This window comes from Gossypium hirsutum, chromosome A11 (assembly GCF_007990345.1).
Source record: "Gossypium hirsutum isolate 1008001.06 chromosome A11, Gossypium_hirsutum_v2.1, whole genome shotgun sequence".
Classification (NCBI taxonomy): domain Eukaryota; kingdom Viridiplantae; phylum Streptophyta; class Magnoliopsida; order Malvales; family Malvaceae; genus Gossypium; species Gossypium hirsutum.
In genome coordinates this window covers 116,700,007-116,772,095 of record NC_053434.1, presented here as the reverse complement: position 1 = coordinate 116,772,095, position 72,089 = coordinate 116,700,007, and the positions used below count along the sequence as shown (strand labels likewise).

General features: G+C 32.2%; 7 protein-coding genes across 8 annotated transcripts in view; 4 read left to right on the top strand and 3 right to left on the bottom strand.

The window, feature by feature from the left end:
- The first annotated feature begins 977 nt into the window (after positions 1–977).
- Positions 978–1,597, top strand: LOC107904218 (cell wall / vacuolar inhibitor of fructosidase 2). Its single transcript, XM_016830512.2, has one exon. The coding sequence runs from the start codon at positions 1,016–1,018 to the stop codon at positions 1,547–1,549; it is 534 nt and encodes a 177-aa protein (XP_016686001.1). The 5' UTR covers positions 978–1,015; the 3' UTR covers positions 1,550–1,597.
- Positions 1,598–29,077: 27,480 nt separating this feature from the next.
- On the top strand, positions 29,078–29,767 carry LOC121209402 (cell wall / vacuolar inhibitor of fructosidase 2). The gene has a single exon (XM_041080020.1). The coding sequence runs from the start codon at positions 29,116–29,118 to the stop codon at positions 29,662–29,664; it is 549 nt and encodes a 182-aa protein (XP_040935954.1). The 5' UTR covers positions 29,078–29,115; the 3' UTR covers positions 29,665–29,767.
- Positions 29,768–37,117: 7,350 nt separating this feature from the next.
- On the top strand, positions 37,118–39,589 carry LOC121209401 (uncharacterized). The gene is made up of 2 exons (XM_041080019.1): positions 37,118–37,805; positions 37,922–39,589. Exons 1-2 carry the CDS (start codon positions 37,670–37,672, stop codon positions 39,472–39,474), a joined length of 1,689 nt encoding a protein of 562 aa, XP_040935953.1. The 5' UTR covers positions 37,118–37,669; the 3' UTR covers positions 39,475–39,589.
- A 103-nt stretch (positions 39,590–39,692) lies between these two features.
- Positions 39,693–42,147, bottom strand: LOC107962255 (nuclear transcription factor Y subunit C-2). Of its 2 annotated transcripts, none has more exons than XM_016898579.2 (2): positions 41,973–42,147; positions 39,693–40,818 (listed from the first exon to the last, which is right to left on the bottom strand). In XM_016898579.2, exon 2 carries the CDS (start codon positions 40,778–40,780, stop codon positions 39,965–39,967), a length of 816 nt encoding a protein of 271 aa, XP_016754068.1. In that variant the 5' UTR covers positions 40,781–40,818; positions 41,973–42,147; the 3' UTR covers positions 39,693–39,964. The 2 variants fall into 2 exon arrangements, with proteins under 2 accessions (XP_016754068.1, XP_016754064.1); XM_016898575.2 differs by having other exon boundaries at positions 39,693–40,833; positions 41,973–42,134.
- Positions 42,148–55,487: 13,340 nt separating this feature from the next.
- LOC121209400 (glyceraldehyde-3-phosphate dehydrogenase GAPCP1, chloroplastic) lies at positions 55,488–59,935 on the top strand. Its single transcript, XM_041080018.1, has 14 exons — positions 55,488–55,774; positions 56,286–56,362; positions 56,461–56,528; positions 56,666–56,704; positions 57,345–57,445; positions 57,573–57,685; positions 57,870–57,969; positions 58,074–58,220; positions 58,516–58,576; positions 58,662–58,759; positions 58,862–59,004; positions 59,098–59,181; positions 59,257–59,346; positions 59,554–59,935. The coding sequence occupies exons 1-14, from the start codon at positions 55,667–55,669 to the stop codon at positions 59,609–59,611; spliced, it is 1,287 nt and encodes a 428-aa protein (XP_040935952.1). The 5' UTR covers positions 55,488–55,666; the 3' UTR covers positions 59,612–59,935.
- Positions 59,936–62,779: 2,844 nt separating this feature from the next.
- Positions 62,780–63,352, bottom strand: LOC107954574 (dirigent protein 15). Its single transcript, XM_016890174.2, has one exon. It carries the CDS (start codon positions 63,350–63,352, stop codon positions 62,780–62,782), a length of 573 nt encoding a protein of 190 aa, XP_016745663.2.
- A 6,767-nt stretch (positions 63,353–70,119) lies between these two features.
- Positions 70,120–72,089, bottom strand: part of LOC107962225 (receptor-like protein EIX2) — a 3,393-nt gene continuing 1,423 nt past the window's right edge. The window contains exons 1-2 of the mRNA XM_016898547.2: positions 70,891–72,089; positions 70,120–70,818 (exon numbers count right to left, since the gene is read on the bottom strand). The exon at positions 70,891–72,089 is cut by the window's right edge and continues 1,423 nt beyond it. Of these exons, the coding sequence (XP_016754036.2) occupies positions 70,505–70,818; positions 70,891–72,089 (1,513 nt within the window). The 3' untranslated portion in view covers positions 70,120–70,504. The remainder of the gene's footprint in view (positions 70,819–70,890) is intronic.

Here is a 72,089-nt window from a genome sequence, read left to right as displayed (position 1 = left end):
TAATTGTAAATGGATTTGATGTAAATGGGCCAAAATTGGCCTACAACAGTATTTTTTATATTATATAATTTATAACACAATAAAATTAAACCTATGGTAACATATAATACTAATACAATGTAAACAATAAAAAATTAAGATGATTATATATAAAACTATAAAAAATAAAAAAATAAATATTAAATTAAAATAACTATAAATATATTTAAAAAATAATATTATCAAACCTAAAATGAGTTTGGGTTAGCCATTTATAAATATGGGTAGATTTTGACAAAAAGAAATTTTGATTTCTCAAGATATCTAACAGAGTAAGCCCCGTAACTAATCTTCTGCATTCTGTAAGCCCATTAAAGGGTAGATATTGGCCACAAGTTTTAAAACTACTCCATATTCAATGTGAGGATCGAACCCTCAACTACTGATTAAAGTAGAAGAGACCCTTATTAGATCAAATCGAACTTAAACAAATATAAAATATATTAATATCATACTTAACGCAAACAATAAAAACTTTTACATTATAAGTGAATGTAGACAAAATGAAATTAATTGCAATAATGATTACATCTAATGCATGAAATCCTGTTGAGATTTTGTTCTTTAATTTTCTACTCAAAACATGAGAAGAGTGTGAATTTGGAAGTGAAACTGCAATTTAGACCAATCACCTTATATGCCAATTCCAACCACCACTCCTTAATGCAACCCCACTTATTTTTACACATTTAAAATATATATATTTCCTTTATTTGACAAAATAAAAATAATTGTTCCAAATTATGGTAGTAATTAATAATATTATTTTATTTATTATACATAACCCATTATTGGATTATGATTTTTTTAATCAATATTATTTAAAAAAATGAATAATTGTTTAATATATTAAAAACTTAACACTAAGCATTTGAACCTAATAAATCCTAATAAATGAACTCTTAAGCATATTATAAATATATAAATAATTAACAATACCAAAAGGAGCTCCCATTGAACTTAACAAAAATCATCCATGGAAATTATTTTGCCTCTTTTTCTTCTTATTTCGATTTCCTTCAATTACATGGGTCATCGGAATCTTGTTTCTGCCGACGACACCTTGATTAAAACCCAATGTCATAATGCGGAAGTCCCCGAAGCATGCATACAATGCGTAAAATCTGATCCCCGAAGCCAATCAGCCGATAAAGTAGGCATTGCTACCATTGTCATAACTTGTATAAGCAACAAAGCCGTGACCTTGGAAAGCAACATGACAGTTCTAGCTTTGAGCGTTCACGATAAGGACTTGAAATTGGTTCTCCAAGACTGCCAGAAAGAGCTTTCCAACGCGAAAACCAATTTGACTACCGCGATGGATCGATTGAAGAGCAAAGATTACGATCAAACTAATTATTTATTGAATCATGCGCTCCAGAAAGAGTTTGATTGTAAGAAAAATGTGGGGGATTTACAGTATACGCTTCCTACTACTGTCTTGAATGACATGACGATTTATGAAGAACTTTCGGAAGCTGCAATGAGAATAATTGATAGGTTTTTGTGAGTGTGAAAAATGAAATAAAATAATAGTAATAACATTATATTTGTTAAATAATCTTATATATAATTTATTTTATCTCCTTTTTTATTTTTAATTATATTTTTTGGATTCTGTGTTGATATAAGGTCAAGCAATTTTTTTTATATTTAACTATTATTTAAATAAAAAATTAATATATATTTTTTACATTCATTTACAATTTCAAACAAAAATTTTAATATTTAATGATTATTTAAACAAAAAATATTTTTTAATTATTATTTGATATATTAACGAAACCGCTTTTGAACTTTACAAAAATAAAAAATAGTCAAGGTCAAGGGGCAAAATCAGAAAACTTTTAGGGGTCAAAATTAAATTGTAATTTTTAAGATGGCAAAAATATAATTTCATTATTTTAATAGTTTATATCTTTATCATTTTTAAATGATTAAATCAATTTTTTATATTTTTAGGGGGTCAAAGTGCAACTTTACATTTACTAATTTAAAAAAAAATTAATGTCTAAATGGAAAATTTTTCATTTTAGGGGGGCCGGAACCCTTACCAGCCCTTAGTTTCACCCCTGATCAAGGTGACTTATTTATTTAATATTTACTTTTTTTAATATTGATTTAAAAAAAATTCACTTTGAAAATTAAAAACTTCATGGTATCAAACAATATTTTATAAACCAAATAGTTGTATATTTAAGGATAATTATGTTATTTAATTTTTATAAATAAAGTTAAATAATAAAAAAGTGAAAAATAAAAAAAATAAAGAAAAATGAAGATTATTTGGTGGTTAAAGAAGTGATTAAATAAACACTAAAATTCTTTCACATGCATATATACGTGGAAGTCATGTATTTAGAATACATATTAATATATATATACACAATTGACGAAGATAATAAGTTTTGCATAATAAAATTAAAATATATAAAAAAATAAATTAAAATATTGGTTTAGTTGTACATTGAAGATTTTGAACATGTCAAATTAAAATCTTATTACAATGTCACTAATGTCATGTTAGAGCATATAAATTTAGAACCATATATAATTAAAAACCTTTTCAAAAAAGAAAAAAGAAAAAGAGGATACTTTATTATGATAAATTTGAATTATTATTTAACTTATTTAGGTCCTAAAATTATTATTTTAAAAAATTATAACTTACTTAATATATTCCTTAAAAATATTTTTAACTTTTTTAAAATATAAATTTTGGATTTTTTATAAATATTTTTAATTTTTTAAAATTATTTTGATTTTTTTGTAATTTTTGTTGAGAGAGAGACAATTTGCTTATTTTCAAAATTGACAGGGACTAAAGGGGTATTTACACTAATTTATTATTTGAATTATTTGAGTTATTCGAATTGTAAAATTCAACTTTACTCAAACTTGAAACTCGAATTATTTATTTGAGTTGACTCGAAAAATCAAATAACTCAGAAATTATCAGAATTGTTGTGAAATAATAAAGAAAGAATAAACTAAAATGTGATAGAAAAAAGAGTGTAGAGAGAATGTAAAAGAGAGAGTATATCTTCTTTTTTTATACATATTTTTCATGAGTACATGAGCCCCATATATATAGGGGTCAAAAGTAACTCTCTAATTATTATAGGGCATGTAAAGGGTCATGACCTTTTATCTCCCATATTAATGGGGTATAGGAAAAGTCTCATAACTTATGGGGTATAGGAAGAGTTTTATAACTTATGGGGTCGATAATGACATCCACATAAATATTTCATAACGCTCCCCCTTGGATGTTCATTATCTAATTATGCCTCGTTAAAACCTTACTAAGAAAAACCCAGTAGGACAAAAACTTAGTAAAGGAAAAATAGTACATAATTATACGCTTGATATGCTGCCTCATTAAAAACCTTACCTGGAAAACCCAATGGGATAAAACCAAGGTTAAGGGAAAAAGAGTACAGCACGTATTAACTCCCCCTAATGGCTACATCACTTGAGATCTCGGAGGTGACGCATTCCAATGTAGTAAACAAGCTTCTGAAACACTGATGTAGGAAGCGCCTTAGTGAATAAATCTGCTAAATTCTCACTTGAACTGATCTGCTTAACTTTTATCTCCTTAATCTTCTAGAGGTCATGAATGAAGAAGAATTTTGGTGCAATGTGTTTTGTTCTGTCACCTTTGATGTATCCACTATCGAGCTGATCAATGCATGATGTGTTGTCTTCAAACAAGACAGTTGTAGCTTCCTTTCCAGATGATAAACCACAATTATTCCTTATATTCTGGATCATAGATCTTAGCCATACACATTCACGACTTGCTTCATGGATTGCTAAGATTTCTACATGATTAGACGAGGTTGCTGCAATTGTTTGCTTCATTGAGCGCCAAGAGATTGCAGTACCTCCATATGTAAAAACATATCCAGTTTGTGATTTTCCATTATGAGGGTCTGACATAAATCCTGCATATGCAAAACCAATCAACTCTGTCTTGGATTTATTAGGGAAAAATAGACCCATATTCTTTGTGCCTTGGAGATAACGAAATATCTGTTTTACTCCAGTCCAATGTCTCTGAGTTGGGCATGAGCTAAACCTTGCTAGCAAATTTACAGAAAAAGATATATTAGGTCGGGTATGGCTAGCAAGATACATTAATGCCCCAATTGCATTAAGGTATGACACTTCAGGACCAAGAAAATCTTCACTATCTTCCCGAGGACGGAAAGGGTCTTTACTTGGATCAAGTGATCTTACAACCATCGGGGTAGTTATTGGATGTGCCTTATCCATATAAAATCTCTTTAGCACCTTTTCAATATACATTGATTGATGCACAATAATTCCTTCTTTTATGTGCTCAATTTGTAACCCCAAACAAAATTTCATTCTTCCAAGGTCTTTCATTTCAAATTCTTTCTTCAAGCACTCAATAGTCTTTTGGATCTCTTCAGGAGTTCCAATGATATTCAAATCATCAACATATACTGCAATAATTACATATCCAGATCTAAACTTCTTAATGAAAATGCATGGGCAAATAGGATCATTCTTGTATCCTTCTTTCAACAAATACTCGCTTAGGCGATTATACTACATGCGTCCGGATTGTTTCAATCCATAAAGGGATTTGTGCAATTTGATCGAATAATGTTCTCTAGAACCTGAACTCACTACTTCAGGTAGTTTAAATCCTTCAGGGAGTTTCATATAAATGTTAGTGTACAAGCCCATTTGGCCCCTAGCCCAAAACCCATTTTCTAACCCCCTAGCCCAAAACCTATCTTCTAACCCACAAAGCCCAAACCTAAAAAAATTTTAAACCCAAATGACCCCCAAACCCAATAACACAGCCCAATACATAAAGAAAAAAGAAAAACAAAAACAAAACCCTAGCCCCCCTATGTTCAGCCGCCGCCCCTAGGGCCACTTGCCTCTGCCACCACCTGCCCACTGCAGCACCGGCCACCAACTCGGGTCACCTCCACCGCCTCTGCACCTGCAACAATTAATAAGAAAAGACAGCATAGAATATAGGGAAAAACGTGTAAAAAGGCTATATAAGCCACAAAAGAATCAGAGAGTTGGCTTTTTCTAGATTTTTCTTTCTTTTTTCGAAATATAAGAGGTGAACAAACATCAAAAGGCTTCAATATACTCAAAATTGCATCAAGGAATATCAAAGACCGAATCGAAGGTCTATTTACCTTTTTATCTTTTTTTTCTCTTCTTTTTCGAATCTATTTGCATACAACCCCTATTCTATTAAAAATAAAACACATATATATACATATATATATACTAGAAAAATAAAATAATAATAAAAAAACTAATTTTTTACCTTTTTCGAGATTTCGGCAACCGTACACTGTCGCCGGAGACGGCGGCGCACGGCGGGGCGATGGCCGGACCCTTGGCCGGTTCTAGGTCTTCCCTAAAGAAGAAGACCCCCCCTTTCCCCCTTTTTTTTTCTCAAACGCAGAAAGAATGAAAATTTTCAAAAAAAATTTGGCTTTTATAAGCCTTTGAAACGGCACCGTTTTGGCCCTCCCCCCTAAGGCGCAAAACAGCGTCGTTTTGGGGTGAAGCGGGCCGACCCGACCCATCCGGCCTTGGATCCGTGTGTTTTGAAGCGGAGGGGTTATTTGCGCTTTTGATCCCTCCGCTTTTTTATCATTTTACAATTAAGTTTGTTATGCTTTTAAATTCACCCCTTTGATTTTATTTCGTTTACATTTTGGTCCCGATTAAAGCTCAGTGTTTTGGGGGAAAGGGAAAATTTCCTTTTTGGACCCGCATGTTATTCGCGCCTTCAAATAGGTCCCTTTTATTATATTTCTCTTTAAAATCAGCCCCAAAACTCCATATTTGTTTCGAATTTAGTCCCTTTTTTAGATTTAATGTGGTTTCTATATTAATTTTTTACCTTTTTTTATTTTAAATATTATTTATTATTCTATTTACTACTTTCGTATTGTTATTATTAGCATATTTTACTATTATTTAGACATTTTTAGTTTTAATTAATACTTACATATTTTATATATATTCATATAGTTGTTTTTTATTATTTCTAATATATATTTCATGTATACACATTTAAATACTATCATACTCCATATTATGCATATACATATTAACATTATACTATATATATATTTTTATAAATATTATATATATGTATATTTTTAATATATTATATATATTGTGTACATACTTTTAATATTATCATGTTTTCATTTTAATCTATATGTATATATCTATGTAGTATCATTAATATTTATTTTTAAACATTATTATTATTTTTTAGCATTTATATACTATGTAAATAGTTTAAATATTGCATTTTTATTATGTATATATATATTTTAAATACGAATACATTTTGTATATATTACGTGTATATATCTTTTAATATTGTATTTTTATTGTTATGTATATACCTTAATACTATATCATTTATATATTTTTATTTCTCATATTATCTTATGTTTATGTTTTTTCTAAACTATACCATGTATATACTACTACTATATATATATTTATATAGTTATTAATAGTTGTTTTTAATATTATGATTATTTCTAATATGTATGTATTATGTATTTACCTCTAATACTATACATTGTATATTCTTACTATTATCATTATTATATTTATTATTATTATTATTAATGTTTATCATTTGACATATTATTGTTATCGCTTTTTTCTTTCTTACTATCATTGCATTATTATTATTATTATTATTTTACTTATTTTCTCATTACTTAGTTATTTACGTTTCTTATTCACTCATATTTTTGTTATTATTACGCTTTAGGCATTATGTTTATTCGTTTATTCATATGTGTCTCAATATATATGCAAATTTACATTATTCATCATTATTATTGTTTATATCATCACCTCTGTTATTATTATTATGCATGTTAATCCAACGATTTGTTTCTCATTTCACCATGTGATTATGATTACGTTGGTCCTTTACTCGACGCATATAATTGTGTTTTCTAAAACAAAACAAGTTTCGTATTTAGACAATTCGAGAAAATTGTGCCCTAACTTACTGGGTTTCGGTTTTTCTCATTTAATCTAAATAACGACATAATCCTATAAATCACATTATGTTTTTACTCGATGCCTGAAAATAATTCTGATATGCCGTATTTGGTAATTCGAGACAATCGTGCCCTAACTTACTGGGTTTCGATTTTTCTCATTTAACCTAAATAACGGAATACTCTTTTAAATCGCTATATGAGTTTTGAAAAATGCTTATTCTCGGAGATACGAAGCGTTGTGCCCTAACTTACCGGGTATGACATTTTGTCACCTCGAAATAAGAATTTGTTTTAAAATAAAGGCAATATTCGGTGCTTGAGAATTCGAGAAAACGTGCCCTAACTTACTGGGTTTCGATTTCTCTCGTTTACTCTAAATAATCGAATACCCTTTTAATAAATTAAAATATGCAAATTTTATATAAAAGGCAAGCTCGCTCTCGAAAATTCAAGATGTCGTGTCCTAACTTACTGGATGTGACATTTCATATTTTGAGACGAGAAGGTCTTTAACACTTGAGCTTTTTTATAAAGAAGGATCGTATTTCAAAAGTCTTTCAAGTTTTCAATCTTCGACATTAAGTCACTAATTAATCAACTAGGTACCAATTTTGGGCGTATCGAGGGTGCTAACCCTTCCTCGTGCGTAATTGACTCCCGAACTCATTTTCTGATTTTTCGTAGACCAAAGAAATTATTATCATTTTAGTAAATCTTAACTTTTATTAAAGTGATTAATTTAAGGTGACCCGATCACACCTCATCAAAAAGGATTGGTGGTGACTCCCGTTCTTTCATTTTCAAATCAAGTCGATTCCCGTTTTTCAAAAAAATGGTTACGACAGCTTGGAGACTCCACTGGGGAGCCAAATAAGAGAGTCAAGCCACAAATTGATTAACTTTTGTCTTTTTATCAAAAATTGAAAATTTGGTTTTGAAATATGATCCTTTCATTGCATTTCATCAGCTATTTTTTATGGTTTATCATACAATACCTGCTGCGTTGGTTTGAGTCTTTAAATGGTTTTGCATATTGCATTGCATGACCGCTGTGGTCACACCCCTTTAAGTGGGAGTGAGAAACTACTCCTTCGTGAGGTTTTCACCTCCGTGCAGGATAGTGGCTCACTTTCGGGATACATCCGTACCTATGTCTTCGTGAGATTTTCATCTCCGTGTAGCCATAGGGAAATGTATTCCCCTGAACTAAACTCGGTCTGTATGAGCCTATAATGGGTGAAGATTGAGGAATCTGCTGGTTCAGGTACCCTTACTCTAGAACCAAACCCCATGTAGCGAGCCTTAAGAACCCACCCTAGGTAGAGCCACTCCGAAACCCTAGTGGTTACTTGAGCAAGTGCTACATTTATTATTCTTTGTTTGCTTTGAACTGCGTATGAAATACTGATTTGCTTTGTTTTACTTTGATTGTATTTGCATGGCATTTTCATCACAAAAGGTGTTGATTCGCATTCGGTTCCTAAATAGATAGCTTATCATGGAAAAAGGGTTTTTTGATAAAGTAGAAGACAACGCGGCTGTCCGGATATGGGCCAAGACAACACAACAAGAGAAAGGTGACAGTCTTATCGAGGAGTACGTGTCAGAGTTATGAAATTTTACTCGGATCATCGTAACTCAGAATAATCTCCAAGAGATGAAAGAAATTTGGGGTTAGTGGGATGACGAGGTCAAACAGCTCTTCTATTGTCATTACAGTGATTTACCTTATCTGCTCGATGTCAAGGTAGATGAACACTTATTTCGAGCCCTTGCCCAATATTGGAATTCTGCTTACAGTTGCTTCACTTTTGGGAAAGTAGATTTGGTACCTACTATAGAAGACTACACGACCTTGCTCAATTACCCAAAGATTCAAGTTCACAGAATTTATTCCAGACCTGCTAACGTCCCAGCATTTTCAAAAAAGCTGATGAACATCACAAGGATGAGCGAACAGTGGGTGACAACCCGGATCAAATAAAAAGGAGATTGTAAATGCATTCCTTGGAGGAACCTGAGGGATCTAATCTTAGTGCACCTCGACGTGAAGAAAAGGGTAGATGTCTTTGCCCTGAGCATTTATGGACTGGTCATCTTCCCCAAAGCTTTGGGGCATGTAGACGAGGCTGTTTCTGACCTTTTTGACAGACTTGGTAAAGGAACCACACCTGTACCGGCAATCTTGGCTAAAACTTTCAGATCATTAAATGCTTGTAGAAGAGCGGGTGAAGGGAGATTTATTGGATGTGCACAACTCTTGCTATCTTGGTTCCACAGCCATTTTTGGAAAGTGGAAAAGGTCTCGTATCGTATCTTCTCTGAAAATTACTCTCCACTGAAAGAGTTAGTGGCTACACCGAAGCGAGATTATGTTACAGAAGAAAATTGGATGACGGTTCTCCAAAATTTGCAAGAAGAAGACGTTGAATGGATAGCCCCGTGGATGGTTCCTGATGAAATATTATACCGATGCGGAGATTTCGATTGGGTTCCCTTGTTAGGAGTATGAGGAGCCGTCAGATATGCTCCTCTACTTGCATTAAGACAGTACAGATCCAGACAGTTTACACCACTAACATACAGGTTAGCCAAGTGCGAGTTCGTGTTCACAAGGAATAATTACAAAAAGAAAGTTCGCGAGATATCAAATACCTGGAACCAGACTCGTAGAATGAAAAAGTTTGCTGCCAATCCCATGACTACTCCTGAGTACGACCGATGGTGGAATCAGAGGATTAACGACAACATCCCTACATCAGATCAAGAGAATCCTCAGTCGATAGAAGAACACTTGAAAGTAATCCCATCTGAGCTAGAAATCATCAGGCAAGATTTCAAGAGAAAGAGTCTGGAGCTAGAAAAAATGATCGAGCAGTTGGAAGAAGAAAAGATGCAGTTAGGGTTAGATGTCGATGTCCAGAAACTAGAAGCTGACAGACTCAGAAAAGGGAAAAACAAGGCTGAAGAGGACTTGGACAGTTTGAAAACGGACTATAAGAAGCTGCGTAGATCAATGAGAACCGCTGGGTTAGGAAAAACATCGGAACAGTGGCGACAGGAAGTTAAAGAAGAATAAAGCAAAGCTAACCAATGGGAAGAAAAATTCCGGGATGCTCAAGCTCGAGAAGGTGCTCTGAAAAGAAGTTTGGTAGAAAGCCAGAATGAAAAGGAGGGGTTAAAAATTCGGGTATCAGAGTTAGAGAGGTCATTGTATCAGTATCGCTCGCGTAACTCTGTAATCGAGTTGAAAGCTAGTCAGAGCAGAATCGAAGAATTAAAGGAGAATATAGAAGAACTCAAAATAGCACTGCAGAATCGTGAACTTCAGATGGAACTCATTGAGGTAAATAACGAGCGATTCAAGGAACAACTTCATCAATCTCAAGATCAGGTCCGGAATAGGGATTACGTCATGGGTGAAGCTTTGACTCAAGTGCGAGAAGTGGCTGATAACTTGCAAACGTTAGCAGTACAAGCCGATGTGCTGAGTTTAAAATACGAGTCGGAATCGGACCAAGGCCGAGAGCTAGCTTAGCTTCTTAGGCAGGTCAAGGCCTTAAGTATCAGGGCCAAGCCTTATATGTAATCTATTTTATGTAAAGAAACTTGTTTTCTAGAAAAGTTACTCTAATGAAATCGAATTGGAATCAACGTTTTTTTTTGCATTCATCGCATTCATTGCATTCATGCATCAGCATTGCATCATACGCACTAAAACTCACAAAACACTCTAAAAATTATGGCAGTTACCCTGGAACATCGTTATGGTACAAGAGGAAAAATAAGAGCAATGGACCAAAGGTTAGAGAGATTGGAACAAATGCAAAAAGAGATGCAGGATCAATTACAAACGCGTATACAAGAACAGCTTGCCAAAATCCAGCAAGATGTAAGAGACCAGATGTTGGAGTCCCAAAAAAGTATTATGGACTAATTAACGCGTCTATTGGCTGGCGGATTAGAAAAAGGAAAAATCCCCTTGATCAATGCGGGAGATGATAATGAAGATCCTACCTACTCTCCGGGTTTTGCCCCAGCGGACGTTCAGACAAAACCTGATATGTACCCAAGAAGGCCATCAGTCACAATTAGGCCTCAACCATTTCAAGCCGGTGTTTCGGCACCGATGAATTATCAGGCTGGCTCAGACTCCAATCCAAGGGGTAACCCGACTAACCCTGTGGTCCTCAATCTCGATGAAGTAACAGAAACCGAAAAGGCAAGGGTAGAACTTCCGAAAGAGCTTGAAGAAAGGTGTAGATGGTTAGAAGAAAATTTTTAAAAAATGGAAAGTGCCGACTATCGTGGTGGAATCGATGCTAAGGAATTGAGTTTAGTTCCGGACCTTGTACTCCCTCCCAAGTTCAAGACTCCGGAATTTGAGAAATACAATGGGACTAGTTGTTCCGAAGCTCACATCACTATGTTCTGCAGATGAATGGCATGCCATGTCAATAATGACCAACTATTAATTCACTGCTTCCAAGAAAGTCTAGTTGGGGCCGCTTCTAGATGGTACAACCAACTGAGTCGCGCCCAGATCAGTTCATGGAAAGATCTAGCACAAGCTTTCATGAAGCAGTACGGACATGTGGCAGATATAGCCCCTGACAGAATCACTTTACAGAATATGGAGAAAAAGCATAATGAGAATTTTAGGCAGTATGCCCAGCAATGGAGAGAGGTGGCCACACAAGTCCAACCCCTCTACTGGAAAAGGAAACTACTATGCTCTTCATCAACACCCTGAAGCCACCTTTTATTAACCAAAGGCTGGGTAGCGCAACTAGGAGTTTTTCAGACATAGTAATGTCTAGAGAAATGATAGAAAATGCGATAAAATGTGAGAAAATAGAGGCCGGGGAAAGCGCCAATCAGCACCGAGAAAGAAAGAGCACAAGGTGAATAATGTGAGCTCATATTCGAAATCGATCACCGTAAGCCAACCAAGGTCGACAACTACTGGACAGCAGGGCCCACCCAGACAATAGCCCAACACAAAACAAAATAGGGAGAAATTCTAATTTACGCCCATCCCAATGACGTACAAGGAGTTATACCAAAGTTTATTTGACGCACATGTCGTGTCTCCCTTCTATCTAAAGCCGATGCAACCACCATAGCCCAAATGGTATGACGCAAATGCCCAATGCGAATCCCATGCAGGAGCCACAAGACACTCGATAGAAAACTGCACCACTTTCAAGAAATTGGTTGCAAGATTCATCAACATGGGCATCCTGAATTTTGATGATACATCCAGTGCAGAGAATCCATTACCTAACCATGGGGATAAGGGAATAAATGCGATAATTAAGAGTTCGAGGAAAGAAATTAAGATGAATATTGCAGAAGTGAATACCCCGTTGAAAGAAGTATGGAAGAAAATGGTGGAAAGAGGGTTGATAGCACATAATTCAAGGGTCAGACCTCGAGAAGCAAAGAATTATTGGAGTTCCATGATCAAGAGGATCACGAGATTCAGAAATGCAGTGAATTCAGGGCTTTGTTACAAGGATTGATGGATAATAAGGAGCTAGAATTCTTTGAATATATCGGGAGCCCAGAAGAAACAGATGTGTATGCCTCCGAAGAGGGGTCGATGAAGGATGTTTACAAAGTCAACCACCCAGTGGTTATCATATTACGTCCGAGAATGAACGACGGAGCACAAGTTGCGCCTAAGATCGTAATCCAGAAGCCCGTTGCTTTCTTTTACAAAGATAGCAAAAGGGTACCGTGGAACTATAGTTGCAATGTGACAATCCCGGGAGAAGAGATCCCGATTAATGCATCAGAGGAAGGTTAAGACAAGGGTTTTTATACTCGCAGTGGAAGGCATTATACCCCAAATACAAAAGTCGAGCAGGTTAAAGGAAAATAATTGGCAATTGAGCAAAAGAAAGAGAAGCCGGCGGGACCTGAACCAACCATTAATGAATCATTGACTGAAAAAGAAGCAAAGAAGTTCTTAAAATTTCTAAAGCACAGTGAATATAGTGTCGTAGAACAGTTTCACAAACAGCCAGCTCGTATATCGATACTTATGTTGCTAATGATATCTCTGTAAACAAAATGGATCGCTTAGTCAACAATATAAGTGCCGACAATTTCATATTTTTCAATGACGATGAAGTACTGCCAGGAGGCCGAGGATCGACTGAAGCTTTGCACATCACGACTCGCTGTAAAGGGTACACATTACCGGGGGTATTGATTGATAATGGGTCTGCACTAAATGTCCTACCCCTATCTACACTGAGTAGGCTACCAGTGGATAGTTCCCATATGAAGATATGCCAGAATATAGTGAAAGCATTTGATGGCACGAAAAGTAAGGTAATAGGGAGAATTGAAATACCCCTCTTAATCGGACCGAGCACGTACGAAGTGGATTTCTTGGTCATGGACATTAAGCCTTTATATAATTGCCTATTGGGGAGGCCATGGATACACTCGGCAGGGGCAGTCCCTTCATCGCTGCACCAAAAGTTGAAATTAATGACTGAAGGTCGATTAGTAACGATCAATGCTGAAGAGGATATCATCGCGACAATAACCAGTGACGCCCCATATCTGGAAGCAAATGATGAAGCAATCGAGTACTCTTTTTGATCTTTGGAGTTTGTGAATGCGATGTTCATCACCGAAGGAAATAAGATTTCAATGCCCAGGTTATCTGAGACTACAAGAATGAGACTACGGCTAACTGTTGGAAAAGGGGCTCTACTCGGAAGAGGACTCGGGAGATACCTCCAAGGAAGGATTAATGTACTAATGATGAAGGACAAATAAGACCGTTTTGGGTTAGGGTTTAAGCCGGACATGAAACAAAGAAAGAAGAAACTTGAGAAGAAGCAAGAGAGAAGGAAAGCGCGATTGAACGGGGGAGAAATCTAATGGGAACCAATGATCTTCCCCCAAATTTCAAAGACTTCTGTGTCGGGAGGAGTCATTCACCCCGAGTGAAAGATGTCGGGAAAGGAAATCGTGGAAGGAATGATGTAGAGTTTGGACATCAACACCACATATGAAGAAGGAACTGGGGTAGAGAATTTGTCGGGCATTCGCCCTTATAAGCCAGGAAGTGTTCTGAATAATTGGACTGCGGAAGAGATTCCTGTAGTCTTTAGAACTAACTCTGAGTAATGTCCAAAACACACTTATTGCTCTAGGCCTAGGAGTAATATGTCCTTTTGTGAAATAGACTTATGTTCGAAATCGTTATTTCAATGAAATGCATCATTTTGACTTATTCCGTACAAATATTCTTTTATTCTTTCATTCATGGTCATACCATACATATCATTGTTCTTAGATTCTCTTGTTCTTTGTATCTTCCTTCGTACCTACAACAGGTCTTCAGATATCAATGATGTGAGTGACATTGCTACTAACTCAGAGTCTCCTTTTGAGTAGGATATGTGTCTAGAAGGATCTCAAGACTGTGAGGATGACAGAGACTGTAACTTATCCCCTGATTTGTTAAGGATGGTAGAACACGAGGAGAAACAGATTCTACCCCACAAAGAGACAGTAGAAGTCGTGAACTTGGGAGATGAACTAGAAAAGAAAGAAGTAAAGATCAGGGCTTGTATTACCACAGAGACAAAGCGGGACCTTATTGAGTTACTCCTGGAGTTTAAGGATGTCTTTCCATCGTCATATCAAGATATGCCTGGGCTAAGTACTGACATTGTGGTACACAGACTCCCAATCAAAGAAGAATGCAAGCCAGTTCAGTAAAAGTTTCGAAGGATGCGGCCCGATGTTCTGTTGAAAATAAAAGAGGAGGTCAAGAAGCAATTTGATGCTGGTTTCTTACAAGTAGTTAAGTACTCGAAATGGGTAGCCAATATCGTCCCCGTCCCTAAAAAAGATAGAAAAGTACGGATGTGTGTAGACTACAGAGACTTAAACAAAGTCAGCCCGAAGGATAATTTCCCGTTGCCTCATATCGACACCTTCATGGATGGTGTCTCAGGATACAATCAGATCAAGATGCATACTGAAGACGTGAATAAAACCATATTTGTGACCATGTAGGGAACCTTTTGCTATAAGGTGATGCCGTTCGGATTGAAAAATGCGGGAGCAACATATCAGTGAGCCATGGTAACCCTATTCCATGATATGATGCATAAAGAAATTGAAGTCTATGTCGATGACATGATTGCCAAATCTCGGACTGAAGAAGAGCATGTGCAAGTCTTGAGGAAATTATTTTTGAGGTTGAGGAAATTCCAGCTGAAGCTCAATCTAGCAAAATGTACCTTCGGGGCTAGGTCAGGAAAGCTGCTAGGGTTCGTGGTCAGTGAAGAAGGGATTGAGATTGACCCAGATAAAGTCAAATCCATACAAGAGTTACCTCTACCGCGTACTCAAAAGGAAGTTCGGGGATTCCTAGGAAGATTAAATTACATCGCTCGGTTTATTTCACAACTAACCGAGAAATGTGACCCCATATTCTGTCTCCTTAAGAAACACAACCCTGGTGTTTGGGACGAGGAATGCCAGAAGACTTTCGACCAAGTTAAGCAATATTTGTCTAATGCCCCAGTGTTGACACCACCTAGTCCAGATAAGCCACTGATACTGTATTTGACGGTATTTGAAAATTCTATGGGATGCGTGCTTGGCCAAAACGATGAATTAGGAAAGAAAGAAAGAGTGATATATTACCTCAGTAAAAAGTTCACTGAGTATGAGACGAGATACTCGTTCATTGAAAAGTTATGTTGTGCCTTAATCTGGACAACCAAAAGACTAAGACAATACATGTTGTATCACACAGCTTGGCTAATCTCTAAAATGGATCCTCTGAAGTACTTGATGGAGTCGACTACTTTGAACGGGAGAATGGCCCGATGGAAAATTCTACTTTCTGAATTCGATATAGTCTATGTGAACCAGAAGGCTGTAAAAGGGAGTGCGATAACAGATTTCCTAGCTAGCAGAGCCCTAGAAGATTACGAGCCTCTGAACTTTGACTTCCCAAATGAAGATCTAATGTACATAGCAACCACTGAAGAAGACCCTCAAGAAGGTCATCCTTGGAAGCTAAACTTTGATGGAGCATCAAATGTCGTGGGTAACGGAATTGGGGCAGTCCTGGTATCCCCAAACGGAGCTCATTATCCCTTCACTAGTAAATTGGATTTTGACTGCACGAACAATATGGCAGAGTACGAATCATACATCACGGGAATTCGTGCGGCCATGGAGCGTAAAATTAAGGTGTTAGAAGTATACGGAGATTCTGCCCTAGTGATTTATCAACTCAAAGGTGAATGGGAGACAAGAGACCCCAAATTGATCAATTATCGAAGGTTGATCCTTGAGTTAATTAAAGAGTTTGATGATATTATCTTCTGCTACCTCCCGCGAGAAGAAAATCAGATGGCTGACGCCCTAGTAACTTTAGCCTCTATGATTAAGGTGAATAAGCAAGAAGATGTGAAACCAATCCAAATGAGCATTTATGAAGCTCCGGCTCATTGTTACAACCTCGAAGAAGAAGAAGAAAATGATGATCACCCTTGGAACCACGATATCCTGCGATATGTGAAGAATCGTGAGTACCCCGACCAAGCTACTGAGAATGAAAAAGGGACGTTGAGAAGACTGGCCAGTGATTATGTCTTGGACGGGGAGATCCTATACAAAAGAAGGAAGGATCAAGTACTGTTGAGATGTGTAGATGCTATTGAGGCTAAGAAAATCTTAGAAGAAGTCCATGAGGGCGTCTGTGGGACACACGCTAATGGTTTTACAATGGCTAGAAAAATTATGAGGTTCGGTTATTATTGGTCCACCATGGAAAAAGACTGTATTAACTATGCCAAAAGATGTCATAAGTGTCAAATCTATGGAGACAAGATTAATGTACCTCCTTCACCTCTGCATGTCATGACTTCACCATGGCCTTTCTCGATGTGGGGCATGGATGTGATTGGGCCAATTTCGCCAAAAGCTTCAAATGGGCATCGATTCATCTTTGTGGTCATTGATTATTTCACCAAGTGGGTGGAAGCCGCTTCATATGCTAATGTAACTAAATCGGTAGTTAGCAAGTTCCTAAAAAAGGAAATCATTTGTTGATATGGAATGCCAGAAAGGATCATATCTAACAACGCATTGAATTTGAACAACAGCACAATAGCAGACGTCTACAGTCAGTTCAAGATCAGACACCACAACTCGTCACCGTATCGCCCGAAAATGAACGGTGCAGTTGAGGCAGCTAATAAAAACATTAAGAAGATTGTGGGGAAAATGACTGAGACTTATAAAGACTGACATAAAAAGTTACCATTTGCCCTCTATGCTTATCGAACGTCTGTCAGGACTTTCACCGGGGCAACTCCTTTTTCATTGGTCTATGGAATGGAGGCAGTTTTACCTATTGAGGTCGAGATTTCTTCCCTCAGAGTTTTGTCAGAAGTAAAGTTAGATGAAGCAGAATGGATTCAGTCACGAGACGATCAGTTGAATTTGATTGAAGAAAAGAGGCTAAGGGCTATCTGTCATGGTCAGATGTGCCAAAAGCGAAAGATGCGAGCTTACAATAAAAAAGTTCGTCCCGAAGAATTCCACGAGGGAGATCTAGTATTGAAAAAGATCCTGCCCATACAAAAGGATTTCAGAGGAAAATGGATGCCTAATTGGGAAGGACCTTATGTGGTAAAGAAAGTCTTTTCTGAAGGAGCATTGATATTGGCCGAAATGGATGGCAAGAATTTACCCAATCCTGTAAATTCAGATTCGGTTAAGAAATACTTCGCCTAAAAAAAAAGGGAGAGGCCAAGGTGAAAACCAGCAAACGGCGCCTTGAGGCCAAAGGAGGTTTGAGTTGAAAACCCAAAAAGGGCGGCTCAAATTTGGATCAAAGTGGGGCATACAGCAGTCTTGTTATGCCTAAATTAGCAATGAAGGAGTATGCTACATCTCGGGGTATTTACAAGGGTACTCTAGATCCCCTAAGCACATATTGGGCAAAAAGGGAGTTCTCAAGAAGTTCGTACAGAGAAGCTCACGCTGCGATATCTGGGGTACCTATTTTCTTTTTATTCATTTTGTATTCCAGCAATGTTTGTTGTCTATGATTAATCTATTCCCTTCAATTTTGTTTCTGAGAAATTTCATTCCTGTCATTGTTATGATCTTTTCCAAGCATTTTGCATGGAAATGATGATTAATGGACTAAAGTCATTTCCGCAAAAAGAGTTCTGCATATTACTCTGAAAGCTTCTAAATAGTATAGGAACCTGAAACAGGGCTATTATTTAGAACTAACCAAACTTAAAGATTGGAAATATTTGAGAAGAAAGAGTTTAAATTGGGACTACCTCTTCGGGTTTTCTGATCTAAGCTGAACAAGAAGACAGGGTACCGTTTCAATGAAAGAACCTTGATGAACAAAGAGCAATGACAACCTAAATTTTAAAAGGGGATTCATGCTCATAACATGCTGCACTCATGCATTTACAGATCATTCACAGCGTATCTAGTTAGGAACATTTGATTCATTTCGATCATAGCATCCTAATTCTTTGGCATAAGCATAAATACATGGAACTAATTCTACAAGTCATGTCCCTAGAATCAGTGAATTCACAAGCCTTAACCCCCTAAACAATAGAGTAACGGGCTGAAGATTTACAGATCTTAACCCTTTAAGTAGTAGGGAAACAGATCAAAAGCGAAGGGTCTTAAACCCCTAAGCAGTAGGGTAACAGACCGAAATACAGATCTAACCCCCTAAGCAGTAGGGAAAGGGATCAAAGGCAACGGACCTTAAACCCTTAAGCAGTAGGGAAACATATCGAAGGTGATGGGCTTTAACCCCCTAAGTAGTAGGGTAGTAAGCTGAATTTACAGACCTTAAACCCCTAAGCAGTAGGGTAACAGGTTGAATCTACAGATCTTAACCCCCTAAGCAGTAGGGAAACAGATCAAAGGTGACAAGCCTTAACCCCCTAAGCAGTAAGGTAATAGGTTGAAGATTTGCAGATCTCATCACCCTAAGCAGTAGGGAAACAGATCGAAGCTATGAATCCATTCTCCCTGAAATGGCGTTGGAGCGGCTCGAAGCCACAACAGATCTCCTTGAAGTTTCAGCTGAGTAGATTGAAGTCACATGTCTTATCTCCCTGAAGTTGTAGTGGAGCAGACTGAAGATAGCAAATCTTATTTCCCTAAAGTTACAGTCGAGCAGACTGAAGATAGCAAATCTTATTTCCCTGAAGTTGCAGTAGAGCAGACTGAAGATAGCAAATCTTATTCCCCTGAAGTTGCAGTAGAACAGATTGAAGCTATAAATAAACAGATCTTATCTCTCTGAAGTCGCAATAGAGCAGATCAAAACAAACCTTATCTCACTAAAGCTGCAGTGAAGTAGTGGAGTGGATTAAAGCAACATGAGGTATTAGGCTGAATGATGTTACCTAAAGAAGAGGAGCACCAAAGAAGTCAAGACTCGACGTGGCTGGGCCAAACGGATCTTTCTTAAGAGTCTTTGCTTTATTCTCGTTACACGACAACAAGCAAAGAGGGGCAACTGTACATATTTTCTCATTACTTAGTTATTTACTTATTTCCTCATTACTTAGTTATTTACGTTTCTTATTCACTCATATTTTCGTTATTATTAGGCTTTAGGCATTATGTTTATTCGTTTATTCATATGTGTCTCAATATATATACAAATTTATATTATTCGTCATTATTATTATTTATATCATCTCCTCTGTTATTATTATTATGCATGTCAATCCTGCGATTTTTTTCTCATTTCACCATGTGATTATGATTACGTTGGTCCTTTACTCGACGCATATAATTGTGTTTTCCAAAATAAAACAAGTTTCGTATTTAGACAATTTGAGAAAATTGTGCCCTAACTTACTGGGTTTCGGTTTTTCTCATTTAATCTAAATAATGACATAATCCTATAAATCACATTATGTTTTTACTCGATGCCTGAAAATAATTCTGATATGCCGTATTTGGTAATTCGAGACAATCGTGCCCTAACTTACTGGGCTTCGATTTTTCTCATTTAACCTAAATAACGGAATACTCTTTTAAATCGCTATACGAGTTTTGAAAAATGCTTATTCTCGGAGATATGAAGCGTTGTGCCCTAACTTACTGGGTATGACATTTTGTCACCTCGAAATAAGAATTTGTTTTAAAATAAAGGCAATATTCGGTGCTTGAGAATTCGAGAAAATGTGCCATAACTTACTGGGTTTCGATTTCTCTCGTTTACTCTAAATAATCGAATATCCTTTTAATAAATTAAAATACGCAAATTTTATATAAAAGGCAAGCTCGCTCTCGAAAATTCAAGATGTCGTGTCCTAACTTACTGGATATGACATTTCATATTTTGAGACGAGAAGGTCTTTAACACTTGAGCTTTTTTATAAAGAAGGATCGTATTTCAAAAGTCTTTCAAGTTTTCAATCTTCGACATTAAGTCACTAATTAATCAACTAGGTACCAATTTTGGGCGTATCGAGGGTGCTAACCCTTCCTCATACGTAATCGACTCCCGAACTCATTTTCTGATTTTTTGTAGACCAAAAAAATTATTATCGTTTTAGTAAATCTTAACTTTTATTAAAGTGATTAATTTAAGGTGACCCGATCACACCTCATCAAAAAGGATTGGTGGCGACTCTCGTTCTTTCATTTTCAAATATAAGTCGATTCCCGTTTTTCAAAAAAATGGTTACGACAGTTAGTATCCAGTGGGCCATACAAATAAGCTGTTACTACATCCATTAGGCGTAAATCTAGCCCTTCTCTTATAGCCAAACTTATCAAAAATCTAAGTGTAGTTGCATCCACCATAGGAGAATGTCTCCTCATAATCAATTCCAGGTCTTTGTGAGAATCCTTGTGCAACTAAACGTGCTTTAAACGAAATTTATTGAGCTTTAAAGATATTTGCCAAAATGGATATCATATTGAGACTTTAAACAAAGGAAATTGTGAATTCCTTCAAATTACGAGTATTGCTCAAGGCAATAAACAAATTGTTGAGAAATTGCCTGCATTCTTTACTGATTTGTACTACACAAAGATCAGTTCTATAGAAACACATGCTATAGTAAACCAGAAGTTTACTGATGACTTTGTTCTTTGGCATGACCGGTTAGGCAATCCCGGTTCAATAATGATGTGAAAAATAATTGAAAATTCATGTAGACATTCATTAAAGAGCCAGCAGATTCTTCAAAACATTACATGTGTTGCATGTTCACTGAGGAAATTAATAATCCGACCATCACCAGCTAAGATAAATAACGAACCACTTACTTTTCTTGAGCGAATTCAAGGGGATATATGTGGGCCTATACATTCCCATGTGGACCATTTAGGTACTTTATGGTTTTAATCGATACATCGAGTAGATGGTCTCATGTATCTTTGTTATCAATTCGCAACCTGGCGTTTGCGAGATTGTTTGCTCAATTGATTCGATTACGAGCCCATTTCCCAGATTTTCCTATTAAGACCATCCATCTTGATAATGCTGGTGAATTTACTTCTCAGTCTTTTAATAACTATTGCATGTCCATTGGAATAAGTGTTGAACATCCTGTAGCTCATGTTCATACACAAAATGGTCTAGCAGAATCTTTAATAAAACGACTTCAATTGATAGCAAGGCCATTACTTATGAAGTCAAAACTCCCAATCACTGCTTGGGGACATGCAATTTTACATGCAGCTGCATTAATTCGCATCAGGCCAACAAGTTATCATAAAGTCTCCCCCTTACAAATAGTTCATGGTCAGGAACCAAATATTTCCCATGTAAGAACATTTGGATGTGCCGTATATGTTCCAATTGCTCCACCACATAGAACTAAGATGGGACCTCAAAGAAGGTTGGGTATATGTGTTGGATTTGAATCCCTATCCATAATTAAATATCTAGAACCATCTACAGGGAATCTATTTACGGCTCATTTTGCAGATTGTCATTTTGACGAGTTAAATTTTCCAATATTAGGGGGAGAAATCAAACAGCTGGATAAGAAAATTAGTTAGAAAGAGTTGTCATTAGCTCATCTTGATCCTCGAACTAAGCAATGTGATTTAGAAATTCAAAAGATTATTCATTTACAAAGTTTAGCTAATGAACTGACAGACGCATTTTCTGACCCAAAGAAAGTGACTAAGTCACATATACCAGCTGTGAATGCTCCAACAAAACTTGATTTCCTAGAAGGACAAAATCTAGTTGCTATTGAGTCTAATACACGCCTGAAGCGTGGTAGACCAATTGGTTCTAAAGATAAGAATCCTCGAAAAAAGAAATGAGCAAAGATTAATGATGGCGAAATCAAAGAAAAAATGATTATACCGGGATCTCCTGTAGAGATTATAGACATGACTGGAAGAATAGTTTCAGAAGAAAATCAGGTACCTGACAATGAAGAGATCTCTATTGATTATGTCATGTCCGGTATAAAATGGAACCGAAATCAAATCGACGTCGATGATATTTTTGCATGCAATGTAGCACTAGATGTTATAAATAATAAAGAGGATTATGAACCAAAATCGATTGAGGAATGTAAACAAAGAAATGATCGGCCAAAATAGAAAGAAGTAATTGAAAATGAATTGAAATCGCTAGCGAAAAGAGAAGTGTTTGGACCTGTAGTCCGTATACCTACAGGTGTGAAACCAGTGGGATACAAATGGGTTTTTGTGCGAAAAATAAATGAAAAGAGTGAAATTGTAAGGTATAAAACACGTTATCAGCTCGAGTCTCTAATACAAGACATCACTGGAAATAACTATTTATCATGGGTACTAGATGTTGAAATTCACTTAGATGCAAAGGGTCTTGGTGAGATTATTAAGGAGGGAAATAAAGAAAGTACACAAAATAAGGCCAAGACCATGATTTTTCTTTGCCATCACCTCCATGAAGGTCTAAAGACCGAATATTTGACTGTTAAGGACCCTCAAATTCTTTGGGCCAATCTAAAGGAAAGATATGACCACCAGAAAACTGTGATTTTGCCTAAAGCTCGTTATAAGTGGCTGAATTTAAGATTGCAAGATTTTAAGTCTGTTAGTGATTATAACTCGGCCATGTTCAGAATCACTTCACAATTGAATTTATGTGGAGAGAAGATTACTGATGCAGAAATGTTAGAAAAAACATATTCAACTTTCCATGCAAATAATATTGTCCTGCAGACACAATATCTTGAAAAAAGCTTCCAGAAATATTCTGAATTAATTTCTTGTCTCCTAGTGGCGGAGTAAAACAACGAGCTGCTAATGAAAAACCATGAATTACGCCCAACTGGCTCTGCTGCATTCCCTGAAACGAATGTGAGTTTACACAATGGGCAAGAATTAAAAGAAACACACCATGCAAATAGTAGTGTGCGTGGCTGTGGTCGTGGCCGAGGGCGTGGCCGCGGACATAGATATGGATATGGTCGAGGTGGTCATTTTAAAAATTCACATTCTTACCAAAAGTTGGATCATAAAAATGGTAACAGGGAAGAGAAAGAAAAAGGTGAAAATGTGACTAATGTATGCTATCGTTGTGGAGGAAAAGGACATTGATCTCGTGTGTGTCGCACACAAAAGGATCTAGTTGATCTTTATCAACAGTCCATAAAACAGAAGGGAAAGAAAGTAGAAACCAATCTTGTGTATAAAGATGGCGAAAGTGATTTTGATGATGGCAATGCAACCCATTTAGAAGTGGCTGATTTTCTTTCTACCCCTGAAGGAAATTATTAAGGCCACAAATTTTGATAAATAATAAAATAAACCTCTATTACTCTATGTTTCATTTAGCAACTTTAATAATGATGTTATGACCTTTACTAGTGCTATGTTTTATGTGATAATTTTGTTTAATAGACCTTTTAGTAAATTGAACTTTGAATACCTGTTTTCACCATTATGTGTGACATTTTGTGGTTATTTTGTTTCTTTGAAGAATATTATCTCGTAAAGGCAATCAGCTATGAATGGTGAAAATATATGTCTAGCAGACAGTGCAACTACTCACACCATATTGAAAGACAATAGATATTTTTCTCATTTAATAATGAAAGAAGAAAGTGTGAGCACTATATCTGGTAGTACAACTATTATAGAAGGCTCCGGAAGAGCAATTATTTTATTACCAAGGGGAACAAAAATTGAAATTATTAATGCATTATACTCCCCCTACTGGAAATAACTATTTATCATGGGTACTAGATGCTGAAATTCACTTAGATGCAAAGGGTCTTGGTGAGACTATTAAGGAGGGAAATGAAGAAAGAGTGTACAGAGAATGTAAAAGAGAGAGTGTATCTTCTTTTTTATATATATTTTTCATGAGTACATGAGCCCCATATATATAGGGGTTAAAAGTAACTCTCTAATTATTATAGGGCATGTAAAGGGTCATAACATTTTATCTCCCATATTAATGGGGTACAGGAAAAGTCTCATAACTTATGGGGTATAGGAAAAGTTTTATAACTTATGGGGTTGATAATGACATCCACATAAATATTTCATAACAAGAATCAAGTTTTGCTCCTCTAGTTTTGGCTTGTACTATTGCATGCCAGCTTGTATGGGTTGATACAAAATTTTTATATTTTAAATCTACCTTTCTTTGTTTATAATTACATTTAAAATTAAAATATAGTTGTTAAATTAAGTTATTGAATGTTAATTAATAATTTTAAAACTTACATTTAAATATAAATATATTTACGTGGATGTATTTGAGATTTATTATGTGTATATATAATATATAATATATAATTTATTTGTAAAAAAATAATATATGATTTATTAATAAACTAAAAATTAGACAATTAAAATATATATCTGAAAAATATTTAAATGCATAAAGAACTAAAAATTAGATTATAAATATATATATGTGAAAATTATTTTAAAACATTGATGAACTCGAAATGGTACAACAAAACATATAGATACTGGTATGTACCAATGTCAAGATAAAAATTGCACGCCCACCAGTCCCATACTAATTACCTTCAATACAAACAAAGTATAAATAGTAGACGTTCAAATAATTACACATGGCAACAATGAATGATGAGTCTTAAATTTAGATACTCATAAGGGGTGAATTTAAAGAGACAATTAGAGGGCTTGCTTCTCTCTCCAAAATGAAAAATTGATAATTTAATCCATTCGTAAATAATAAATAATAAATAATAAAATTGTATTTTGACTCTAAAATAAAAATAAAAATAATAATTTTAATTATAATAAAATTATATATATATTAATAAACTATAAAATTATATTTTAATATCTTATAAATTTATAATTAAATTCCAATTTCTTAAAAGAATTAAATTCTGCAAAAATTCTTTATTTTTATTAACTATGCCAAAATTTGCAATTAATTGCCGTAATTATTACATCTTATGCATTGAATCCTATTGAGATTTTACATCTTATATTTCTCTCAATACATGAAAAAACATGTGAATTTGGGAGTGTAACTGCAATTGTATGTAATTTTATCCTGGTTGAAATTTTAAATATTAGATTTAACTGTTAATATTATTTTTTTTAATTGTGAGATTTTAAAATAAATAGTAATTTATTTAATAGTAATGTAATTAAAAAAAAGATGTTGCCATTAACTTAAATTTAATAAAAAAAATTAATAGTATGAATAATTGAACCCGAAATTTTAAATCTGAAAAGTAAAAGGATTAAATTCATGAAATATAAATATTTTGTATTTTTATAATTTTTATTTTTTTATATTATATAATTTATAACCCATAAAAATTAAACCTATAGTAATATATAATACTAATATAATTTAAATATTAAAAAAATAAAGATAACTATATATAAAACTATAATAAATAAAAAAATTATACAATAAATTAAAATAAATATAAATATATTTTTAAAAAAATAATATTGACAAACTTAAAATGATTTTAAATTAATTCAAAATATAAGTAAGTTCTACAAAATTGTAAGTTTATATTTCGAATCGAATCGAAATAAATTTAAACAAATATAAAATATATTTTAAACCCACCAATAAAAACCTTTACATGAAAGTGAATGCAGACAAAATGAAATTAATTGCAATAATGGTTACATCTAATGCATGAAATCCTGTTGAGATTTTGTTGTTTAATTTTCCACTCAAAACATGAGAAGGGTGTGAATTTGGAAGTGTAACTGCCAAATTTAGACCAATCACCTTATATGGCAATTCCAACCACCACTCCTTAATGCAACCCCACTTATTTTTACACATTTAAAATATATATATTTCCTTTATTTGACAAAATAAAAATAATTGTTCCAAATTATGGTAATATTTAATAATGTTATTTTATTTATTATACATAGCCCATTATTGGATTATGATTTTTTAATCAATTTTTTTTTAAATTTTTAAATTATTATTTAATATATTAAAAACTTAACAATTACATTTATTAAGGACTTAGCACTAAGCATTTGAACCTAATAAATCCTAATAAATGAACTCTCAAGCATATTATAAATATATAAATAATTAACAATACCAAAAATAACTCTCATTGAACTTAACAGGAATCATCTCTATGGAAATTATTTCATCTCTTTTTCTTCTTCTTTCGATTTCCTTCAACTACATAGGTCATTGGAATCTTGTTTTTGCCGACGACACATTGATTAAAACACAATGCCATAATGCGGAAGTTCCCGAAGCCTGCATACAATGCGTAAAATCCGATCCCCGAAGCCAATCAGCTGATAAAGTAGGCATTGCCGCCATTGTCATAACTTGTATAAGCAATAAAGCTGTGACCTTGGAAAGCAACATGACGATTCTAGCTTCGAGCGTTCACGGTAAAGACTTGAAATTGGTTCTCCAAGATTGCCAGAAAGAGCTTTCCGACGCAAAAACCAATTTGACTACTGCGATGGATCGGTTGAAGAACAAAGATTACGATCAAACCAATTATTTAGTGAATCATGCGCTCCAGAAAGAGTTTGATTGTAAGAAAAATGTGGGGGATTTGCAATTTACACTTCCTACTACTGTATTGAATGACATGACGCTTTATGAGGAACTTTCGGAAGCAGCAATGAGAATAATTGATAGGTTTTTATGAATGTAAAAAAATGAAATGAAATAAAATAAAAACATTATATTTGTTGAATAATCTTATATATAATTTATTTTATCTCTTTTTTTATTTTTAATTATATTTTTTGGATCCTGTGTTGATATAAGGTCAAGCAAACTTTTTTTTTAATTATTATTTGATATATTAACGAAATCGCTTTTGAACTTTATAAAAATAAAAAATATTCAAGGTCAAGGGTAAAATAAAAAATTTTTTAGGGGTTAAAATTAAATTGTAATTTTTATGATGGGAAAAATGTAATAGTCTATATCTTTATAATTTTTAAAGGATTAAATAATTTTTTTTTTATATTTTTAGAGGCTAAAGTGCAACTTTACCTTTAATAATTTAAATTTTAAAAAAAAATTAAATGTCTAAATGAAAAATTTTCCATTTTAGGAAGGCCGGAGCCCCTACCAGTCCTAGTTTCGCCCCTGGTCAAGGTGACTTATTTATTTAATATTTACTTTTTCTTAAAATATTGATTTAAGAAATATAATATTTTTTCACTTGGAAAATTAACAAACTTCACTGTATCAACTAATATTTATAAACCAAATGGTTGTATATTTAAGGATAATTATGTTATTTAACTTTTATAAAAAAGTTAAATAATAAAAAAGTGAAAGATAAAAAAATTAAGAAAAATGAAGATTATTTGGTGGTTAAAGAAGTGATTAAATAAACACTAAAAATTTTATCACGTGCATATATACATGAAAATCATATATTTAGAATACATATTATTAATATCTATATATATATAATTGATGTAGGTAATAAATTGTGCATAATAAAATTAAAATATACAAAAAATAAATTAAAATTTTGGTTGAGCGTAAATTGAATATTTTGCAAACCCAATTGGCATGAGTTAAAATCTCATTATGTCCATTTTTTATTATTTTTAAAATAAAAAAATTAAAGTACCCTTAAATAATATGATTTATTATAAAAGGGCATCAAAGTAATTTTCTTAACAATGTAACTATATATTTACTAGCTTAAAATGTTTGACTGAGTCGGTGTCATAAGTCAACTGAATACTGACTCAATTAAAATATGATTAAAAAACAATTCTATTTAAAAATTAACAAATATTATGATTGGTATGTTTTTATATTTTATATAAAATCTATAGGAAAACAAATTAAAAAAATAAATTCATTTATTTATCATATATATAGTTATTTTCAATCATATATATAGTGGACCTGCCCATATAAAATATCACTAATTATTAATATACACTAAGCACTTAAATTAATAAATTATAGGCATAATAATTTATTTGCTCTATCAATTTTATAAAAAAATTATTTTAGTATATATTTTTTTTGTTTCTTTTAGTCTTTAAGTTTGCATTATTTATTAAATTACTAAAAAATGTATGGAAAAAAATCATATTTATTAACTTTACTGATGTGGCTTGCATGTGGATTGCCACATTAACAATTAATTAATTTATTAAAATTTTAAAAATTCAAAGAAACAAAGAATATTACAAAATTATTTAAAAAATTTAAAATTATTAAAATTATCAAAAAATATATAAAACTATTATTTAAAATATTTTTAACTTTTAAAAAATTAATTAATTGCTAACGTGATGTACACGTGTACTATAGTTAACAAACATTAACTTTTCTATCTATTTTTGAGTAATTTAATAAACAATACAAATTAAAAGGTTAAAAGAACCAAAAATAAATAAAGGGTTAAAATGATTTTTTAAAATATACTTAAATTCTATTAAATGAACTCTTAAGGGTTAAGATTCATATTCTAAGTATATAAATAATCAACACTACCACAAAGAGCTCCATATCAACTTAACAAAATCATCCATGGGAATTCTCTTGCCTCCTTACTATCTTACTCCTTTTCTCCTCCTTTTCATCTTTTTCAACAATGTCGACCAGCGAAACCTCGTTTTCGCCGACGATGCCCTGATTGAAACCCAATGTCACAATGCTGAAGTCCCCGAAACCTGCATAAAATGCATAAAATCCGATCCTCGAAGTCAATCTGCCGATAAAGTAGGCATTGCAGCCATCATCATAACTTGTCTAAGCAACAAAGCCACGACCTTGATAAACAACATGACGACTCTTGCTTCGGGCGCTCGCGACAAGTACTTGAAATTGGCTCTTCGAGGTTGCGGGAAAGGGTTTTACTATGCAAAAACCAATCTGACTGTTGCGACGAACCGATTGAAGGGGAAAGAATATGATCAAACGAATCTTCTGGTGAAACAAGCGCTCGAAGGAGAAGTTGTTTGTAAGATGAATGTGGGGGCTTTACGGTTTAACTTTCCAAATAGTGTCACGTTTGACATGGGAGTTTACGAGGAACTTTCAACTGCAGTAATGAGAATAGTTGATAGGTTTGTATGAGAGTGAAAAATGGAAAATAAAAATAAAAATAAAGCATTATATAAGATAATATTATATATTTCATTTGAATAAAAACTACATCTATTGAGTGTTTTTGTGTGTATTTATATGATCTAGTTATTGTTCATAAATGTGATGTCATAGATAAGTTTCATATATGTCTACATGTACCCTACTTTAGGTCTAACACATGTTTGTACGAATGGGAGTTTGCATATGTGATGGCATGTGAACCCAACATTGTGTGGTGTCATGCGCGAACTTGAAATATTAATTGTATAGAACTCGACCCGAACCCAGTCAAATTATGGGTCGATAATAGTGAATATCATAATAACCTTATTCTCTTATAGATATAATTTCCTATCCTTTGCATGTTAATTCAGAGGATTGATGGATTATTGTGAATTGATAAACAATTATTTTACATTTTTTTTCTTCAAAGATTTCAAAATTCACAAAAAATTCAGTGGCAAGTATAATTATTTAAAATTTTATTTCATGTCTTAATTAGACAATTTATTTGTACCTGCATCACATATAGTTTTGGCTATCAATGCTTTTATACATATTAGAGGAACCAGCCTATTAAGTATATTTTTTTTTCTTAATTCAGGTCCAGCTAGTCTAGCTTAAATTTCCAATAATAAAAATTTTATCCTAAGTATCATATAAATACTAATATAGAAGTACTATGTTGAAGCAAATTGGTGTCAGGCAAAGCATTTTGTAGGATGACAACTTTGGGATGATAAGAATAGGAAGGTAAAATTAGCATAAAGGCCTTGTAATAAAAGTCAGAGAAGTAAATTAGTTCCTATACATTAGATTAAAGTAGTTATTTTGTTAAATTTTTTTTATCAATTTCTACTTTTAAAAACTAATCTATGCATGGCAATGTAACGTACATGTGACACACCATATATCATTGTTTAGTTATTTTGCCAGATAAGCCAGTTTTAAACAATATAAATAAATGAAATTATTTTTAACAAAATTAACTAAATTGCACTTTAATCTAATGCACAGGAGTTAATTTATCCATTTTTTAGTAAAGGGAGCAAAATATAATTAAACTCCTAATGTAGAGGCCTCCATAGCACTTTTACGAAGAAGCAACAACTATTTTGTAATTTATTTTTGAATGTTGCATTATGCTTTAATATAAAAAATTGAAACACTTTTACAATTTTTTTTAAAATAATTAAAATATTTCTTCCATTAAATTATTTTTTGGTGTCACAAGAATACAATATATAAAAAGCGCACACAAAAAAAAAAGAAAGAGAAAACTAATAAGTAATAACAACAATTTTTGAGCAGAAATATTAAGTTTCTAATTAATATTTAAGAAATTTGAGATTAGAAAGACAATCAATCATAATTTCTTTAAACATTTGTGTTAATTAATATCTAACAATTATTACCCAAGACATTAGAATTTATAAACCCCATATAAAATTAATATGCCAAAACCATTAAATAAATAAAAAAATTTAATCTTGCATAAAAGTCTTAATCAATCACAACTGAAGCCATAATTTTAAATTTTCAATATTAATCAATAAATCTCGAAAAAAAATGTGTTGCCAAATGATGGAGATTAATTAAAAGTCTTAGAAAGATTGATTATCTACAACACAGAAAATGTCTTAAAGTTTTAGGGTGTCTATTAAAATTTTCAAATATTCAGGTGCTTAATAAGAATTTTCCACCCCTAATCACCTATCTAGTAAAAATGATAAGAGAAATTGAGAGAAGAGTGCTTAGAGGTGTGCATGTGCCGGGTCAGGCCGAGTTCAACTACAATTTCAGGCCCGTCTGCGAGGCCCAAGCTCTACCCGACCTTAAAAATGGTTCTAAAATTTTGTCTAAATCCAACCCGGATAAAAATACTAAAACTCGGGCTTTACCCGACCCACCCAAATTAATTTTTATATTATTTTAAAAAATATATAATATATCAAAAATACTAAAAACATCAAAATAAATTTTTCTCAACAAATTGAAAATAAATTTTTAAAAGTATATATACTTAAATAACACTAAGATAGATGCAACTTAACAAGCAAATGCCTCTAAAATAATAACAAAATTAACAATAAAATAAGTTTTATATAATATTCAAATATTAACAACAAAATAGTAGCAACATAATAGTAAAATGATAGCAAAATAGGGAGAAAACAACAACAAAAATTAAAAAACAAAAAAAAGAATATTTTTTTGTCATTTAGTGAATTCAGACTGGGTCGGGCAGGGCGAAAAATGCCTTACCCGAGGCCTGGCTGTTTTTTAAAAGGGCCTTATTTTTTTTGTCGAAGCCCATTCTCTAGCTTATATTTTTGCCCAAACCCTCCACATGTCGGGCGGCCCGGCCCATGAATAGGTCTAAGAGTGCCAAATGTTGAAAGAAAAAAGGTCAAGAATTTTTGAGGTTTTAATAGGGACAATGTGAAGAGGTAGGCAAAGACTTTTACCCTCAAAATTGATAAATTTTAATTTAACCCCTTTAAAAATTACAAAGTTTTAATTCAATTATTAAGAGTACACTTTAAACCCTTCAAATTTCATACATTCAATTTTGACCCCTCCAAAATTTATAATTCAACCACACCTCTTAAGAAAAATCTCTTTTTCTTTCAAATTTCTTTATGAAATAAATTAACCACAAACATTCAATCACTTTCCTCCTAATTTGATCCATGCACCTCAATAAAGGAAAATTGAGTATCAATTATTGATGTTGCATTATCCTATATATGTTGTTATATGTGTCACTTAGTAGAATTTTGGATGTAATATTTTACTTCTAAAACAATAAATTTAAGATATTTTTGAGTTTTGTCTTTTCTATTTATAGTAAATAAACTTGCTCTAATGTAACTCCAATCATCTATAGACGGAAAGTTTATTGTAAACAAATTAAACACGTATTTCCCAATATGTTTATTGTAATTATGTACATAATAATTGTTATATATACCCATTGTTTCCATTCATTTTAGATCATTTACTTCTAAATGTCGATAATCAAAAACATTTTTTAAAAATAATTGACGATATTCTATTTTTTTTATTTATATTAAACATTATTTACGAACTGTGGTATGAATTTAAGAGGGGTAAACTCATTTGAGTTGAATATCAATATATATATAAATATATATTAACAATCTCATTATAAGTTCTGATCATATTTGCTTTTTTTTGACACAATGTCTAAAATTACCTATAGCTCTTCTTCAACCCATAAATAAGATGATAATACTTTTCAATGCACTTAAACCCTCATCCTCCTACATTGGCAACAATACTCATGCCAATTGAGCTAAGACTCTATTGGCAATATTGATATATACTTAGATAGGATAAAGATTATACTTGGATAGCGCACCTAATTAATAACCCAAATAATCGAATCTAAATTATCACTTGCGAAGTATTGAATAAAGATGTCCATGGTTGAATCGTGAGATGATTTTCAAAGACAATCCGAAAAATTTTGCCAAAATGCTATCCATGAACGTGAATGCATGGTTTTCAAATATGATGTTGAAATATCCTATATATGTTGTTATATAAAAAAGCAACGTAATAACTTTTCATTAGCTGTTGTTTGGTAATTGTCCCTTTCGCTGACATTTTGCTTATAAATCAAGAAAATTAATTTTAGGAGTAAACTGTTAAAATAGTCAGTTCTATTTGACTCAGATTATATTTTAGTCATTTATGTTTGAAATGTTACGTTTTAGTTACTTACGTTATTGTATTGTAATATTTTTGTCACTGAGCCGTTAGTTATCATTAATTAATTCAAATTTTTAAATACTAATTACAAATATTTAATGGTTATATTTAAATATTTAAAATATAGTTTATATATTCTAATTAAATTTTATAAATAATTAAAATTTATTGCTTAAAAATATTTAAAATTTATATTTCATATATTAAAATATTAACAACAAGTTATATAATAATTTTTTTTATATTCTTACTAAAATTTAATAATATTAACTAATTTAAATATTATTTAAATGCATATTTGTTAGTTGATAAAAACATGTCTAAAATGGACATTTTATTTCTCAAAAGCATCTTTTGACAGTAATGCTAAACACTTAATTTTTAAACCAAACTGTTCAAAAGCACTTCTCAAGAGTATTTTTCCACAACACTTTTTAAAAACAATTTTCAAAAACATTGCAAAACTAGCCCTAATAACAAAGAAACTTCGGTGTATCCATTATTTAAAAACAACGTCTCCCCTATAGCCCCATAAAATACTTCTTTCTTATAGCGCACCTAATAACCCAAATAATCGAATCCAAACTATCACTTGCAAAGTATTGAATAAAGATGTCCATGATTGAATTGTGAGATAATTTTCAAAAAACAGTTTGGTTCAATTATGATAAAAGGAAAATTTTGCCCAAATGCTATCCATGAACGTGAATGCATAAAATTTTCATTAGTTGTTGTTTGGTAATTGTCCCTTTCGCCCACATTTCGCAAATTAATTTTAGGGGTAAACTGTTAAAATAGTCACTTTTATTTACCTCAAGTTATATTTTAGTCACTTATGTTTGAAATGTTACGTTTTAGTCACTTACATTATCGTAGTGTAACATTTTTGTCACTGAGCCGTTAGTTCTCATTAACAGTATAGCGGTAAACTGACGTGGCACGTTAAATCATCATTTCAAACAAAAAAAAATTAGGTTAAATTCTACAATTGGTCCCTATATTTTTTTCATTTTGAGCAATTTAATTTTTTTTCTTTTGTGTTCTTTTAACTTTCTTTTTTTTTTCCATTTTCTTCTGCTTCTCCATGGTTTCCTCCCTTCTCCATTTATTTTAATGTAGTTTTTCTATGTTTTCCATTTGTTAGAACTAGTCCACAAACTCGCCTCACTCGAAAAAATTAAATTGTTCAAAAATATAAAAGTATAGGGACTAGTTTTAACAAATAAAAAATATAGAAAGACAACATTAAAAGAAATAGAGAATGGAGGAAAATAGAGGGAAAAGTAGAAGAGAATGAAAAATAAAGGAAAGCTAAAAGAAAATAAAATAAAAAATAAATTACGCAAAACGAAAAAAATATGGAAACCGATTGTATAAATTAATCTAAAATGATGATTTAACGTGCCATGTCAGTTTACCGTTACACCGTTAACAGAAATTAATGACCCAGTGACTAAAATATTCAACGCAATAACGTGAGTAGAGGTGATCATGGGCCGGGCCGGGCCAGGCCAAGACAAAATTTTAGGCCCGTCTACTAGGCCAGGGCCCGGCCCGGCCCGAAATATGGGCCTAAAATTTTGTCCAAGTCCGGCCCGAAATAAAATTACTAAGCCCGAGCCCGGCCCGGCCCATATTAATTTTTTTCTTATTTTATTAAATAAAAAAAATTAAAAAATATAATAAATCAAATATATTTAAAAACATAAAAACAAATATTAAAACAAATAAAAATAATACTAAAATAATTCTTAAAACAATACACAAATTACCAATATAATAAAAAATAGTTATATTAAAAATTTAAAATAATTTAAAAAAATAAAAATATATATTAATATATAATTCGGGTCGGGCCGGGCCGGGCCCCTGCCAAAAAACTCTTACCCGAGGCTCGGCCCGTTTTTTAAACGGGCCTCATTTTTTTGCCCAAGCCCATTTTTTGAGCGGGCCTTCTGGCCGGGCCGGGCCGCCCGGCCCGCCCATGATCAGCTCTAAACGTAAGTGAATAAAACATAACATTTTCAAAATAAGTGACTAAAATGTATTATGAGGTAAACAAAAGTGACTATTGTGATACTTTGTCCTAATTTTATTTTGTGAGTTTTGCATTTCTATTTGGGTTAAACAAGAAAAAGGAAAGTATATTTTGGTATAAGGTTTGAGCTAAACTTTCAAATACAAGCAAAACCTACCAAAGCAATCAAAATCAAGAATTTAAACACCCATTTTACATTTTGTTAATTAAGTTTATTGTAATTATTTACTTAATAATTGTTATATGTAGTTGGTGGCATGGCTCTTCTTAAAATGGTAAATTTTCAATTTAAGCATTTTATAATTTATAAAATTTTAATTTAGTAATGATAAAATTATATTTAGACCCTAAAAATGATTAAAAAATGATTTAACCATTTAAAAATTATAAAGACATAAACAATTAAAATGATTAAATTATATTTTTACTATCATAAAAATATTCAATTTAATTCCACCCAAAAATCACTTTTGTGATATTTACAATTGTAAAAAAGAACAACTTTTAGAATATTTGTTATTTTTTATTTATGTCAAACATTATTCACGAAAATAAAATAAATATTTAATTAATAAAAATTGCAGTGAAAAAGAACAAAATTATAAGGGAGGGGTTATCTAGGAATTCAATCTTAAGTTAGGGTTGGGAAAAAAAATCGAAAAATTAAAAATAGGCTCAAATTAGAGTTTTTAGACTGTTAATAAAACAAATTGAATCAAATTCTTCTTTTTTATTGAATTTATAATTAAATTATTTTTATAATGTAAAAATAAATATTTTATATTTAAAATAATAATAACTTAAAAATTGTATATAAAAATATTTTTCAGAAAATACAATATATGAGTTATTGCTTATTTTTAGAAACATGAAAAACAATTGAAACTTTATCAAATAAACCAAATTATAATGGATGGTTTTAAAAAATCTGACCAAACCGAACTGAACTCACCCTAATCCTAGATTGGTGTTTACTGAAAACTTGCATTAAATCCTTTTATCACTTCACTTGTGGTTTAGTCAGTCGCATTACAAACTAAATTTAAATTCAAAGAAAAAAAAGGGATAAATCCCAAAATTACACATGAACTTTGGTCAAACGTGTAATGTTATACATATATTTTGATTTTGTGAAATTTAATATATAACTTTCTGATTTGATTCAATTTTCACAAATTACTAACACAATTACCAATTTAGCAGCATTTTACATTTACATATTGCATAGACAAATTATTATATTTATCAAATATAAAATAAATTGAAGAATTTATTTCTTCAATGCCTCGTTTGGTTACTAGTGTAATAATAACACAAGGAAAAAACTTATTTATTACATATGTATTACAATATATAGTTAGACATAATATAAAGAATAATTAGTACAAACTTAAGCTTGAAACTAGAAAGATGAGGAAAAACTCTTAGAAGAAGTAAGACTTCTTCAAAATAAGTATAAAAAAAAAACATTCTCTTTTCCCAAAACAAGTCACGTGAAATGACTAAAAATTACCAATTGAAATTAGTTTACTGCTACTCATATACTCAAACACGATGAATAAATAATACTCCTACCAAATGTAGCTTAAATGTGTACAATTGAACTAAAATCAAAGTTTCGTGTATATTATTTAATCATAATCAGAATTTCATGTGTATAATTGCTCCAAATCAAAGTTTATGATCAAATTGGACATTGAAAAGAAGTTCATATATAGTTTTGATATTTATCCCGAAAAACAAAAAGGGTAAATTACAGTAGAGGTCACCCATCTATGATTTTTTTTTTGGTCACCTAATTATGAAAAGTTACAAAATAGTCATTTGTCTATTCAATTTATTCTTTTGATCACTAGCTAACATAGAAATGGAAACACACAAAAGTCTTAGATGGTTGAGTGATAAAAAAAAAATTTATTAATCGTCAAGTGACCGTTTTGTGACTTTTCTTAATTGAGTGACCTAAAAAAAAAAGAAAAAACCATAGTGGGGTGATTACTAATAAAATTTACCCAAACAAAAAGTGGGGAAGTTGGCGTAGAAGAGAGGTTGAACAACATCTAAAAGCTTGTCAATTACAAATAGGGTTCCTTGCACGTCACATGCATTGGCTGCCCTATCCCTAAGTGTTATCATATATTCCTATAGTTTTTAATTTTTTCCCATAGATCATCAATATACTTAATTATATGTATATATAAATACCTTTATATATATATGTATGTATGTGACCTTTTGATATTAAACATGGTAAGTATGGGGAATTGTCTTACTCTTCACCGCAAAAGAAAGAAAGCTTTGCCAATCGAAACAGTCTTCAAGCTTCCATCTCCATTACCAACATGGCCACCAGGTACCTCTCTATTTTCATCTTCAACAACAACGTTACTAACCCGAAGATTTAAATCACGAGTTGCGTATTCTTATATAACTGTAGCATTGCATGGTAATTGCTATTTAAATTTGTAGGTGAAGGGTTTGCAAAGGGAATTATTGATCTTGGTGGACTACAAGTATGTCAAATATCGACTTTTACAAAAGTGTGGGTGACCTACCAAGGGGGACCAGATGATCTCGGTGCTACTTTTTTCGAACCGTCATTGATACCAAATGGATTTCACATGCTAGCTAGCTATGGGCAGTCGAACAACCGGTTGCTTTCAGGGTCGGTTCTTGTTGCAAAAGATGACACCGACAATCAAGATTTGCTAATACGACCAGTTGATTACAGCCTAATCTGGACCAGTGAATCGTTAGGTATCAAGCAAGACACCAATGGGTACATTTGGTTACCAATTGCTCCTGAAGGATATCATGCATTAGGTCACATTGTTACCAACACTGAACACAAGCCACCTATTGATAAAATCCGTTGTGCTCGATCTGATTTCACCGACGAAATTGAGAATCAAACATGGATTTGGGGACTTGGGAAGGAAAGCAATGCAAATGAGCTTAACTATTTCACTATAATGCCGATGAATCGAGGACCTCAACAAATGGGTGTCTGTGTAGGCTCATTTATAGCTCAAAATCCTAATAATCCATCCCTTTCACATACCGCTTTAGCTTGCTTGAGAAACAAGAAACCTAATTATCTTTCTTCAATGCCTAACATACAACAAATTGAAACATTGTTTCAAGCTTATTCGCCATTGATTTACTTCCACCCTAAGGAAACCTATCTTCCATCATCAGTCAACTGGTTTTTCATCAATGGCGGATTACTATACACAAAAGGGGATGAGTCAAATCCAGTCCTGATCGAACCAACCGGTTCGAACCTTCCCCTAGGTGGTTCAAACGATGGAAACTATTGGCTAGATCTCCCCATCGACAAACCATCAAAAAAGAAAGTGAAAAAAGGAGATTTAAAGGAAACCCAAGTTTATTTACACATAAAACCCATGTTGGGTGCAACATATACAGATATTCAAATATGGGTTTTTTACCCTTTCAACGGCGGAGCCAAAGCCAAAGCGGTATTCATCAACATACCGTTAGGAAAGATCGGAGAACATGTTGGCGATTGGGAACACCTAACTTTGAGAATCAGCAACTTCACCGGCGAATTACAAAGTGTGTATTTCTCAGCTCACCGTGGAGGCTCATGGGTGACCGTGTCAGAGCTGGAATTCAACGGCGGAAACAAGCCGTGCACGTATTCATCATTGCACGGGCATGCTATGTATTCGAAACCGGGGCTGGTTTTGCAAGGAAAAGGAACAATTGGGATCCGTAACGATACTGCTAAGAGCAAGATTTTAATGGATACCGGGGTAGGATTTGAGTTAGTTGCCGGGGAGTATTTGGGGAACAGTGTTGTTGAACCACCATGGTTGAATTATTGCAGGGAATGGGGGCCAAAGGTGAGCTATGATTTGGGTGATGAGATTAAGAAAGTGGGGAAATTGTTGCCTGGAATTGAGAAATTTATGAAAAGCTTGCCAAAGGAAGTTTTAGGGGAAGAAGGGCCCACTGGACCTAAGATGAAAAGGAGTTGGGATGGGGTTGAGGTTTAAGATAAAAAGTAAAGGGACTGAATTATTAAAAATAAAATTACAGAAACTTATGTATTAGGAGTATGATATACATTTTCAATTTGCTTGCAAATGAAGATATTAACCTTTGATTTTCTATTATCCAAGTCAGTATTACTTCTACAACAAATTCAAGTATCTAACCCGTAATGTTATTTAATTCGAATTTAGATACTAATATTTAATACGAACAATAAACATATTTGAATTTAACAGAGAAATGTATTCAGCTTTAGTTGTAGAATCCGCGATTAGCTCGGAATGAAGCTTTTCCGACTAATCGCTCCTCCATTAAAAACATAAACATAGCTACTTCGAGATCTCCTATCATTCATAAAAAGCCTAAACTCGGAGTCCAGATCCTCCATAAACCTACAACGTCAACCTAACTACAAACAAACCAGTGCTAAATTCAATTTCCAACCATTAGAAGTGTCAACATTACCATGTCTTGGAGCTCATCCCTTCTCAATCAAGAATCACTTTGCTGCTGTTCAGATTGCTGCGGCTGCGGTGGCTGTGGCTGACCATGGGGCCATGGAACGAAAGCCACAGGCGGTCGAGGCTGTTGGCCGGGATACAATGCAGCTTGATCAACCGGCTTTCCCATTGTCATCCCTGCATGCCTCACCGGATGTTGTGGGACATAATAGTATGGCATATCAGTAGGCGAACCAACGAAAGGAATGGTGGCCTTGGTGACCCCGAGTCCCTCTTCTTTTAACTCGTCCCTCGGGATAATATCAACTAAGAAATCAAAGACATCTGTCCGTGAAATGGCAGCTGCGATGTCGTTCTTTTGTAGCGTCCTCCTTTTGTTCTCTTCTGTATGGATCCAAGATCGTAAGGTCAGTTCCAAGACAAAGATTTCACAAGCTTTCGCGAAAATAACAGGAGCTTCCGCCGATATCATTCGCACATCTTCGTCTGCTTTCATTATCTTTTTGATCCGTGCGAGCGGGAGACTGTGGTTCTTGAAGTCCGATGCATGCTCAATTTCTTGCATTTGGTTGGCCCAAAACATTTGAAGCTGTTGGTGTTGTTGCTGTTGCTGTTGGTGGTGAAATTGTTGAGCTTGTTGGTAGGCAAGTTGGTGCGGAGAACCAGAGAAAGTAGCCGGAGGCTGAGTTGGTGAAGGGACTGCCGTTGCTGGAGTGCCGGAAGCAGCCACAGGAGCAGCTTGATAGGGACCAGTAGAATAACCCATTGGTCCAGTACCAGCTACAACTCCCATCACAGACTGTTGCTGCTGCTGCTGCTGTTGTTCAGTTTGCTCAGATCGGTCCATGGTAATTTCCCAAAAGATCCCTTTGCCCTCGTTTTATCCTGAAATACCCCACGCTGTCACAAATCGAGAGAACAAAGTACACATCAAGCAGATACCATATAAGTGTAACATTGCTAACATATATATTCTTCAAACCACCATTTTCAAGATTCTATACCATACAACTCTGGCGAAAAACACCATAATTGCATCTCTTTTCCAGTTTCCCCACCATGACAAAGAAGTATTGCTTCCCAATGATACCAAAAGGTAAGCATCCCAAAGTCCAAAGATAAATCTTTACGTTAATAGATCCTAAAATACTCAGATTTATGACACATATTCGGACATGGGTATGGGTATAAAGTTACGATTATATATCTATGTGTGTACATAGTTATAAGAAATGAATTTACTCATATATGATACTCATCTGATTCTGTATAATGCAAAGGTTCATGCTTGAGCGTATGCAAGTATATCAAAAATGCCAAATTCAAAAGCAATTTCAATTTGAGAAACCAAAGAAAAACAGCAATTAAGATACAATTTTCAATTCAATGTAAAAAAAATCATTTTCAGAAATGATTAAAATTGAAATTTAAAATAAATCATGTAACCAACTACTTGAAATTCACTAGTTTATTCCAAATTGCAGGCATAAATGATAATTAAATTAAATTAACAACAAATTATCCATCCAAACTCTTAAAATAACCCATGCAATGGACATGCATGAAGTAACCTAATTAAAACCAAGCAATTGCAAATTTAATTTATAAAAAGAAAAGGAAAGAAATTAAACAAACAAGAAAAACCCATTACTTTAATTCTTTTTTTAATGCTAAATAAGACATGATTTTAAGTAAAATTATGACCCATTTTAGCCAAATAATAAGCCTAATTACTCTGCTTGCTTCCTGATAATAACTAAGAACTGAATAAAATAACACACACACAAACACACGGAATTTCCAGAATATTACTAATTACTGAAGTTCTCAATTTTTTTTCTTTTATTTTTTTTAGCTTAAGTTAAGATTAGAGATCACAAACCCAAACCCGAAGCAAAACAAAAGAGAAAAATCCAATAGAGGGAAAAAAAATTCTTTTTCTATTTGGTACTTTCCCACCAACCAAACAAGAAAGTACTAAGCCCAAAAACAGAAACATAAATTTTAAGGGGAAAAAACCCAAAAATTATATAATTTACCTGTAATTTATTCTCTATCTTTTTGCAGCTGAATCTTCTAAGAAACCAAAATTACAAACAAAGAGAGAAGAAGAAAGGAGGGAGGGTTTTTTTTTTTTCTTTTAATGTGAAAAAATAAAGAAAAAAAGAAAAGAAAGACTTTGAAATTTTGAGAGGGGGAATGACTAATCAAGGCATCTGGGGTATCTAAAGGGAAGACACGTGTTGAACAGTGAGAGTATTGAGTTGGGTCAAAAGTTGTTCTTTCCACGTGGCTGATATTTAGTGGACGAAAATGTTAGAGTAGCGCGCTCGGTTTGGTTGATATCGGTTTTGAAACTGAACTGGAATTAAATTAAATACTAAAATAATTTAACTCATCTAAATCCAATTTTAAAACGGTTGAATTCATGAATTTAAAATTTTTTAAAACTTTTAATATTTTAAATTAAAAAAATTGTCGATATAAGTGGTCAATAATGAGGTGAGAATAGTGAAAAGAAGTATTGGTTTATCGGTCATAACCGGAGAGTTAAGAGTAAAAAAAGGAGAAGAAAGCTAGGATTGTTGTGTCGGGTTTTCAAGGTAGGAGTTGATCATTAATCTCTCGTGCACTCATGCTTATATAAGGGGTTATCATTTGTCCTATAATGTCATGTAGTTGACAATATAGTATCTTACAATGTTATGTGTTGGCCATATAATAGGGTCATTGTAGGTCAATTGTAACTATAGAATGTATTGTATGGTTTTACTCTGATATTCTCATCATTGGGGTTGTATGATGTTGTTATGCCTTAATGGTCCCAACAGGGTGTGAAGTGGACTATTTCTAGGCTAACTAAATGGGGATTAATAGAGGGCCGCTTGCAGACTGCCCCATATGAATGGTTGATGCAGATGATTCTTTGCGACGATTTATATGTAGACCACTCTTAACGAAGGGCCATTTGCAAGCTATCCGACAACTTGCCATGTGTCATGTTAGGGTGGGGGTATAACAATATAAAAATTTATTGTATATTATGTAAAATTTACATTTAATTTAAAGGTTGGGATGGACATGGATAGTTCTATGTATTTTTATAATAAAAAAAAAGATATTAAATTTAGTTTTTGTTGATACCAGATTAAGATTACGATGTTCATGATGGTTCATTCCATAGGTAGAGAGTCGTAGGTGATTAGAATTGGAGGGAGGAAGAAGGGCTTTTGTAAGTGAAGGTATGAATGAAGAAGATAGAGAGAAAAAATCCTTATTCATTGGTCTTGGAGGGTCTTGTAAAGAGCATACTCGATTCCTCACAAGGTGTCATGTATCGTTCCTTCATTAGTTTCGTATTTCTTAAAGCTTAATTGACCTATTAACGTTTATTCTTATTAGGTATAGATTGTCACGTCAAAATAATTGATAAATGCAATATATAAATGGTTGATATTTTGTCTTTGTCATGAGTGCGGTGCCCACAGTATGAGTTTGCCTTACCAAAAATGTCTTGATTGACAAGGTATTGGTCTCATATATGTCCTTAGCTCGCAAAGCATCATGTGAGGTTGGCGAATCATGAAGTGAATTCACAATAGGTAGGTTATTATAACAAAGTTAATAATTATATCCTTTTATAAATTAATTTTTTATACAATATTGAGGTAAAGACGGGATAACTTAGTTTGAACTCGTATCAAATGGGTGTTTGACAAAAAAATTAATCATCACTCTGCATAAATCAAATCAAATACATTCAAATAATATTCAAAATTAGTTCATTCTATTTTCAATTCTCTCAGTTTTCTTTTTCTCAATCGCTACAAATGTAATGTTAGGGAGGGAGACTCTTCTGCGAAAAAGAGTAAAGTGAAAGGGTAATTTAAGATTTTATCAGAAAGCTACAGAGCACGTGAAAAGCCCATGGGCGATGGACCTTTCCTAAATATACGATACCCAGTCACGTGACGAAAAAGGTAGTGAAAAGTGTCTTAGAAAATTCAAGATTGAGAAGCTGAGAACCAATCCAAGTATAATTTTTGAAGAATTGAATTTATTTAACTTACAATATAAATGTTATCTTAGTTTGTAATTATATATAAAATATTAATTATTTTAAAAATTGATTACTTAAAACAATAAAACATATAAAATTAAATATGCAATTGATGAATTTTATCTCTCGAAAATTGATAAGTTAATTTCTCAAATTTTAATTATCATATTTTACAAAAATTAATAAATTAATTTATTTTTATAATATTATTAAAATCGTCGTTAAAGCATTAGCTCGAGAATTAATAATTCAGCAATTTATATATAAAAAGTAGTAAAAAATGATAATTATATTTCCCGATAACAACATTAATCATTTTTTTGTAAGTACAATTATATTAATTGATAATTACAAAATTCATATATATCTAATTTACTTCGTTCAAAAAATCCAATTAAAACATTATAAAGCCCACACAAAACTTACATAGGATTGGCCTACTAGCTGATCAAGATTAGGGTGAAGTTAGAACTTTTTTTTAATTAAATTTTATATTTTTATGATAATAAAAATATAATTTTATTATTTTAATAGTTTATATTTTTATAATTTTGAAAGGATTAAATAAATTACTTTGTCATTTTTAGAGTAAAGTGTAATTTTATTATTATTAATTTAAAATTTTATAAATTATAAATAAACTTAAATAAAAAAAATTCATTTTAAACTGGTCAAGCATCATTGTTATAACTACACTTACTTTTCAATTTTCATAAAATATAAATACCAAATTATAACATATTGAAACAGATGAATTAATTTTTAAATTTTAACAAAATTTGAATTTTGAAGTCAATAATATTAGAGAGTTTTATTTGAATATCATCTAGATTATACTTAAATTATAAAAGGGAAGAGGGGTTTATATATATATATTTTTATAAGGAGATCAATTTATTATTATTTTATAGTTAGGTTTGTATTGATTTTGTAAGAAAGCACTCACCCTTCATTTGGTGAAACTTCAAAGGTTGATTGGCAGGGGTAGGTACAAGCAAAGATGAAGTAGGGCAATCTAACCTCACCTACCCACCACTACATTATATATTGATTTTAAATTTTTTATATGTTAATATTGTTTGTTGTTTTATATTATTAATTTTTTATTCAATGTATTGTTGTGATATTTTAAAATAAATAACTTCTGATTTGATAGTTATATAATTGAAAAAAAATATTTGTAATTAATTTGAATTTAATAAAAATAATAAAATTAATAATTTGATTTAAATTTTGAAATCTGTAAAGTAAATAAACTAAATGTCTAGAAATACAAGTACAAAGACTAAATTACTATTTTTTGAAAAGTTCGGGGATTATAGGCATATTTTAACCTTTTATATAGCATAAATATTTGATGGTTAAAATATGCTCTAGGTCTCTTTATTCTTCGTATATTTGAAATTTAATCATTCTATTTTTATTTTTAAAAGTTCAATCCCTTAACTTTTCAAGTTTCAAAATTTAAGTCGAATTGTTAATACGCTTATTATCTTTTTGTTGCCAAAGACTAGTTTGGAGTACTGGATAAAGCTCATGCTCGACACATAGATGACACGAGTTAAAATCCCATCTTTCCGTTCTCTCTTTCCCAATATTGTAATCATCCAAAAGAAATTTTGCTATTAAATTCATCAGTGTTACATTTTGAACCAACGAAAAAACTTAAAACCAGTAACAAAATAAATAATATTATAATAAATCAGAATTTAATAGAAAATTTTTAACTGAGTTAAAAACCGAACTTATATTTTTTAATTCAAAAAATTAAAAGATTAAATTTTAAATGTAAGAAAAATACAGGGACATATAGTAATTTAACCTATTTTGATTAGTATTGAACGTTAACCTTTTAAAAATGAATAAAATAACAAAAATAATATAAAAAGGGCAAAAGGCCAATGAGGAGGCGACGGTGTAGGACCGGTGAAATCTAAAAAGAGAAAAAAGCCGAGAGTCGGGGGGTCACATCGGTCCACCTCCCTCGGCATTTTCGAGAACTCCGCCTAGTTTAGTTTGTTGCTCTCCGCTACGCGACAACGTCACCTACGTGATTCACACAGTTCCCCACTTGTCTTCATCAATTACTGCTTCTTGGGAACAATACCTCGCCATTGCCACCTCTTCCATGCAACCCCGGATCCGACCCGACTTCATCTCTCCTCAACCTGTCTCGTTACTTATAAATAATTAAATTATCAAACAAAGCCCTTTTCTTTCAAAATTTCGTCAATAGGCCAATTTTTTAAAAATGACCAAAATGAATCGTTTTTGTTAAAACGCATCCACCAGATGTTGTTATAAATAATAAAAAATTGATTTATTTCCATAATTTTGAAAAAAATAGATTTATTTAATAATTTGGTTGTTATAAATAAATAAAAAATAAGAATTTAATTTTTTATCTTTATATCTTTCAATGTTTTAATGTGTTTTAGAGTATGAGATTAGTCTTGTTCGAGTCAAAGTGATATTCAAAGTAAAGTTCTCTTAACAAGAATCACTTGATTCGAACTTAATTCAAATGTTTGGGAAAAAATTTCACTTTAACTCTTTCTAAGTTCTAACCACTTGTTGGTGTTATTAACATTTTTGAAAAAAATCGAATTTAATTATCAACCTTTTAAAATAGTCGAACTGCTTATACTAAATAAAAAGTTAAAATTTTTAAACATGACATTCATGTGCACTTCATGCTATTTTTTAAAATTTTAAAATTATTTATTGATGTGACAATAAGATCATATTGTCATGTTAGCACAGAGTATATACGATGACATCTCCTTTAAAAAAATTATTCGACTTTCTTTGAAAATTTAATGGTCAATTTTAACTAAAAAAATAAGGATCAAATTGACAAAAAATTGTAAACATTAAGAACTAAACTTATCATTATAGCTATTACACATAGTATAACTTGAATTTGGATATTTAAGGACATACTATATTCGACTCAACCACTATTTTTAGGACTAAGTTATCTAATCAAATTAAGAATTAGTTACCGATTAATCTGCATATTGATTGAATAATTTTTTAATAATAATTTAATTAAATTGATCAAATTAAAAATTAATAATTTGAGTAATTCGATAATAGTGCTCATTAGAATAATAAATAGTTTATTAATTATTCTAATAGTATATAGATTTTGTAATTTAGTACAAATAAATTATTTTTTTACAAGCTACCTTATTTTGTAATTTTCATTGAAAGCCCCCAAATAATTTGTACGGTTAAGATTTGTCTTTGAGACTCACGTGTTCACGTAAAAGTCACGTGATACACGCACACGCTAGAAATTAGTAGTGAATTCCCTTCTTTTTCTTTTTCTTTTTTAAGATAATTAAAGAAAAAGTCAAATCTGTCAGAAGGGCGAGAGAAAGAGCTGCTATTTGGATTGTGGCTTTTCCGGTTCCTTAAGAAGCTTTGCTCTTTTAATATTTTTTTTTCCATTTTAAATACTCCTACTGATCACCGTACAAACACCAAACAATAGGATATTAAAGTATAACATAAATAATTAATGTATTATTAAAGTTTAAAAGCAAAATTTAATGTTACAAGATATATTAAAAAAAATTATATAAATAAATGTGACACTTGTTACATCCTTAATTTACTTATAAAATCTAAAAAATTTTACTTACGATAAATAATTACCTTTAAAATTTAAGATTAATATTTAGTACATTGATAATATATATATATTTTATTTTACAAACCGTCTTAAAAAATTACTTCATATATATATATATATATTTTTTAAATTTATGTAATTTTGAAAGATTTTATTGTAATAATTAAATTTATATAATACAAATCATTAATACAGTGTATGTACGCTTTTTAATGAAACGATAAATTATACCTAAGCCAACTAAATTATTATTGAGTTTATATTTTGATCACTTATTTTTAAAAAATTATTTGAATGTTATAACAAATCATAAAATTTGAATTAAATATTTTAAAATGATCAAATAAATGTTAAATGAAGTTTAAACTTTTTCAGGAGTGTTTAAAGGATTCTCAAACATCGTAAATCAAGTTCATTCATATAATTTTGTGCTAAAATTTAGACGAAATGCATAAAAACCCTTATTTAAGTATTTTTGTAATAATTTAACCCTTAAACTATTTTGAATGAAATGATGTGAACAACTCTTTAAATGTTTAGTCCCAATTTCAACATTTAGCCAATATCTTATTATTTCTTATAGTTGAATTTCCTAAATGAGGGATGAAATTATATAAATTCAAAAGATTTAAACCCATGATCTTAACAAATATCAGACTCTTTTCTTCTTGATTAAATTGGTTTAAAACACTATATTGCACTAAAAATAGATTTTAATAAGGGTAAAAACATCTATCCAATTCCTCTCGATTTTGAAATTAAGCAAATTTATCCCTCTAAATAAATTGGAGCAATTTAATCTCTACCAATTTCAGAAGTGAGCAATCAAAGATAATTAATCACGGCATTAATATCTTTATACATAATTTTAATTAGTATAACAACAAATTTAGCTCTTAATGTTTACATGTTTTGTCAATTTGGTCTAAATTCTAAAATAATCAACAAATTTAGCCTCAACATTTACACTAATGTTACAGCCTAAATTTGTTAAATCATTACCAAATTGATAGAAGATTTTAAACTTTGATAGTTAAATTTGTTACTATACCAATCAAAATTATGTGCAATTGACAGAAAGCATTAACATCGTGATTAATTGTCCTTAATTGCTCACTTTTGAAATTGATAGGAGTAAATTGCTCCAATTTTTGGGGAGGGACCGATTTGCCCAATTTTAAAATTAAGAGGGACTGAAGAGGTCTTTTTACCTTTAATAAGATACCAAAAAATATAGGCATAATTGTGAAAAAAGCCCTCAACCTTTGGGGGCTTTTGGATATATGCCCCTAACCTTTTTTTTTTGAAATCAGCCCTTAACGTAACGGATTTTTCAGACATCAACCCAGTTGAAACGGTAAACGTCAGCTGACCGTTAGTCAACAGCCGATCAAAAAATTTGGTCTACGTGGTGTTGCTGTTGACCGATGACGTAGCTCGCATTAAAAAAAATAAGTTGACGTGGCAAAAAATTAAACAAATTTAATAATCATAAAACTTAAAAAAACCTTAAATCCCCAAACACTCAAAATCATTTTCCCAAATTCTAAAATCCCCAAATCGTGAAATTCCCTAAATCCCTAACCTCCGAAATATTTCATTGAATCCCTAACAATCTTCAAGTCCCTAAATCTTCAAATACCTAAATCGATAGCATTCCGAAATCTTCTTGAAATCCCTAAAATTTTTACGAATCAAATCGTTGAATCCCTAAAACTATTAGGAACGAAATCGTGAAATCCCTTAGAACCAAATCGTAAAATCCTTAATTTTTCTAGAGATTTTTATTTTTCTTCATTGTCGTCTGAAATCATGGATTCACATAGTTCGAAAAGTCAGCCTAAAGGTTGGGTAACGCATGGTTCGAAGAAAAAATCCTTATATGCAAATGTTGTTACTTCATTGTGGAAGGAGTATGCCTACGATGGACCAGCAGTAAAATGTCACTGCAATAAGTTAGCTCCAAGAGACACTTCATGGAGCGATTTAAATTCGGGGAGGAGGTTTTATGGTTGTTCAGATTTTCGGGTAAGTAAAGAATTTTTATTTGCAAATTGAGCTTGAGCTCAATTTTGATGATTTCATAAATCTCAGTATTTGTTTTGTTTTCATTTTGGATTATTTCAATTTGGCTGAATTGGGATTTGTTTGTAGGACGGTGGTTGTGATTTCTTCAAGTGGTACGATGGGAAAATGTGTAACTGTGCGACTGAGTTACTGCGTCAATTGCGTGATAGTGAACGAAATCTTTTGAAGGATAATTTAGCACTTAGAAAGAATGATATGGATTTGGTTGCATTTGATGGTAACCATAATGGTGACAGTAGTGCCGTTGACATTGAGGTTGAAGGAGGTAGATCAATTTGTGGTGTTGAAGGAGAAGTAGCATTAAGGAAAAAAGTGTTGACCATGAAGCAAAAAATTAAAGTTATCAAGAAAGAGAAGTCAATGTATAAGATGTTATTTTCTTGCTCTATGTTATGTACTGTATGCATCACCATAGGTTTCTTTTTTGGCAGTACTGGTAAGAGGCATATGCAACTAGCAGTTGCAAATGTTGATTGAAAAATATTGGTTGTTTTTTATGTAATTTAACATTATGCTTGGAAGTAATGAGCAATATTTGTTGTTTATGCCTAATTTAATTTAGCTTAATAAATAATGTAGTGACAATAAACATAAGACTAAAAGGATAAATTTGATCATTTGGATAAATGTACTTTACAATTTCGATAAATGTTCTTTACAAAAGCATATGATTAGTCTATACAACATTCACCCTATACACCATCAACGTTATACCAGCCAAAAACCAAAATGTAAGTGAGCTATACATAAACCAAAATGAAAACCAACATATTGGTTTTTAATACAACAAAATAATATTCAACAATGGGAAATTCCAAAACCAGAATGTTGTAGGCTCAAAATGTAACTACCATCTTCTGTTCCAAAGCCAAAATGTTGTAGGCAAAATACCTTACACAGTATTTTTTAGATCAAAAGCTATCACGAGATGGTCCTGTTAAATAGAAAACATATACAACACAATATCAAAAGCAAGTTATTATAGTGAATCACAAGACAAACAACAGAAGTCATTCAAAACAAAATAACGATGATTTACTCGTGTTTCCTACGACTGATTCTTGTGTTCCCAGGTGGTCGAGAGGAGCCTTTGGCTTGTTATTTTGCGACTTGGATGTTGAAGAAGTTTGTCCAGTACCATATTGGCATGAAGCTGTCATCATGCTCCTTGTGGTTTTATTAGACTACAAGAGCATTTTATATTAATATTAACATTGTATAAAATAACTCATATCAATAGTAAAAGGAAGAAACTTACTGCAAAAATGGAAGATTTCCCTTAGATTTATCTAAGGTAGTTGACCTTTTAATGGAAGATTTCCCTTCTTGTTTAGGTGGTTGGGCATCTTGCTGCAAAAAATTAAACATAATCATTGGTTAAACAAAATAAAAAAAAATTAAATAAAAAATGTACTCAATATTTATAACTAAAGAACAACACTGTACCTGTTTCGAATTTTTGCAAGACCGCTTGTTATGGCCATGTTGGCCACATTGAGTATATGTCATGAGTAGACCTTTCCTACTCAAATGACCAGGCTTTAATTTTTTGGGTTCATCTTTGGCCATCCTCCTATTCTTTTTGGGCCTCCCAGGCATATTCCTTTCAATAGGAGGTAGCACAGGCTGAATACCAGTTTTTTCCCAATCATGTGGCCCATTTATGGGCTGCATTCGAAAAGAGTAAGCTTTTTTGTAGGTATCAATGTGATAATATTCATCCAGATATTCATCTGGTTGAAGCCCTAGGTGATACATGGCAGCACATGCATGGGAACATGGAATCCCACTTATTTGCCAACTTCTACAACTACATATCCTTTGACTTAGGTCCACTGTATACTGGTAACTTCCTTTTCTCAACTCACATCCATTTTCACCATTCCATATCAGTTGCCACTCTACACAGTCCTTCTTGTTGGCATCAAACTTAGCTTTCACCAATGGACCATAATTTTGCTTCCATCCATTACATAACTTCATTTTTTGTACTATCCTAGTCATCATCTTGGTCCTAATATCCTCAAGCATTCTGATAATGCTTTTGAACCTAGCTTCGACAATACTTGAATTGAATGCTTCACACAAATTGTTGTCAACTATATCTGATTTACAAGTAGTCCCCAAAAATGCCCTAGTCCACATATTTGGAGACTTTTTCATCAAATTATCGTAAACATCCTTATCCTTCTTCTCTAGTGTTGAACATAGATCCTCCCACTCCTTCTCAGTCGTGCACTTTGCAATTTGCCAGAAATCACACTTATAAGATTTCCTTAACTTCCTCCCTGACCAATTTGCAAACACGTGCCTCGCACAATTCCTATGCTCCACCCTTGGTAGTATGTCATAAATTGCAATCTCAAGGCCCTAAGTCAAATTAATGAACGAGATAGATTGTTAGAAAATATTAGTTAAATACAAATAACAGATTAAAAAAAAACAATATCAAGCTTAAAATTGCATATTTACTAACCTTTTGTTGGTCACTGATAATTGTGTACCCATACTCATCTTCCAAGCCCAAATCAGTTGATAGGAGACTGAGAAACCAACCTCATGAATCAGTGCACTCCACTTCAACCACAGCCCATGCAATAGGAAACATTTGGTTGTTTGCATCTCTTCCAACAGCTGTGAGAAATTCACTCTTAAATGGGCCTTTTAGGAAGCAACCATCTAATCCAATGAGTGGCCTACACCCTGCTTTCCAGCTTCTCTTTAGTGCATCAAAGCACACATAATACCTCTTAAAATGTGGAAGGAAGTCTGCTGTCACCCTTTGAACAGCCATTTTTATTGTGCTTTCTGGCATATTTGACCTTAACTCATGAGCATAGTCCCATAGCAAACCAAATTCATCCTTATGATTCCCAGCCATTTTCTCATTCACTATTTTCTTCGCTCTATAACAACAGTCAATGGTTACATTTACATGCATCTCAGAAGCACATCTTCTTTGAATTTCCCTCAGCTTTATCTTAGGATGATCATTGATAGTTGTTTCAAAATGTTGGGTAATCATAGCAGCAGTCACCATTTTGTTCTTAAAACTAACCGAACAATGGTGCTCATCTTGAAACGTCTTTATTTGCAAGCATTTTGCAACAGGACTGTAGCTAGCCCTAATTCTCCATGGACAGTTAGGGGAAGCAATGCACCTCACAACAACCCTTTTCGGTTCATTCTTAATAAACTTTAGTCGTCTTCTACATTCTTTGGAGTACTTTAGAATTGCACTTTTAAACTGTTTACCATCCTTAAATAACATTCCCAGACTAATCTTTAACTTATCATTGTATAAGGGAAACTTGCTCCTCTTTCTCTCACCATCTTCATGTTCTTCATCTTCATCGGACTCAACCAAGCTTCCATGTTCATCTGAGTCCCATACCTCAGTCTCATTTCCATCTTCCTCTTCTCCACTATGTGTAGCAGCAACATTATCTAGTCCATCTGATGTTGCAAAGTCACCAGCATATTTATTAGCAATATTATCCACTCTATCTGATGTTGCAAAATCACCAACATATTTATCAGCAACATTATCCACTCCATCTGATGTTGTAAAATCACTAGCATATTTATTACCAGCAACTTCACTATCATTATCCTCTCCAACAGTAGACCCTAAACTAATATGTCCACCACTTTCCATACCAATATCCTCATCTACCTCAATACCGGTAGCAGGCACACCCTCCCCATCAGCTTGTACCTCTCATACATCACCCTCCTCACCAGATTCTACCTTTTCTAGATCACTTTCATCATCAGATTCTACCCCTTTATCATCACCCTCCCTATCAACTTCCACCCCTTCAATATCACCCTCCCCAGTAGTCAACAAAAAAAATTCATCTACAATTATTGGGTTATCAACCTCATGTTCAACATATAGCTCAATCTCCTTAAACTTGACCCAAAAGTCTAACATAGCTGTGGTTGAAGTGTCATCATAAATCACCCTTAGATTATTTTGTAACCCTACTTTACCAGGCTCATGAAAATAGATTAACATGACAGTGTTAAACCTTAACCCAATTTTGAATATTTTACATAATTCAAAATAAGATATTGTGTCTGGGTCTTCTTTAAGCCTAATCACTTCTCCACCTACATATCTAACATATGGATCCTTTACAAAGTGCCTACCCACATGCAAAATAATATAATATTCATCATCTTATGACATCTACAAAAAACAGTAACACATTGTAAGCAAAAAACATTTAAAAAACAAACAAAGCAGTAACAGAAGTCTACCAGTTTAACATCTTTTCTGAGCAAAAGCAATTTGCTTTGAATAAAAAAACATTTTTCTAAGCAGAAAACATTAAAAAATAATAAAACAGAACTCACTACCTACATCGGGACCACTTATTTGAATACTATACAAAACAGTAACACATGTCTACAATTTTAACTTCTTTTGCTTGGGTAACAGAAATCAACATCATCGGGACCATTGTCTCATCACAAATCGACAAAACAAACCCCACATTCTAGCACTGAAATTGCAATAATAAATCACAATTAACCATCTACAATTTTTACAACAATTTTATCAACAACATTAGGACCACCATCGCATCAAAAATCGACAAAACAAACCCTACATTTTTGTACTCAAATTGCAATAGTAAATCACAAATAACCAACTAATCAAACCAAAAATGGAATTTATTTTCCCAACAAACCAAATAAGAAAGCACCTACCTTTCGATTTTGGGTTGCGGAAACTCTCACGATTATTTATGTTTTTTCGTTCTCAACGATTTAATTCGTAAAAATTTTAGGGATTTCAAGAAGATTTCGGAATGCTATCGATTTAGGTATTTGAAGATTTAGGGACTTGAAGACTGTTAGTGATTCAATGAAAGATTTCGGAGGTTAGGGATTTAGGAAATTTCACGATTTGGGGATTTTAGAATTTGGGAAAACGGTTTTGGGGGTTTGGGGATTTAAGATTTTTTTTGGTTTTATGATTATTAAATTTGTTTAATTTTTTGCCACATCAGCTTATTTATTTTAATGTGAGCCACGTCATCAGTCAACAGCAACGCCACGTAGACCAAATTTTTTGACCGGCTATTGACTAATGGTCAGCTGACGTTTATCGTTTCAACTGGGTTGATGTCTGAAAAATCCGTTACGTTAAGGGCTGATTTCAAAAAAAAAAAGGTTAGGGGCATATATCCAAAAGCCCCCAAAGGTTGAGGGCTTTTTTTACAATTATGCCAAAAATATAATATAAAAAAATTTATTTAATAGAAGAAAACTAGTCCCTATACTTTTATTTTTTTAAACAATTTAATTTTTCGAGTAAGGTAAGTTTGTGGACTAGTTTTAACAAATAGAAAATATAAAAAAAACTATGTTAAAAGAAATGGTGAGGGAGGAAAAGAGAGAGAGAGAAACAGAAGTCAATGAAAAATAAAGAAAAAAAATAAAGTTAAAAAAATATAAAAGAAAAAAATTAAATTGCTCAAAATGAAAAAAATATAGGGACCAATTGTAGAATTTAACTTAAAATTTTCGTTTGAAATGATGATTTAACATGCCATGTGAGCTTACCGTTACACTGTTAACGGTAGTTAGCAGCTCAGTGATTACAATTTTACATCATGATAACGTAAGTGACTAAAATGTAACATTTTAAATATAAATGGCTAAAATGTAAACCGAGGTAAATAAATATGAGTATTTTGGTAGTTTATCCAAAACAAATATAAATATAAAAATTGTCGTGACTGTTTTGATTTGCCTTCGAAAAGCATAAACAATTTCATTTTCATATTTTCCATATTATATATTTCACAATTGTTCTCGTGCTTTGCTCTCTACAGCAAAAGCCAAAAGCTTCTCTTCTTTTTTTTTTTTTCCTTAAACAGTATCCTTTAGGGTTTTTATTCATTTTTTATTCGACTCTGAAGCTTTTAGCAATGGCTTTTTCTTCTCTCTTCAGATCCACCGCCGCCGCCTCCGCCTCTCTCATCGAGGCCGCCTCCGATCGGTCTGACCTATATCTCTCACCCTCTGATCGCCTCAAGGTCGCCTTCACTTTCCTCTGATCAACACCGTATTTAGCTTTTAAAAATAAGTGAAAACGATTGTTCTTTTTCCTTTTTCGTCTTTTTAAAGCAAACAAATATTTAGAGCTGAGCTGAGCTTACACTTCAGCTGAACGACTGAAATTTGTGCAACATCAAATCATTCTATTTTGTCTTCATTATTGTTTTTCTAGGATGTTTTCTCTGCAACCAAACGGAGTCTTAAGGATTATAATACTTTTTTCATCCTTTTTTTATTATTTAGTTTTCGGGTGTAGATTGACTTAGTTACGTTTCGATTGTTTGATTGGTGAGTGAGCCTTACCTGTTAAGTGTTAAGTCGGTTTTTCGTTATTTTGATGAATTTATGAAATTTAAAAAACTTACATAAAATATATGTTTAAATTTTAATTTTAATTATTTTTAGTTTATATTTCATTGCTATTTTATTGTTAGTTGGCGATCTCAATGTACTTATTGACAATATCAATGTAAATGCTATATTGTTCAGGTTTCCAGCCTTGGTTTTGGTGGAAATTTCAACTCCTTTTTTGGTGCCTCTGTTTCAACTAGATCTTCTTCATTACAGTTGAGTTACACGTATTGATTGTTCATTTTTCTTTTCTTTATTGTGCAAATATTTGTTTTTTTTTTCCTTTGATACTGAAGGTTTTTTTTAAATTTAGGAAATGCAACTCAAGGAGCATCCAGCCCATCAAAGCTACAGCTACTGAAATTCCTCCTACAGTTCCAAGTAAGAATTTGTTACCTTCTTTTTTATGCTTGGGAAGGGTGACAAGGACAGAAAAAAGGCTTATCTAATTCTTTTAACTTAGTTAACAAGTTGTATGCATTGATGTTCTGCTTTTTGCTTGTTTCCTATTTTTTTAGAGTCACGGAGCAGTGGCAAGACAAAGATTGGAATCAATGGTATGTTTTCTTAATTTGATTTAATGTTTTTCTCTGCTTTATTTGATGGTTATATGCATCTTTACCATGTTATTTCTTTAATCTCCGTAGAAATTGTTTCTATCCAGTTATCTTGCGTATTTAAGTCGTTGTGAGTATGCTTGCAAAATAGAAATTGACTAGCATCCCATGTTTAGCTCATGTGGTTACTGTGCATTGGGGTGTTGGTAGGGTAACGTAGGCATGTGCCATTTGGTACCCAACCTTTCCTGGGGGAGGAAAAGTTGTGAAGAACTGCCGTTCATACTTCATATATACTATTAGAGTTTATATGATTGAAAAGTTTCAGAAGCTATATGCGCTAAAATAGAACTTGGATTGATGCTTACACTGTCATTAGTGTTAAGTTAGCTTTTGACCTTTAGTTCAGTTGTTTGTCTATTCTGTATTTTGAGGTAGGTGGAGCTAAAAACATTTTTTAGATCTTGCTGGATGGGCCCGGTAAGCATGTGGGCTAACATGTGAGAGAATTAGAATCCTGTTAATGTCATTGTTTTAGGTCCTAAAGTGCTAAACCAAGTTGATTTACCTTAATTCAGTGTTGCTTTATGTAGCTTTATGTATCCTGCATCAACTCATTTTTTGTAATGAACCTTTGCAGGTTTTGGTCGGATTGGAAGGTTGGTTTTACGAATAGCAACCTCAAGGGATGATATTGATGTAGTAGCTGTCAATGATCCTTTTATTGATGCCAAGTACATGGTAAGTCTGCCCATTTGCTCTTTAGATTTGGTCTATAGCCTTGTGTCACTATTAAAATTTTCCCTGCTTTATCAAAATTGTCAACAATTCTGAAGTATCTTTTTCTTTTACTTTAAATTTTGTCCAGGCTTATATGTTCAAATATGATTCAACTCATGGACCCTTTAAGGGAACTATCAGAGTTGTGGATGAGTCCACATTGGAAATTAACGGCAAGCAAATACAGGTTGTAAGCAAAAGGTATTGTTCTGGAGAGGTTTTCATGAATATCGATTGGAATTTGAACTATATAGCTTCAGTGGGATATTTTATTCCCATGGCTTTAAATTTGCAAATTACATCACAAAATTCTGTTATTTGATTTCATTAAAAGTTGCTATTAAACTATCTTAGCTTGGGATAACATAGAAATAATATCCACCAGGGACCCTGCAGAGATCCCTTGGGGTGATTATGGGGCTGAGTTTGTTGTTGAGTCATCTGGTGTTTTCACCACATTAGCTAAGGCTTCAGCACATATGAAGGTTAGTTATCGTACTTTCCTGTCATCTCATAGCACAAGCACACCTGTGAGTGCATGCACTTCGGAGAATTCTCCAAAATGAACTTCCATGAACGTGTTTTGTAGGGTGGTGCCAAAAAAGTTGTAATTTCAGCTCCTTCGGCAGATGCACCTATGTTTGTGGTGGGAGTAAATGAGAATACCTACAATCCGAGCATGGACATAGTTTCTAATGCTAGTTGCACTACCAATTGTCTAGCTCCACTGGCCAAGGTTTGACTGCATTTTCTGATTTTAAGCATATCAATCTCATCACCAAGAAGGGCATTTAAACTAAAATCTGTTCTTCCATTGTTTTTTATTGAGGTGTACTGGTCTCTTTGTAGGACTTTCACTTCTCCAAGATTTTGCTTTTGTATGTTTTGAGTTTGTAGCAGATGAAAATTTTATCTGCCTATTTTTACAGCATTATTTAATTTAACCTGGCCATTTTCCCTGTGAAGCATCTGGTTTGCTTTCCTTCTTCTTTGGCAGTTTTCCTCAGTTTTTGTGATATAAAATATCGCAGGTGGTCCATGAGGAATTCGGTATCGTAGAGGGTTTAATGACAACTGTCCACGCAACTACAGGTATCCTGTCATTATCTGCCTGTAATTCTTTTTTGCTGCACATGATATTGCATTTTACGTTAATGCGGTAGTTTTTAACATACAGCAACTCAGAAGACTGTTGATGGCCCTTCAATGAAGGACTGGAGAGGAGGTAGAGGAGCTGGCCAAAATATTATCCCTAGTTCAACTGGTGCTGCAAAGGTATTAGAGAGAAATAGCCAAATATATTCCATCCCGGTTTTTCATTTTCGTAACTATTGTTGTAACTAAAATTAAATTATGATCTCTCTGCTTTCCTTATAGGCTGTTGGAAAAGTTCTTCCTGAACTTAATGGAAAGCTTACTGGAATGGCATTCCGTGTTCCTACACCCAACGTCTCTGTTGTGGATTTAACTTGTCGACTTCAGAAGAGTGCCTCCTATGAGGATGTCAAAGCAGTCATGAAGTGAGTTTTCGAACTTTTGGTTGTTTTTTTTCCTTATCATTACGTGAGTGTATTTAACATTCACTGTAATTCTACCTTAATTTTCAAATGAAGGTATGCTGCAGAGGGGCCACTTAAAGGCATTCTTGGATACACAGATGAAGATGTTGTCTCTAATGATTTTGTTGGTGATTCGAGGTATCCTCTCTCTCTCTATCTTTAATGACACATCCATTGGACATGCCTTCACTGTGATGCGGTCTTTCATCCCAGGTCAAGCATTTTTGATGCGAAAGCCGGAATAGGGTTAAGTAAATCTTTCATGAAGCTTGTTTCATGGTATGACAATGAATGGGGTTACAGGTGTGTTTTAAGCTCTCTCACTCTCTTTCTTGCTCGCGACACATCCACTCACACACAGGCACACACTGCGTGCATGCCCTGCTTCACGTCCAGACACAAAAGCAAACACCACAGTGAAGTACTTAATCAAGTACTTGACCGAGACACTGACTCCTTTGAAATACATAATATCTAATCTGATGGTTTTTTCTTGAAATTCCTTTACAGTAACCGAGTACTTGACCTAATCGAGCACATTGCACTAGTAGGAGCAACTCGCGACTGAATATTTTAGAGCTATGCTGTTCCAATTGAGTGACACCACAATTTTATCGTAGATGTTTGTTTCAATGAGTAGGCATAAATTCGATTGTACCCCGAAGTGGTTTTTTCTTTCTTGTCGATTGCATATCCAGGGAAGAATCAGGTACCTGAGAATGCAATTCTAGAAATAATGATAATTGAAGCTTTGTATGAGCACATCGAGACTGCTTTTTTTTTCTTTTTTTCTTATTTATGGCCAAGAGTAGGGGAATTGTCTTTTGTGAGAAAACATTGTTGGGCAATATCTTGTATTTTAAAATCTATGTATCGTCTGGGTTTATGCTCATTTGTTATAATGATGTCTTGGGCAATATCCTATTATCCTATATATAAGCACGTCAATAAATTTTGATCTGAAATTTTTTATGTAGAGGGCTGATGGTGCTAATAGTTGGATTTAGAAATTTTAAAACAATAAAGTAAATTTTAGTTTTTTAGGTATAAAAATTAAATTTCAAATTGAAGACGTTTGTAGACTTATTTAGGGTCAGGTAATTCGTTTAGTTTTAAAGGTCTGTTTGAAATTTGAGTATAAATATTAGACACGAAAAATGAGCTTGAAAAAAAAGATTTAGATGGATTTAATATAAAGGTTGAGTTTGAGTTTGAGTTTGAACATTTAAGGTTTAAGTCTAGTCTGATTTATTTTTAAATTTATAATATTTTATTATGTTATTTTCATATATTTTTTTAAATTTATAATATTTTATTATGTTATTTTCATATATTATATAATTTAGAATACATTAAAAAAAATAAATCTATATTAGATATATTATATTGTTTTAATATGAATATTAAAATAATGGTAAGATTATGTAAAAATTTTAATAAATAATTTTTTTAAATATTAAAATAAAATACTATCAATATTAAAAAAAATAAGGGCAGGGGTTTGGGTTAGATTTTTATAAATATACATAGATTGAATAAAATTTTAAAAATATAATTCGAGTAGGATTAAATTTCAGCAAGCATCAAATATGTTCATATCATATTTATGATCTAATCGGACTCATAAACATCTTTAAACACTAGTTTAGAATATTCTATATATAATGCATAATATCAATATCGTAAAGCATATGCTTATTGAGATAAACGAGGAGATGGCTCAAAATGGGTACTTTTGAACATTTCAAGCTAACATACTTTAGAAGGAAAATGATTTTTACTCAAAATGTTCATAATTAAAAAGTCTCAAATTTACTCTATAAATATTTTGAAATAAAATTTGAAAATATTTCTTGATAATTCTCTCTCATGTAGATATATTTATTATTAAATATAATAATTTATTTAATCTTTTAATTTTAAAAAATATTTTAATTTTCCATTTAATTTATTTGGTCTCTCATGTAAATAATGTATTTCTAACCATAAGTTTTAATAATATATGAGTTAATATATCACATCATCAACCCATACTATGCTGATGTTAGTTGCATAAATGTTATAATAATAATTTATAATAAGGAAATATGCAGAATAAAAATAAAAAGCAAATTAAATTGCACGCAATTGCAGATGAATAGGTGTTTAGTTCAACATGTTTAATTTTAATATATGTTTAATATATTTGGACGGCAATATTTTTTAATATTTCATTAATAGGAAGTAATTATATGTTTAGTTCAACATGTTTAAGTTGTTTTTTAAATATATATTTACATACATGTTTAAGTTGTTTTTTAAAAATATATTTATATATATATATATATTTGTTAAACATGTTTATGTTGTGTTGTATATAAAAAGGAAATTTATAAGATTAAAATAATAATTTATTCATACTAGCGAATTATTTTATTCTTTTACTTGTGTAAAAATAATATGATTTTATTATAAAAATTAAATTAAAAAGGAAACAAAGTTGACGTGGCACTTTATGATTAATAGTATGATGACACGTGATAAAAATTTTAAATAAAATTTTGACTTTTTATTTTTAGTTTTGCCATATTGTAAAAAGTGAGGCCGTTATGTGATATCATGTTATTCGAATGCTACGTCAATATATTTTAAAGGTGTAAGTTAAGTACCTAAAAAAAATACTAATTTAACTTATGGTTACCAAGTTAGTTCAGGTTTATTTAATGCTGAGAAATTTGGCTTAGGTCTGATGTTAGAAATTTTATTATTTATATTTGAATAACATATTCTCATAAACTTAAAATATTAATTTTTAAATATAAAATTAAAACTACACTATCACAAAGAAGTTACATAATGCGAATCCAAACAAATTTAGTGTTGGGCCCGATTTTTTAAGATTTCAAAAGGAAGGTGAGAAGGTTTGATTATATTACTTTTGCCTATGTCGGAAGATTGGCAAATAACTTAGGTGAAGCTAGAATAGTCTTTTAGGGGTAAAGCTAGAATGAAATTTTAAATTTTTATAGTTTATATTTTTATAATTTTTAAAGAATTAAATTAAATTTTTATAATTTTAGGGGATTAAAGTATAATTTTAATTTTATTAATTTAATTTTTTTTAAAAATTTAAATATTTAAATAATAATTTTATATTTTAGGGGACAGCCCTTCTAGATTCGTCATTGACGGCTAATATTTTAGCAAGATGAGGGCTTTGGCCCTCGGAACCTAGATTTTGGATTGAGGAAGCTCCTGGGGAGGTTGAACTTGTAGCGAACCAAGATTGGCAGAAATGGGTTCCAGCGAATGCATTCTTTGAGTTTTGGAGAATATTCTTTGATGGGTTTGTGGTTGCAGGAGACGGTTTAGCTTCTGGTTTTCATCGTTAGGCTTCAGTTTGGGGACGGGGTCTCTACACTCTACAGATTAGATGGGTGGTTACTTTTAATTTCTTTTGTTTTCTCATTTACTTTTTGTTGTGTTTTGGTTTGTTGTTTTGTTGGTCTATGTGCTCATTTATGACTGGAGGAAACGATTTAGTCCCGTTGCAGAGTGGTTGTCCCCCATTATATTTTCTAATGAATATCAACTATTATTCAAATAAAAAAAAATTACACTGTAAAGTGAAGGATAACACATGACCAAAATGATACCCATTTTTTAACAAATATTGTGGCATTCCTAATTGGTTTGGGAATTAGGAATATACTCTCTTATTGATCTTAATATGAAATTAAATATTCTGCAATTGAGTTTAGTAATGGTACAAGGTAACATTGACCTCGAGACTAGCATCTCCAGTCTTGGCGTTGGAAGAAGTGGCCCGTAATAGGGCAAACCCTTTGGCCATCTTAAACGCACCTCTTCCTCCCACTATCGCCATTTCACAAATTGTGTCGGGGCTAGGAACAAAATCAGTGGGGGGATATCGTGAGAACAAACTGAAGGAGCTTCCATTGAACCTGCCGGTGGTAAAAGCAAAATCCGCGTATAAAACTGCAGTGAACTTGTTAGGATCTCGACTTAATGCTATGTAGAGCCCTTGGGCATTTCCGATGGTGGTGGATGTTCGTTCAGGCCCTATAGTGAGGGGATCATCCATTGCATACAAGCTGCTGTATGGGGATGGGGAAAAGAAATCCTGGGTGATGTTGGCCTGAGCTAACAGGACTGTAGTAGGATTTTTGCCACTGGGAATATCGTGGTAGAAGAAGCGGAGTCGCGTCTTCTTTTCCACCCGACCACCTACCTTAATAGTTTTGGAGTAGTATTGGCCATAGACTGGTGGTATGGCGAGGCAAAATATCATTGCCCATGCAAGTACCATCTGTTTTTCCATCTATAAAATTGGGTTTTGGCACTTCAAAATAAAGGAAAAACAGTCGGTTTTGTGCTTTGTTGCACACCGTAAGGCTTTAAATAGAATTGTGCTGAATTTTAAAACTAGCTTCTTCTTTTTTTAATAAAATAGTTCAGTGAAAGCATGAATTTTCTGTCTTATTTTATTTTTATAAATCATATGTACCAGGAACCGGAGTCAGAATTTTATTTTGGGAGGTTGAAATTAAATTATATGTTTTTAGGATAATAGAAGTATAATTCACTATTTTAATAGTTTATATGTTTATAATTTTTAAAAAATTAAATTAAATTATTATTATTTTTAAGAGGGTTAAAATATAATTTTACTATTATCAATGCAAGCCCCTCACTGATATAGATGAAAATGTAGACAAGGGTTTAATTGTGAATGGAGGACTGAAATTTCTTTTTAATGACTTGGAAGTTAATTGGCCGGCACTACTCTTTAAATATTCATAAATATCTCAACACGAGGTTCTTATTTTTTTTGATTACTACTTAAGGTTCTTAAGACATTGGAGAATTTTGGCTTAGCTCTAAGGTTTGAAATTTTCTAATTTTTATATGTGAATAAAATATTTTTTAAAAATTAAAATATTACTTTTAAAATTTCAACCTAAATATGTTTTTCTCAATCTCAAAAATTATTTTTCTTGTTGTAATCAGGGTATTCATCATTGATAGTAGTGGTTAATTTTCTAACCGTGGATACTTACCAAAAAGTTAAATGAGTGACAATAAAATGTGTTCCATTTTTGTGAGCGGGATTAAAAATTATTTTTTTCGGTATCCATCATCAGTAATAGTGATTAATCTTCTAACTGTAGATGCTTTCCGAAAAGATAAATGATTGACAATAAAATGTATTCTATTTCCGCGAGGGGAGGTTAAAAATTATTTTTTAATTATTTGAAAAGGTTGTTTTAGTTAGGGGAGAGGATTATTATTATTATCGGATTTAAAAACTAAATCATAAAGTGTCAATATAGAACTTCAATCTATAGTACTTGATGTTGTTTTGGTACCATGTACTGATCGGAACATTCCGTTCTGATAGTAAATTGAAACAACAAATTGTTTCATGTAGAGTTTTCTCAAGAAAGTTTTAGTTACCAAAAGTTGTAAAATTATTTGTGTTTTAAAATAAAATCTGAAAAATTTTCTCTCATGTAAAGAAATATTTATGGCATAATGTCAAATTGAGCCCTTAACGTTTACATCTATTATCAATTTGATTTTTATTCTTTTTTTGAGTTAAATTTGACCGTTAATTTTTCAAAAAGAACCAAAATACTTTAAAAAAAGTTGTTGACTAAAAAAACTAATATTTTAGCAATGTTGGCATGCTAGGACGTGTGACAGTCTACATATACTTTATGCTGACATGACACTATTTGTCTTATATGCCACGTTAATATAGATACATGTGGAATGTTTTAAAACTTGAATGCTTTAGTCAATATTTCCGTTAAAAAAATAATTAGACTCTTTTTAAAATATTGTACGTCAAATTCAGCTCAAAAAAAGAATAAGGGATAAATTGACAAAAATATAAATATTAAAAGTTAATTTTGATATTATACCAATATTTATTATGTCTTGCTTCCCAATGAACCTAACTCAACATCCATTCTCTATCTAAACTCACTTTATTAATTTTCACAAATTTCAATATAAATTTTAGACTTAATTCACAAATTGATACTTAAATTATATCATTTTTTCCTATTTTGGTACTTAAGCTACATTTTTTTTCCAAGTTGGTACCTGTGTTTGTCTAACTGATAAATATATTTTTAAACAAGGCTTAGCTAATAAGTTCGTACACAAACTATGCATTTTATTTATTTTGGTACTTAAATGTTTTTTACACCAAAATGTTATACCCATTTAAAAAAATTCCAGCTAATAATAATCTGCCATGTCATATAACTTAAATTTTTTTTAAATTTTTTCCTTTTTCCTTTTATAATTTTCTCTCTCTTTTTATTTTTTTGTCATTCTTTTTATTTTTTCTTCTTCTTTTATAATGTATGACAATACTAGCGATACTTGAAATTCGCTCTCTCAAAGTTGAGATGTTGACAATTGATTATATTTTCGAATTTCACCGCTTGCTTGTTCGACTTGACGAGATCGAAAAAGTTATTTCATTGACCAAATCCAATGTTTTCAAAATTGGACTGGATTGACCGGTTAGACTGAGAATTGATTGGGGTACTGGTTTAGAGATAGGGGTTGATCGATTGACTTGCAAAATTTTGATACCACTTGTGACAAAACAAAATTTTAAATACCAAGTTAATTTTTTTTTTAATTTAGATACCTATTTTTGAGTTAAGCCTAAATTTTATAATCGAATATCCTCTTGCTCTATCCTTTTTCTTTTCCTTCCTATATAAATTCAAATTTATTTTTCTTTGTGAAAACATGTCATGAGATTTATAAAATCATTTGACAAATTTGAAATTATTTTTTCATTCAATAATTCCAAAAAATATTTTTCCTAAACAAACATTAACATTTTAAAATGATGCAATTTGATTTTTTTTAATTAAGAAAAAATTCCATCTAAAACAACATAAAAGTCCAACATTTTCAATGAAAATAATTGAAAAAATGTCATTTAATCTTAAATTATCACTATAAAATATTTGATTAATAGTAAAAATGTATTTTAACAAAAACCTTTAAAATCAGCGATAAAAAATTTTAAAATAAAATAATGTTGTTTTACATTGGCTTTATGAATATTGATTACATTCATTATTGCTCTACGTTACTCGACGTTCCTACGCTATAATTTTTTACTAAAAAAATTAATTTAATATTATATAGTATATCAATTTATTTATTAACATCATTTTAGTATATCTGTATGATATTCATTTCTACATGATTTAGTTGAATCCAATCAAATGATTATAGAATTTTCAAAACATCAACATAATAACTAGTCAAAAGATTCTGTTGTATAAATTTGTCAACTTAAATATGACAAGTATGAGTGTCACTCATCTCAGGAGCACGCAACTTGCCTTAGCAAATAGTTTTAATTGAGAAAAATAATTTTTTAAGCAGTTGGTTTAAGAGAACTAATTAAATAAATTTAATTTATTTTATAAAACATTGAAATGATATAATTAACTCTATATTAAAAAAAATAACTTTAACTTTTCTGTGCTTTTACCAATTGAGTGGTGTTACTTAACTTATGACACTAAACTTAATCAGACATGTTATTATAGTATAAATCATTATCTTGTGGCCATATACATATCTATATATGAAATAGTGATAATATACATACATATATACACACATGTAGAACTTAATTTTTAAATCTATCATTCATCCTTTCATTCTCTCTCTCTTATAATTATCTTTTTACATCATGTTTTAATAATATATAATGTGAAAATAAATTAAATACTTAATTGTAGGCTAAATTAGCCATATATGCCAAAAAAAATTGTTAATTGACTAAATAGGCCATTTTTTTTAATTTAGAGAAATAAACCGTTTTTGGAGAGAGCATGTGAAAGCTCATCAGCTAAGCGAGGTTTCTTACCACCTGTGTAGAAAGCGTGCCCAGCTGGTCGCACTTTCACACACTCTTTCCAAAAACAACCTATTTCCCTAAAATTTTAAAAATCGACCTATATGACCAATTAAATCAAATTTTTATCATTTTTTGAAGTACCAAAGTGCAAATTTACCATTACTAATTTAAAATATTATAAACTATAAACAGACCTAAATAAAAAAAAAATTCATTTTAGGGAGGTGGGGCCATTGCCAACCCCTGGCACCACCTGTAACACCCCATACCCGTACTCGAGACCGGTATAGGATATGAGGCATTACCGAAATTTTCAAAATAATTTCAATTAATTTATATCGTTTAGCATTCATTTTCATGTTTCATGTAACATCCTTTTTATATTATAATTCTTGTATCATACCAAATATTCTATCCGTTGAATCATTGGAGTTCCGATGGATTTTTCAACAGTACACTCAAAGCGTACATTTCCATATTCCATCAATTCATATTCAGAAATAACTCTTAGGACGTTTAATCATCAAGCACTCTCTCGAGTCACATCTCATGTAACTGTAGTGAATCAGGATTACCTTTTCAGGTCAAATCCTATCCACCTTAGGTTACCCTAATGAATCATATATCATGTAACTGTAGCGAATCAGAATTACCTTTTCAGGTCAAATCCTATCTACCTTAAGTTACCATAGTGAATCAGGAATAAATCCTATTCACTTTTAATTACCATTGTGAATCAGGAACAAAACCTAACCACTTTGAGGTATTATAGTGAATCATGAACGAATCCTATCCACTTTATATTTTCGAGAAGGCTTTTTTCAGATTAACCGTCTGGGTTATCTATTTCTGCAACACATGCAGGAACTCTTGCATTTGGGAAATCACCTATATCCATCCGAAACCCAATATTCAAACAAATTTTATCCCTTTCAATAGTTTCAGAACATGTATTATTTCTTTCATTTCAACATCCATACATTTCATATATTCAATTCAAACATCATATAAAATACAATATAATATTTAAATTGACATATTTATATGCTCATTCAAGTTATACGAACCTACCTGACTAAATTGCAGAAATACTAAGATTTAGGGGCATTTTGGTAATTTATCATTTTCTCAATTTTCACCCGATCTTAACTTAATAATTTTATTCAATTTATTAATTTAGATAATAAAACAATTCATTCCCTTCAATTTGGCCATTTTTACATTTTTACAAAATTACCCCCTAAAGTTTTACTTTTATTCAATTTAGTCCTTGAGCCTAAAACATGCAAATTAGCCATGCTAGCTGAATATTCATATATATTTTCCTCCTCCTCCTCTCCATTCCACATCCTTAAAGTATATAACACACTTGTAAGTAACATCATCTATAATTTTTATTATTTACTTTTATGAATATTCAAGCTGTCCATCTGTGTCATAGTCACTAAATTATTTATATCTAGAGCTATAGAACTCCAAAATAATATCTGATAATTTTACCTGAAAATAGACTCATATATATTCTTACCATAAAATTTTCAGAATTTTTGGTTTAGCCAATAAGTACAGTTTATTCTTTAAATTTACCCCCATTCTGCTGTCTGACAGTTCTGACCCTTGTTCACTAAAAATTACTTATCTCCTCGTACAGAATTTGAATGATATTTCTGTTTGTTTCTATTGAAAATAGACTCATTCAGAATTCTAAAAATATAAATTTAAGCCTATAATTATTTTTATCCAATTTTTTATGATTTTCTAAAGTCAAAACAGGGGAACCCGAATTCATTCTGACCTTGTCTCATAAAATTCATTATATCTCATGATTTACAAATCCATTGCTTGCACTGTTTCCTCTATGAGAAACTAGACTCAATAAAATTTAATTTTATATTTTGTTCATCTTCTAATTCGATTTCTACAATTTATGGTGATTTTTCAAATTTAGACCACTGCTGTTGTCCAAAACTATTTTAGTGCTAAATATTATTTACCATGTTTATAACACCCTTATTTTCTTTCTCTACATTATTTCTCATCACTTTCTCTTGTTTTCTCTTCACTAACATATCAAGAACATAGGACCATATGTAAGGAAGCTCTACATTAACATTAATCCCATACTTTTTCAATAATATCAAACTTAAAAATATATTAAAACCTTGATGTACTTATCTTGTTCTATTGATTCCCATCTTTAATTTGATTTTCTCTCTCCTCCAGCTTCTATTCCTTGAATCCAATTTGATATTCTAACTCCCCATAGTCTCATTAACATTTTTCTCTCTTGGTAGCTATGGAAATTCTTTTGATTTCTAGGTGAAAATGGTAAATTTTTTATAGAAGGACCAAATTGTAAAAAAAAGAAAACTTTCTTTTCTTCTTCTTCTCTCACGTTGGTTTGCATGGGAAAGGAAAGATGATGATAATTCTTCATCTTTCCTTCCTTATATACTAGATAAATAATAATAAATAATAATAAATATCTCATAAAAATATTAATAAAATAATATTTATCTAATTAATTAATTTAAAATATCATCAACATAATCATTACATTCTAGAATTCTCTTTCTTACTAATTGATCATTTTGCCCTTCATGATCTTTTAGAATTCCATCTTTGAGGCATCACTTAATTTGGTAAAATTGTGATTTAGTCCCTCATAATTTTCACCTATTCAATTTGGTCCTAATTCATCAATTTTCCTTAATTTCTAGATCATTCCACCCTTAAAATATTTGCACTATTGGTCCTTAAACTTCTTCATATTTACACTTTAACCCATCAAGTTTTAAGTATTTACTCTTGTATAACAAAACTTTTCTCACTTTTACAATTTAGTCCTTTCCTGAATCAAGATATCATAGTTTACTTCCCTTTTTATCACTTATTTCCTTATTTTTCTATATCAAAGATAATATCTTACTATAGTAATTTTTGGAGTATTACATCGCCCCTGTTGCCATTTATCATAATTCAATTGGCTAATGTGCCACAATAACAACCCATTAATGGATTAACAGAATTTTGTACGACATTGACTAGTTCAAATAATAACATTAATTAGAGTGACTAAATTGAGAAAAAATTTAGCTAGAGCGACCAAAATAGGACAAACTTTATTTTAGAGTGACATTGGATGTAGTTCACACTTATACTTTTATACGTGTCTAAAATTACTATTTTTTTAGAGAAGAAATTCATTCATGAAAAAATAAAGAACCAAAAGTGAACACAAAGGGGAGACGGACTACTAAACCCGAGCCAACAGGCTCACCCCATACACCCAAACCTAACGTCCATAATCTGCATTCGTATCAACATAATACATAATTTCAACATTCTTCAAAAAAGATGCAAGGGAAAAAAAAATCAAAATCCCATTCCACGTGGTTTGCATATAACAGAGCCGTTCATGCCAACGAGTGGGCCACCTTATTAGCACACCAAGCGAGTGGAAAGACACAAAAACTAATCTTTTAGCATCAAACAATCATGTAGCAGCACACCTAGATCAGATGCATCAATTATATATGCTTTTTTCCTATCAAACTACATACCCATAGTAGCCCAAAACACATACATTTTACTACAGATATGGTCCAGCTTTCGATAATATGCAATCCTCCAAGACTTGATGAAAAATAAGGGAGCCACTAAACCCCCAAAACCCATTACAAAGCCAAGAGCTATGCTGACATAAAGCGAATTCACCTTACTTCCTTCACTGCTACTTCCATTATTTGCAATGTCAGTTGGAATACCTTTTGAGGTGCAGTTCTTTGTGAGAGGAGGTCCGCAAAGATGATTGCCCACGTAAGACAAGTTGTCAAAGCTTTGAAGCTGAGTGCTTGTTGGGATTTGTCCTGTCAAGTTGTTGTAGGACACATTGAAGTGATTCAAGAAATTCAAATTGGAGAAACTTGGAGGGATTTTACCATTTAGTCGATTCATGGACAAATCAAGAGATTCCATTAACTCCATGTTGCCAATGCTTTCTGGTATATTTCCTATTAGGAGATTCCCTGAAAAATTTAAAGACAATAGTCCAACGAGACTACCAATTTCTTTGGGGATCTCTCCTGTGAGACTGTTTGCTGAAAGGTCCATGCTGGTAACAAGTCCTAGTGTGCTACCATATTCATCCTCTCGTCCTTTCAACACCAATAATGCTTTAAAAAAAAAAGAGTCATCAACTGCATACTTCGAAAAAACAGAATTAAAGATTTTGTTTGTTGTGGCCATTGCACTTAAATTATTAAAACATTTTGGAATAACTCCAGAAATGTTGTTGTAGGCAAGGTCCAAGTTTTGAAGAGATTGAAGATCACAAATTTTATGAGGAATATGACCATCAAAGTTATTTGATCGAAGGCTTAGAATCACAAGGTTTGAGAGCTTATCACCAATCCATGCTGGTACACTTCCACTGAAATGATTTTCACTAAGATCAAACATAATCAAATTTGTAGAATTTTGCAATGTGGATGGCAATTCTCCAAACATTGTATTGTTTCGAAGGATTAGCATTGAAAGATTTATATGCCCTAAAGAAGGTGGGATTTTTCCGGTTAAATTGTTGCTTCCCAAATTTAGAATGTCCAAACGCTGCCAATGATTCCAACAATCTGGAATATCCCCTGAGATAAGATTTTTATCAATGTAAAGAACTCCCATAAGTTTCCCACTTGATGGATCACAAATTAATTGAGAAAGAGATCCTGAAAATGAATTATTTGACATATATAAAATTGTTAAAGTTGAGAATACTCTTGGCAATGGACCTATGAATCGGTTTGATCTCAAGTCAACAATGTCTGTCACATTCAAATATGAAATCTCTCCTGTAAGTTGATTAGAGGAAAGATTTAAATATTCAAATTGAGTGGGAAGGTTCAAAAACCAAGTTGGCATGACATCTGAAATTCCTGCATAGGAGATATCCAAATAAGACAATTTCTTTTGGAATTTTAGCCACTGGGGAAACTTTGGGCCAAGATGCCAGTGACCCAATTCGATCCTTTCACATTGAAATGGGGGAATCCAGCTTGAGTTTGGTTCAAATCTAAGCCGATTTTGTGATGCTGCTAGAGTTGTCAATCTCGTGAGATCAGAAAAATGGGTTTCTGATACAACT

Excerpts from the sequence above, each read along its gene's own strand:
- LOC107954574 (XM_016890174.2), bottom strand. The coding sequence starts at position 63,352 with ATGGTACTTGCATGGGCAATGATATTTTGCCTCGCCATACCACCAGTC.
- LOC121209401 (XM_041080019.1), top strand. The coding sequence starts at position 37,670 with ATGTATGTATGTGACCTTTTGATATTAAACATGGTAAGTATGGGGAAT. Across the intron at positions 37,806-37,921 it reads ATTACCAACATGGCCACCAG|GTGAAGGGTTTGCAAAGGGA; the intron begins GTACCTCTCTAT and ends TTAAATTTGTAG.
- LOC107962255 (XM_016898579.2), bottom strand. The coding sequence starts at position 40,780 with ATGGACCGATCTGAGCAAACTGAACAACAGCAGCAGCAGCAGCAACAG.
- LOC121209400 (XM_041080018.1), top strand. The coding sequence starts at position 55,667 with ATGGCTTTTTCTTCTCTCTTCAGATCCACCGCCGCCGCCTCCGCCTCT. Across the intron at positions 57,686-57,869 it reads ATACAGGTTGTAAGCAAAAG|GGACCCTGCAGAGATCCCTT; the intron begins GTATTGTTCTGG and ends AATATCCACCAG. Across the intron at positions 58,760-58,861 it reads GTTCAACTGGTGCTGCAAAG|GCTGTTGGAAAAGTTCTTCC; the intron begins GTATTAGAGAGA and ends CTTTCCTTATAG.
- LOC107904218 (XM_016830512.2), top strand. The coding sequence starts at position 1,016 with ATGGAAATTATTTTGCCTCTTTTTCTTCTTATTTCGATTTCCTTCAAT.
- LOC121209402 (XM_041080020.1), top strand. The coding sequence starts at position 29,116 with ATGGGAATTCTCTTGCCTCCTTACTATCTTACTCCTTTTCTCCTCCTT.